We start from the raw sequence: 72,089 nt of genomic DNA, 5'->3' as shown, positions 1-72,089 counted from the left end.
ATAATATACTCATACGATATTATCAACAAATAGTAGTAGTAGTAGTTGTTAATAATAATAATATTGTTATAAAATAATAAAGCTAGCAAGAACAATATTGTAGACAAAGAGAGAAGAGAGAAGAGAGGAGATATCTTTATTTCTCTTGTTCAGGGCTATATACAATGAAGAGAACATCTCTATTTATAGGAGAAAGTTAACTTGGTGCCAAAGTCACAAACCCTAAACTTTCTCCTAAAGATAGACATCCATAATAATAAATAATATTTATAACACTCCCCCTTGGATGTCAATTTGGTAGATAATATGCCTTGTTAAAACCTTATTAGAAAAAACCCAATGGGAAAAATTCTAGTGAAGGAAAAAGAGTACACATTTCTAATAATACGCCATTTAGTTGCCTCATTAAAAAACCTTACAAGGAAAAACCCAGTGGGACAAAAACCTTGAAAGGGAAAAAGAGTACAACGCGTATTAACTCCCACGATGAGAACTTCAATCCAAAAACTTGAATCTTCACATCTCAATCTTGTGCACCATCTTCTCGAAAGTTGCAGTTGCTAGAGACTTGGTGAATAAATCAGTCATATTATTGCTCGAACAAATCTCTTGCATGTTGGTATCACTATTTTTCTGGAGCTAGTGTGTGAAGAACAACTTTGATGAAACATGCCTTGTGCTTTTATGAATCCTCTCTTTAGTTGGGCTATGTATACTGCTGCATCTTCAGTCTTTGGATAGAGTTGCATTGGTAAATATATAATATTATTGAAATCACTCAGTGCATTCGACTTGCTTTATAAACAGATGTTATCTTTATATGATTTGACTGTCATGTAGAACAACATCGTATGACTATAATCCCTCATAGTCATAGCAAAATATATAAATGCATCAATTGCATAAAGATATGGCACTTCAGGACCCAAAAATTCTGCAAGTTTCTCATTTCAACTTCTTTCAGCAGATAATCTATTTCTTTTGAAATCTCTTCAAGAGTTTCAATAATTCTCAAGTAATCAACTTGCACCAACAATATGACAAATTTTGATTTTCACAAAGACGTAAGGATAAATAGAGTCATTTATTCCCTTAGTCAGTAAATATTTATTAAGGTGATAAAATCACGTTCACCTTGCTTAACTTAAATCATATAAGAATTGTGAACAAATTTCTACAATTTGTATATCTTCCAGGCATTTAAAATTCTTTAGGAATTTTCATATAATTTTGTCAAGTAATTCATATAAGTTGTGACAACATCTATTTCTATTTAAATGATGTGACATCTTCGGTGTACGGACGACGGGGTCTAATAAGCTACGCTTACCAAGATGCGTCATTTCGATGTTGATAATAATTTCTACGTTAGCATGCTTTAATAGACGTAGAATTTAGATCCTCACAATCTTTTACAATATTGCGCTATATTGTACCAAAGATATCGTCGACGACATATCATTTGTATCGGTTCGCAATGTGATATAACTTATGGAGAACTCATCACTTTCATTATTTTAGGTACCTAAACCTCGCATGAGGTTTCATGAAGTGTTATGTTGTATGCTCTTCAAGAGCACATTGCCTCCTTATTATGACCATTTTGATCATTTGCTCCTCTCCCTTTTCAAGGATTATTGCATTTGAAACCGATTAGTCTACCACACTTCATGCATGCTATAGACTAACTCTGTCAGGGACATGAATTTAATAGGAGCATTTTGCAGCTGAAATTAGAAATTAATTTTGGGTCAGCAAATGCTTCTAGCATTTGAGTTGAATTATCTTTTAAATGAGGATCATACTAATGATAATTCATAACATATTCATTAGCTGCTTATTCTCTCCCCCTTATGTTAGAAAAACTAACATATATCCCATCTTCTTTGGGGGAATCCATCTTTGTGCATCATGGTAGATTAATTAATCGTATACCACACATAAAAATTGTTAGATGAAAATATCTGGTTCCTAACCCTGAACTAATTGTGAGGGGGGAATTTATCATACTTTATTGGTCCGAAGCATTCAAGTGATGTTGTATACAATATATCATATCTCAGACCTGCACATGAAGCTTTGTTCTCATAAGCAATGGTTTAGCTATTTATCAGAGGCATTCAACGCCAAACCAGTTTTGATATAAACCAGCATTAACAAGATGAATTATCTTGATTACATAATTTGAAAATTGTGCTCTCAACTTAATTATTTTGAGCAAGTAACTCTGCATATGTCGACCAACATTAACAAGATGAATTATCTTGATTACATAATCTGAAAATTGTGCTCTCAACTCAATTATTTTGAGCAAGTAACTCTGTATATGTCAAGCTGCGGGTTGACAATAAACGCGCATGGACGAGTCTTATCGATGCATCTATTTAAGACATCACATAACGGTGAAAGAACGGGCCCATATTCACCTTTTATATTTTTTCAGAATTTGGGAAATTCAATCCCAAGATTTGCCAGTATAATCAACTTATCATGAGAACAAGCAACAAAAATAAATTCTTGAAGAATCTTCTAGTTCTTCAATATGAATACTCAATCTGCACATCATATTTGAATCAGGATGACCAAATTGCTCATGCCATCTGATAAAATTATCTATACTAGTAAACTTCAGGTTTACAACGCCATGTGCTATTTGTTTTAGTAAACTTACGTTCTTATGACATGAATTTTTTCGATAGCTTGGTTTATTGTGGCGATAAACTTCATCGTGCTCATATTTGTTGTGACAAATCGAGTGACTTCATATTCATATTTCTTTTATATTGTATTACAATTTTAGTAAACTTCGATATGAATTTACTTTAGTAAACTTCGGGTTTTATTTCGATCATAACAACTTCATATAATACAATCAGAATGAATGAATGTAATGGTATATAAGCTCTTCGGGAATATTTAATTTATTCTCCATAATCACGTATTGTTCGGACACTACGTTGTCCTTGATTAACTTTGTAGACAAATAATTAGGCCTGTTACGGACCTTGATCATTAATTTTGACACTACCACGTATTGCTTAGACAACTACTTTAGGGTGTCATGAAGAAATTTGATTAGATCTTTCCGATGTCATGTAAGAAGGCAGGTGGACTAATTTACATTTAAAGATAATAAATTCATAATAACGAAAAGTAAACATTATGTTCTAAACACGGTATTTCAAACATCTCCTTGAGGAGATTCACTTTATTAACATACGAATATTTCGTATCTTAATGATGACCACGTAAATATTACATCCTTGACCGAAAAAATACATGAATTTGTTATTTCCTTCGGGGGAAATCAATAACAACTAATCGTCTTTATCAATGTGGTTATAATAGAAAATATTCTGAAAACCTTTCGTTTGTAGACGATGTATAATAAAAGTATCGAAGATGATTTATTATCTGACAGTGCATTAGCAATGATCTTCATACCCTGCCCAAAATAACATATGTATCCTTTGTTATTTTATCTCATCGAAGGAGGTGTGTTGTGGTATTTCTTCATTCAGGGAATAAAACTTGGTCATTTAGATGAGCACACATACATAATTGCCTGATATGTATGTCAGATTTAACTATATTTCCCAAACTTTTTCTACTTATCAAAAGTTATCTTGATATCTAGACCACCAAAATACATATAGAACAATTCTTGGTAATGAGATTCATGTCTGCAAAGAACGTGTTAGTAATTTTCGAATCTTGGCAAACTTTAAAATCTCTAGTTAACTAATTATATCCGCCACAAATTGCTAACAACTTACTTTCGTAAACGTACATATAATACCAAATTAATAATCAACGGGGAATAAGTTCTCATAATATGACCAAACTAGCAAAAGGGAAGGGACAAAAATATATTCATTGTTTAATATAGTGAAGAAGGCAATTTATGAGTTCCATTGTAAATAAAAATAAGGCTAATAAGATGCCTTTTCCTTTTAACAAATATAGATATTATATCAATTTCAAAAAAATTACATAAAACCCTTAGCCAATTCCAAATATAGTATAAATTTGACGTTTGAAACCAAAGGATTTTGAGAATTGCAATTGATATCAAGATATTGAATTGAAACGGTTGGACACTTTCAACCACGATATATTTCAACGGCATGTACTTTGTCCTACGACTTCCATAGTTTGATATTAGGTCCAGTATGTCTAAATTCAACCAAGATTAGTACTTGACAATTAGTTTCCAAAGTAAAAACATGTACAAAAATAGGATAATATTTATCCGCTTTATTTTTACGAGTCTTACTGCTTCGGAGTAAGTTTCGATTTAATGTTTTAGGAGCAAATTTCGGATTTACTACTACTTCGGGAGCGATTTTTGAGTTTGCTACTTCAAGAGTAGATTTAAGAGTTTACTACTTCGGGGAGTAAATCATAGAATTTTTTTCTCAATTATTCTACCTCTGGAGGTGGTGATATTTTCACAATCAAATGCACGTTTATATTTATAGGCTTTACTACATATCATCACATTCACTTCGGGGAATGGATCTATATTTATAACATTATATCAAAAAGTTCCCATTCTTGAAATGGAACACAATCATCTAACGTGCGGTTCTAAGCATATCAAATTGTGATAGCTTAAATTTCTTTTAAGATATTGCTACTTCGGGGGCAAATCGGCGTACATATTTAGTCCTAACAATAAGTAATAAAAAATAATCCCACTTCTAGTGGTCATAGACATAAATAAATTTAATCATAACGAGATTTAATAAATATTCTCACTTCGAGTGTCTTGTAAACTCTCATTCTTAGTCATTTAAGGGATATAAAATTAACATTTTAATAATTATAACAATATGTTCTTCGGGGAACACTTTGAGGCATAAATGGTCTAAACTAATTAGGTTGTCTCTATGTTGATCAACAAAGTGATATCATTAGTATAACAAGATTAAAAACAAGTGAGTAATAATTTACTCACAAGGCTTTTTACAATTCATTGTAATATGAAAATATTGATCTACCTTCTTTGAAATAAGAATTAGCAACAAAAGCTCATATGTCTAATGTTAAATATGATTTGATATATTCATCTAAATTAATAGCAAGCACGTTTTTGAAGGATCACAAGTTCTTAGAAATAAAGAACATGGACGTACCCATATGTTAAATATTTGACCAAAATATGCATGCTTGATTAAAATAAGCTAGCTAACGAAAGAACAAACTTACCATAAAAGGCAATACTATCAAGCACCTATTTGAGGGTGCTAGCGTCCATACCTCACATGGGTAGTGATTTCTTTAAAAATGCACATACCTTATACGCCTTATAGTTAGCAAAGACCGAGCTTATTCGCTAATATCATAACATCTTGTTGATAATCTTTCACTCGTGTAATTAATTGCACAACGAGCTAGATAGAAAATTAAACTCAAAAAAGATTAGAGTCTCGTCTTGATAACGTGTTATAAAATAATAAAGCAAGCAAGAAGAATATTGTGGAGAAAAGAAGAGGGAGAGTTCTTATTTCTCTTGAAGGGATGAAATACAATGAAGAGAACCTCTCATTTATAGGAGAGAATTGACTTGGTGCCAAAGTCACAAAACCCTGTAAAGCCTAAAATTTCTCCTAAAGATAGACATCACAATATTATAATAATATTTATAACAGGCATAAAGTTTTCCGTTTGTTGGTGACAATTTCGGTGCTATATACATTTGTGACCCATCATTCTTTTCTCAACTATGAACATAGGACAATCATATGGAACTTTTTTTAATTTTATTTTATAATTGTGGTGTTTGAATCAGTTTGGCCGTACCTCGACTAATCTTACAAGCTACTTGCTATTTCCCACCAACATTACTGAATCACTATGTTCACTCAGACTTGATGAAACCTAATTCATTTACTTTAAGTGAAAAATGAGAAGTTAAATTTTTCAAAAAGGCAAACCATTTTTCCCCCTTGAGTCATCCATACCAGTGAGAAAAATGAGCAAGTTGACGCAACCTCTGAATCTGCAGGAGCAAGTCGACGGACCATCGACACGTCGACGAGTCGTCGACCCGCTCGTCGAACTGCATCACTGGAACTTTCTAGTTCCATCTATATATATATATGAAGTCCCATGATTTTATTCCTCATTTTCTCATTCTCAGACCAAAGCAAACCCTTAAATATTTTCTCTCAACATATTCCATCATATTGGAGAAATTCTAGTAAGATCCGAGCCCCATAATCCCGGGCTAGTGAAGAAAAATGTTGTTCCTAGGGTTTCTTTTAGTTGATGAGCTTGGGAATTGGAGTTGGAGTTTGATCCTTGGTATTCTAGTCTCTTCAAGGTATGGATATGATTCTTACCTTTGTGTTTGAGTTAGTTATCAAGAATTTTAGTGGTTTTAAGTAAAGGGAATATAGCTATGGAAGTGGTAAGTTGAATAAGGGTTAAGGTAAGACTAGGGGCTGTTTTGAGAGAGGATTTGAAGTAGATTTGATTATATTTTGATATGTGAGTATTGATATTGGTGTTGTTGGTGTTGTTGTTGATGTTTGAGTTGAATTGGAAGTTGAGGGATTATTAAGTTACAAAGGAGATCTTTGTTTGAATTTCGTTAAGTTATAGACTAATTTAAAAGTTGGAATATAAGCGTTCTACAAAGTGGTGGTTAGACCGACTATGTTGTATGGGGGCAGAGTGTTGACCAGTCAAGAAATCTCGTATTCGAGAAGATGAAAGTGGCGGAAATGAGAATGCTGCGATGGATGTGGGCACACTAGGAGCGATAGGATTAGGAATGAAGTCATCAGAGACAAGGTTGGAGTAGCCTCGGTGGAAGACAAGATCTTTGAAGCGAGGCTGAGATGGTTTGGACATGTGATGCGGAGAGATGCAAATGCCCCTGTGCGGAGGTGCGAGAGAGGCTAGCGACGGTTTTCGGAAGAGGGTAGAGGTCGTCGAAGAAGTATTGGAGAGAGGGTGATTAGACGGGACATGGCGCTCACCTTCTACAGGGACATGACCGCTAGATAGGAGGGTATGGAGGACTCGTAGGGTAGAGAGAGCTAGTAGATAGTCGCGTTTATCCTTTCTTACGATTAGTTTTATTGCTATATAGTTTCTTGCCTCTTGATTTCTGCGAGTATTTGTTGGTTTATTATGGCTTATTTACTTTCATTGTTTTCATTTTCATAATTGCTTTGATTTGTTTGCCCGTATCTGACCTTTCATATGCCTTTTCTTAAGCCGAGGATCTTCCGGAAACAACCTCCCTACCTAATGTTGGGGTAAGTTGCCGCGTACACTCTACCCTCCCTGCACCCCACGTTGTCGGATTCATGTTGTTGTTGTTGTTGAATATAAGCGCTCTAGACTAATAATTGGCATACTTGGTCTTGTGTGTAGATCCTTCAAGCCGGGGACATAAGTATAGTTAGCTTAAGAAGCGGATAAGGTATGTTAAGGCTATTTTTTCTTTTATTTTGGCATGATCTTATGATATGAACTAACGAGCGAGTAAATGAGCTTCCATATTACTCTACTCTTAGAAGCATTAGGAGTACTTCAGTTTTTGATGTTCCTGTAACCCACTTATGATTGTTCCTTCTGTTCATGGGTTTAGTTCTATGTATTCAGTTTATTCATGCATTACATTCATTAATATATATATATATATATATATATATATATATGCACTTTGACCCGTGACCGTAAAGGCGTTATATACGAAGGGATTGAATCCGTTCTTGTACCAAAAGAAGTTTTACTTTGAAGGGATTGAATCGGTTCTTGTATTCTTTTGTGAAGAGATTCAGTTTGGTTTTCTTGGGGAAGATTTAAACATGAACTGGATTGCATTAGCAATCCTAGAGTTGACATAAGACAGGTCACAGCAGCATAAGCCACATAAGAGAGGTCACAGCAGCATAAGCCATAGCTCTCTTTCCTTAGATAATAATAGAGGTCCGTTTTAAAATGATGACAAAATGGAAAAAGTTTCAAATAGTATAATAAATGGGAAAGTCCTCCATAAAGTCTCACATTCCCATTTCCCATTTGACTGAGTACTACTGCAAGTTGGCCATTTCCCAGTAACTGCATGATTTCAATTCCAAGACTCCAAAATTCCAACAGACAAAGCCATTAACATTACTAATGTGGAAAAAAGTCCATAGACAGGCAAGCCCCACTTTGAAAAATGAAAAACGCGTGGTCCTTTGACCGTGTCTGACAAACTATGAGTCTGATTAAAATAGCCCATAAACATCAAGTACTTAAAAATATTTTTAGGTGCTGAAACTACTGATTGTATAGAAGCAATTATACCTATTTACATTGAAGTGTTAAAGCTGATAATAAGTAATTAGTGTGTCTGGTAAAATGCCTATAAGTACTTTTACTGTTAAATTAACTGGAATATACTTAAAATTATTTATAAAAAAAAAACATTAGTGTAGAATTATTTTTGCACAAAAAAGAACCAATGACGAAAATAGAATCGAGAGATAATCAAATATTATGTTTTATGAAGAGTGTTCCGAAGATCACAAAAAATATTAGTAGGAATAAAACCTTAGAAACTTGGCCAAAACCTAAAATGCTTATAAGAGTATAAGTTAGAAAGCTGACCAACTTAAAACTCTTGCTCATTTTGATTTATTAAATACTTTTGGTAATACCTAATGTGTAAATAAGTTAAAAAATATTTTGCATGGGTAAATAAGTGATTTTCCTAAAAAGAAAAAATCATTCTTTAACTAACTAAAAAAAAAATGTGTCATAAACAAAATGACAGCATAAAGTTTTCCGTTCGTTGGTGACAATTTTGGTGCTATATACATTTGTGACCCATCATTCTTTTCTCAACTATGAACATAGGACAATCATATGGAACTTTTATTTTATTTTATTTTATAATTGTGACGTTCGAATCAGTTTGACCGTACCTCGATTAATCTTACAAGCTACTTGCTATTTTCCACCAACATTACTGAATCACTATGTTCACTCAGACTTGATGAAACATAATTCATTTACTTTAAACGAAAAATGAGAAGTTAAATTTTTCAAAAAGGCAAACCATTTTTCCCCCTTGAGTCATCCATACCAGTGAGAAAAAAGAGAAGCAGAATTCATAACCAAAATGAATTGCAACGATAGAGCTTAAATAATATAATTAACCACATGATATAAAAAAACATTAGTCATAATTAGGGCTGCTTATCAGGCGGATCAGGCGGTTAATTATGTTTAACGGTTCGGCTTATCGGTTATATTGCTTTTAAATGTACTAATCAGCTAGCCAACCGATAAGATATCGGTTGGTTGTTCGGTATCGGATAGCAATTATCGAGTTAACGGACGGTGTATCAGCTAAATCTAAAAGACAATGAAATATTGATGCAAATTTGAAAAATACTGGAAATTAAGATATTGATGAAATTTATACGAGCTCTAGTGTCCCCAGCCTTAGCAATCATGGTTCTTCCTGTATAAGGAGGACCAAACAAAAGAATCACCGCCTTAAATGACAAAGTTCAATTAGAACAATTTAGCACTTTTTTTTTAAGCTGGAATTAATTTCAAGTATATTGCAGGAGACCGAATAATGTTTATCTAGTGGTAGTTATTTCCTAAGCAAGTGAATAAAATAGTGAATGGGGCTTTAGCATTAGTGGTTTACGGTAGATATTTTATATATCTAGGACTAAAAAATAAATATAATAATTCTTAACGGGTTAATGTTAACCCGATAAGGAATTGAGTAATCCGCCCCCGCACCGATAAACCATTAACTGTAAGATTTTAATCCGTTTACCAACCGTTAATCCGGTAATCCAATACTAAAAAGCCAATAAGCTAATTATGCGGTTGGGTTATCAGTTACGGTTCGATTTTGAACAGCCCTAGTCATAATAGTACAAATTAAACAAATACAATACACTGACCGGAGAACCGCCACGTCAACTAACGAAGAGATCCAAAGCCGACTTATTTTCCTGGTCAATAACGTCAAGAAAAAAGCGGGTCGACAAATACGTGACTATCCACGTGCCACCTTAACTTATGGTCCCACCACATCACCTTAGCAAATCCTTGTATATCCATTGTAGCATCAAGAACCATCTCTCGTTTCAATATATTGGCAACGAATTCCTTGCTGTTGGATATTGGGCTTGGGTCGTGGGTCGCCCATGTGGACAGACCCAACCCGGTTAGGAGGAAAAGATAAGAAGAGTTTAAGTGGGAAGTTATCACTCCTCTTAGGATAACTTACAGGTTATTAACGTGGAGTGTGTGGGGAAGTTAATTAACTTCTTCTCCTCTTTCCCCTCTTTAAGAAAAGGAAACAGACGTTATTTTCTTCTTCAAGAAAAAACAGAAAAAGAATTTCTTCTTTCCTCTAATTATTCTCCAACAACACACAAGACTTCAGTTTGTGATACCATTGTTCTATTTCCTTGTGAAGTAGAATTGGCTCTGGAGCAATTCTTCAACAAAGGTTACGTGAATTTTCGCATCATTGTGCACATTTTTTGTTCCTGTTACTAATTTCTGACAATGGCATCAGAGCCAAGATTTTTTGTTCCCTAGTCTGTGTCTAAGAAAATACTAGATGGAATATGTGAAGAAGAATGAAACTCGCTGCATTATATTTTCTTCTTGTTCGCAAAGACTGGTATTTTTTTTTTTCGGTCCCTTCAATTTAAAAAAGAATTGATTAGTAAAAGAACTGTGTTTATAGTTGATACCATGACTGCGTGGAACAGAATTACTTATGATTTTTGTTGTATTGCTCTAAAGCAAACTTTTAGGTGAAGCGTGTCTAATATGAACTCTTGTTATCTGAGAATTTAGAGCAGATTTTGTGATAGGCCTTTGACAATGAATAGAATTATAATTACTACAGATTTAAGAAAACGGATATATTTGTCTTACTTCTGATGGTACATTGGAATTATTATGGGAAAAGAAAGATGGTTTCATATTTTTTTAGAAAAGAAAGATTGCCAGAGAAGCAAACTTTATGAAGCCGCGTTGGCTTACAATCTATTTTGTTTTGGTCAGTGTTCTTCTAATGTTGTTTCTACGTGGTGTTTTTTTAATTTATTTATTTATGTTGCCATGTGAATGAAAGAGAAGATTCTCTTATTAGATGATTATTTATTAAATGAAATTCTTGCCAATTTCTTTTACTATGGACAATGAGTATGAACTTTGCCAACGTTCTGAAAATTAACTTCTGTGCATCATACATTGTGACAATTTATTAAAAAAAAAAAAAAAACTGCTTCTGAAATTTAATTTCTGGAAATTGCTTATTATGAATTACAATTTATGGTATATTTTTTCAGAATCTACTCGTTACAGGCTTTCCGTTGATATATTACTCATTAAAAACGGATTTGAAACGAGTAAGATATGATTTTTTTGAATTTATCTTTGAAAATTATGACAGTTTTTAATGAAAAACTGCTTCTAAAATTTAATTTCTGGAAATTACATGTTATGAATTACAATGTGTGATATATTTTTTCATAATCTACTCATTACAAGCTTTCCGTTGATATATTAACCATTAAAAACGGATTTAAAACGAGAGAGTTATGAAGTGTTGAAGTTATGTTAAGTAAAATAAAATAAAAAGTATTTTTTTTAACCTCCTAATAGCCATGCCATTATATTGGTATATGATCCTTGATGTATTTTTTGTCTTCTACGAGTAATGTGGCATGTGTTGTCATATTGAATGGTATGTCCATTCTTATTATTTCATTATTCCTATTTCAGACATGGTCGAGAGGGAATTGTATGTCCATTCTTAGCATTGAAGTACTCCAGTGGGAGTTCCGAAATCGAGCAAGGAGACAATGTAGAAGAGTACGTCGTCGTGGGGCACATTTCGTGGACGTGAAGTCATAACGAATAATGTTCCGAGGCGACACAAAATCTACTAAGGGATCAAAGGCTATACGAAGGAAGAGAGAAGAAATTCAAAGAGTTTAAAGCTTTTAAGATGTCTCCTAATACTTCGGCTCGAACATATTGAACTTTTTCGGTTGAAACGAGAAGAAGCTGGCTAATTTTATTGAAATCTCGGATTGGGAAGCTTTAGCAATTTTATTAGATTCCCTCCGAGAGCCTTGGAGTGGTATTTTAGTTAATATTTATCACAATTTCTTTCCAAGTCAACCTTTTGAGGTGTATGTTCAAGAACTTGAAGTGGAGTGGGAGATTATGAACTTGTAATTTGAATTGTGAATTTCTTTTTCAATATATGGTTATGTTGTTTAACTTTCTTTTATATCCCGTTTATTTTTTTATTTTAAATGGGTTGAGACATAATTGAAAGTTATTAAATAAAATTCACGCTAAGATTTATTTTTTCCATTTTTGATTAAACATTTAGATCGTAGACGATGATCGGAAACTTTGTGACCTTTCGATTTTATACTAAATGTGAAGTCATTTATGGGAATTAATTGTCGAGTGTGAATATCACATGCATAAACTTATTAAAGTAAGTATTGATGAATAAGAACTTGCTTAATTGTCTCAATCACGTATATGGCATCTAAGAGTATCATTGCTAACTTAAACAAAGGTGAAAAAGCGAATGGTGAGAATTACGACATATCCGGAGTCGTAAAATGTGGTATGTACTAGAAGAGCAAGATGCTCGGAAGGTATTAACCGTGTTTTGGTTCACCTGGGTAAGGTAACATCTCAAAGATGAAGAGATCCGGAAACTTACAATGCGTGGAAAAGAAAGATTCTCTTTGCACGTGGAATTATTGTAAGTTCGTCGTTGATGATCTCATTCTACGAATGTGAAGAATACCCTCTATGCTTTCGCTTACGCGGGCACACTTACGAGAGACTTATGGGGGTACCACTTTGACCCGCCTTAGACGGTGACTATCAAATTTGACACTTATAAGAAGCGTCATTATGCGGGATCACAATGTCAAGCAACACCTTAGGGTGATGTCTAACATGATTGCTCAACTCAAAAGTGTTGGTCATGTTCTTCACGAGCAAAGAGTTCGAGTGTTGATTGTCTCTTCCCCAATAGTTGGGAACACTTGAAGGTTAACTTAACCCATAATGATAGCATCAAAAACTTTTTCGATGTTGCCGTCATGTCGAGCTTGAAGACGAGCGTCTTAGTGCCGCTAAAAGCGTATCTAATGCCTATGTGGCGAATCAAGGCACAAAGTCTTCTCGGCTTCAAGCGCAAGAAGAATTGGAAAATGACGGAAGGGTAAGGAGGCAGAGAAAGGACCTTCCAAGAAAAGGAACAAGCAGAATCTCAAGAAGGAAAAATGGGTTTTTAAGAAGAAAGACAAAAGTAAGATGAAATGCTACAACTGCCATGTTCCAGGGCATTTTGCTCATGAGTGTCCGAGTCAAAAAGGTAGCATTTCAAAATGCATCTCTAAGTGCTACATATGTTTCTAGCATTTTACTAATCGAATCTTATCACTTGTGTGGATTGTATACTTAGGGGCCACGACCATGTGAGTCGTGATCGAGAAGCATTTGTGGAGTTTCGTCGAGTCTCACATGGATCAAGGTGGATATATGTAGGAAATAATGCAAAGCTTGAAGTCAAAGGGATAGGCACTTGCAAAATGGACTTGCGTGGTGGCGAACTTTGATGTTGCATGACGTCCATATGCTCCGGAGATCCGACGTAACTTAGTATCCGTATAATCGTTCTTCTAGATCTAGGTTTCGATTTAAAGTTTAGTCGCAATGGTGTTAGAATTACTCAAGACAATGTTTTTTATGGTTTTGGACTTCGTTATGATGGTTTTATTGTTTTAGATTGTAATCCTTCAACTTATGACTATTATGTTGACCGTTGTGTAATGACATGTTATTCTAGTAACAGTGATGTTGATGTTATTACATGGCATGCAAGAATAGGTCACAGGGCAAGGCAGGATGAATAGATTGGCAAAGGAAGAGGCATTTAGGTCCTTTCTCCAAAATTGAAATGCCAACTTGTGAAAATTGTCTTGCCGGAAAGATTACACGTAAACCATTTGGGAAGAGCTAAGAGAGAGACTCCCATTGCAATTAATCCATTCGATATATGTAGTCGATGAATGTGAGGGCAAGGTACGGTGCTTTGTATTTCATTACATTTATTGATGATTTCACGTGCTTTGGTTATGTCTATTTGATTTCTCATAAATACGAAGCACTTGAATGTTTTAGAAAATATATGAATGAAGTTAAGAATCAATTAGATAAAAAGTATAAAGACTTTAAGAACAGAAGAGGCCGTGAATATTTATCAAAAAAGTTTGAAGAATTATGTAATGAAAAGTCATTACGAGACGATTAACTACTCCTTACACACCTCAACGAATGGTGTAGGAAGAAAGGAGGAATAGAATATTATTGGACATGACAAGATCTATGATGGCTCGGCAAATTTACCTATCTCCTTACGGGGGAGATGCGTTATTATTGCGGCTACATACTAAATAAAAGTGTCTTAAATCGGTTACTTCACTCACTGAGCTATGGAGTCGGTCATAAACCGAACTTGAATGATCTACGACCTTGGGGTTGTCTGCATATGTAAAGGATCATTTTGGTAAGTTTGGGGCGAGTCCAAAAGGGAAGAAATATATCTTCATAAGATACTCGAGAACACTCAAAGGGTATGTGTTCATTGGTGAATTAGAAGATGGAAGTATAGCGAAATTGAATCACGAGATATCACTTTTTTAGAAAATGATTTTCCCAAAAAGGGCAAAATAAAATAAGGAGAGCCTTTTTACGAAATGTTAAATTCAGATGATCAAACATTGTCTTCGGACATATTTGTTAGTCAAATAGACCAAGGATCGGTTCCTGGTCCAAGTACGAGTTTTGAATCCCAAAATCCTTTAGAGGAATCTGAATTTCAACAACGTAAGAGTACCAGAAAAAATCTACCTAAACGATCTTATGAGATTGAAGATTACGTTTTCTGGTGTCTCAAATTGGATAAGCCTAATTACGTGGTAATCGAGGCTTTGGCAAGTCTGGAAAAGATGAATGGATGAAAGCAATGAAAGAAGAATTGGAGTCCATGAGAACTAATAAAGTCTGGGATCTGGTTGATCTTCCTTCTGGGCATAGAGCTATTGGGAATAAATGGGTTCTCAAGGTTAAACGTAAAGCGGACGGGTCAATAGAAAGATACAAGGCACGATTGGTCGCAAAGGTTTTACCCAACAAATTTGGAATAGATTATGAGGAAACTTTTTCACCGGTTATGAAGTTTACCTCCAATTCGGTTACTTTTGGCTATTGTTGCACGTTTGGATCTAGAGTTACACCAAATGGACGTGAAAATAACTTTTCTCAATGGAGAATTAAACGAGGAAATCTACATGGAACAACTGTAGGTTTCATCGTTAAAAGGAAAAAGAAAAGAAAGTTTGCAAATTAAAAAGATCTATTTATGGCACAGACGATCTTCAAGGCGGTAGTCTATTTGAGATTTCACAAAGAGGTGATTTCATATGATTTCACCATGATCGATGAAGACCATTGCATCTACGTGAAGAAGTCCAATGGAATGTTTGTAATTCTTTCCCTTTACGTGGATGATATTTTATTAGCCAGAAATGATTTGGAGTATGTGAAAACTATCAAGTCATGGCTTTCAAAGTCATTCGACATGAAACACATGGGTGAAGCAAACTATATATTGGGTGTTAAGATCTAAAGAGATCGTTCCAAGAAAGTTTTGAGTCTATCTCAAGAAACTTATATAAGGAAAATTTTGGAATGCTTCCGAATGAATAGTTGCAAACCCATGGATACTCCAATAGTAAGAGGTGAAACTTTAAGCCTTGAAATGTGTCCAGTCGAACAAAGAAAAAGAAGACATGTCTCGAGTTCCATATTCTAGTGCTGTCGGGAGCTTGATGTACGCTATGATGTGTACTCGTCCGGACATTTGTTATGTCGTAGGTCTGGTTAGCAGGTATCAGTCCAATCCTGGAAGAGATCATTGGAAAGCTGTGAAGAGGATCTTCCGATACCTAAAAGGAACTGTTGATAATTCACTATGTTATAGTGGAAATGATTTACACTTAAGAGGATACACAGATCTTTGATTGGGGTGGTGAACGGAACGATAGAAAATCGACATCCGGTTATGCTTTCTTACTTAATGGTGGTGCTATTCATGGAAAAGTAAGAAACAAACTTGCACGGCTCTTTCAACTATGGAAGAAAATTTGAGTTTGTGGCTTGTGCATCGTAGTACAAGAATAGTTGTTTGGTTAAAAAGATTCTTTGAGCATTTGGGCGTAGCAAAGAATTCTCAAGGATCAATGATTTTACATTGTGATAGTCAAGCGGCTATTGCATACACCAAGGATCCTAAGTATCATAGCAAAACCAAACACATTGACATCAAGTATAACTTTGTAAGAGACACAGTAGCAAATGGAGAAGTAACTTTACAATACATACCTACGCGAGAAATGATAGCTGATCCTTTTAAAGGCGATATCTAGAGACTTGTTTGAAAACATGTTATGGCTCTACAGGTTTGCGTAGGATATGATTGTATTTCTATATTGTAAAATGACTTGGTTGTTACAATATTTTCATCAATATTTGACTCTTGAATTTGTGTTCATATCTTCTATGCATGTGATGATGTAATTTTATTGATAAAACGCGTCGAACAAGTCGCGAGATTGGCTGTCTCACACGAGCAATCGTCTCTTACGTTGAGTAACATAAAGAGATGAGTTCCACCACCATGTTATGACTTGTTTTGTAAGCGGATATGAGTTTCTAAGAAGATGGATTTGAGGATCATTGAAGAGAGAAGCTCGGGTTAGACATTTTGGAGATGTCTAGATCAAGATACGTACGGTGTTAAATGAGTAAAAGAATGAGACACACGCGCTGATATAAGGTGAGAACAACGTAGCACGTGTTTCATACCACGTGTGCTAAGCGACCAATGAGTTAATGGAAGAATGGATCCAACTCTTCATTGTGTGAGACACGAAAAGTTACATTAACTTTTCAAAGGAATACTCACTTTGACCTTTGGCTGTTTCTTGAAGTTTCAATCAGTGTTGCTACTTTAGCATGTTACTAATAGCCATGAGTGATTCGGTAATGAAGTGAATGTCTAGGAAAGCAGTTGATTTGGAACAGACAGATTCGAGTCGAAAGGGAAGACAATTAAAATTATTAATTTAACTTGTATTCACAGGTCGGCCATTACACTTACCATAAGGGTGTCAAGTGTAATAGTGGATATAAAGTTAAACATAAACTCGAGTTCACCTCTTTCAAGAATGAGGGATCAGATAACTAGCTACTAGAGTAGCAGTTGATTTTTGGGGTATTGCGAGTAATATGATCCTTATAAGTGATCGTGGATTCTTTTCGCATGTGATTGAATTCCTACATGGAGCTCTTGTAATACCTTAATAGGTATTAGCTCTTGATGCTCGCAGGTCGCACGAACTATTTGTCTGTATGAATTATGTGTGTTGTGTGCTATTAGCATGGTACTAGTATGAGTCTAGTCCACCACGTGCGAAGTGGGAGATGTTGGATATTGGGCTTGGGTCGTGGGTCGGCCATGTGGATGGACCCAACCCGGTTAGGAGGAAAAGATAAGAAGAGTTTAAGTGGGAAGTTATCACTCCTCTTAGGATAACTTGCAGGTTATTAACGTGGAGTGTGTGGGGAAGTTAATTAACTTCTTCTCCTCTTTCCCCTCTTTAAGAAAAGGAAACAGACGTTATTTTCTTCAAAAAAAAACGAAAAAAGAATTTCTTCTTTCCTACTAATTATTCTCCAACAACACACAGACTTCTAGTTTGTGATACCGGTGTTCTATTTCCTTGTGAAGTAGAATTGGCTTGGAGCAATTCTTGACAAAGGTTACGTGAATTTTAAAATTCTACCGTTAACGGGTACACGATTCTTGTTCCTGTTACTAATTTCTGACACTTGCCGTGATGAGCCAATTGTACTCGGCTTAGCCTCGCAGGAACACGGAGGACCTGTTGTTAGAAAAATAGCAAAATATAATTGAAGAAGATAATAGCTTTGAGGCGTGAATAGATTGGTTTTTCTTAAAGTGATATTGTTGGTATACAAAAATACACAACAAAGCTCAAAGCCAATGTTTATATTTTTTGTAGGCACTTCATGAAGCAAGACTTTATTCTAAATAGTCATCTTATTTCATGAACAGACATCCATTTAAATTCAAATTTTAAGTAAAATCTGAAAATACAAAGGATTTTACTAATATTTAAGACTTCAAACTCATTTTGCCCACGATTGTGGATCAATTTCACTTCATATATGTTATTTCCTCTGTCCTAATTTATATGATATATTTTTCTTTTTAATCTGTCTAAAAAAAAAAAGAATGCATTTTATATTTAAAATAATTTAACTTAAAACTTCCTCTTTATAATGATTTATAGTCACACAAATATATACCGTTGTTTAGACCGCAAATTTCTTTTCTTTTGATATTTGTGGTTTAAAATAATCCATACAAATTTGTGTGGTTAGATAGGGGAAAAAGTAACTTTAGAGTTGAATTTTTACTAAATATAAAAAAGGTATTAATCTTTTTTAAACTAACTAACAAGGAAAAAAACTGTGGTATAAATTGAGATAGAGGGAGTATGAGCCTGTTTGGATGGGCTTAAAAAAAACAGTTTATAAGCCAAAAACTAATAAGTTGGGTCTTATAAATTGCTTTATTTAAGCTAAGCCAAACGAACACTTCAAAAAAGCTGAAAATAGCTTATAAACAACTTATAAGCTAAGGCAAACGGGCTCTATATCACATAAATTGAATCGGAGCGATTGACTACAAATTATGTAGCACCTGGGAGGAACGCGGCGGTTGTGAGCCGGCTTCTACAGTTGCGGTGCCGAGTTGGTCCCCATCGTAGAAAATGGACATCTCCGTGGAGGAGTAGCTAATTGAGGTTACGTTAGGATTTGTGACTTTGATAGTGAGTATGAGCTCGGCGTCTAGCACGGGGAAATTGAGCTTGAAGGAAGTGAATTCCATGGAGATGATGGCAAATTCCGGGTCTCGCGGCCTCGCCGCCAGTGCTGCCACCACTGCAGCGGCGGTAGCCGCGCCGATAAAAATCCAGCTCATTGGTCCGAAGATTCTAAATTCTGATTCTGATTAGGAGAAAGGCGATGTAAGTTAACTAGGGAAAGTGAATATCACATTTATGTTCCCTTGATTTGTGGTTGTGTGGCAGAAAAGTTGGGATATGTCCAAATTGAGTTTTTTTAATCAATTTATCCACGGTTAAAAAAAATAACAAAAGCTGGAATTGAACCTCGAACACTAGAGTGAATTTTGAACAGATCACTTGAGCTAATTTTATATATTTTCTCTGTTTCAATTTATATGAACATATTTTTTTAGTCAATATTAAAATGAATGACCTCTTTCTTAATTTGAAAATAAATTCACTTTATGAAATGATTTACAACCACACAAATATTTAAGACTTATTTTTGAGCACAAATTTCAAAGCTCTGACTCTTTTTTAAATATTATAGGTCAGAAATGAATTAATAAATTAAAATGAAGAAACTATTTGTTTAAGGTATTTAAAACTTATATATAAACATTAATATAAAAAATTTATCCTATATATACGGTATAATTTTTATGGAGGTGAACATCCTCAACCCCACCTAAATCTGCCCCTTCTTATTGTTTCAGCTCATCTTTCGTTACGTTATTATAATATCTTAATTGATTAAAAGTTCTTCAAATTTCTCAAACTTAACTAAACATGTTAACGTTTTCATCTATATTTAAAGGAGCTTGGACTATAGATAAAAAAGTTAACTGAGGGATGAATTTTATTAATAGCTTATTTGATCAAACTTATTTTCCTCCAAAAGTTTTTTTCTTTAATAAGTGCTTATTTTAAAAAAAGTGAGGTGTTTAATCAAGCTTTTGAGAAAAAATAAGTGCTTCTGGAGAGTATCAGAAGCAGTTTTTCATAAGCTAAAAAATAGTTTTTGCTCAAAAGCACTTTTAAGAAAAATGCACTTATAAGCACTTTTTAAAAGCTTTGTCAAACATTAATTGCTGATTAAAAGTGTTTTTTTGAGTTAATTGGCCAAACATAAAGTGTTTTTAGCCAGAAGTATTTTGAAAAAAAAAATTATTTTTCAAACTAAGCTGATTTTAGAAGCTTGTCCAAACAGGCTATAAGTTTGGAAAACTTAGGAAATATTAGTTAAGTGAGATATTATAAGAATGTAGTGAAAGCTGAGGTGAAATAATAGGTTGATCAAATACTCGTCTAAATTTACTAAAGTGTAAAGGGTCGAAAATATCACTCAACTATTCGAAATTGATTAATTTTAGGCCCCATTTGTCCATAGATACCAAAAAAAAAAAAAAAAAATTCACTTTTTTTTTTTTGGAATTTTGGAGTTGGAGTTGTGTTTGGCCATAGTTTTTGAAGTTGTAGTTTTTGGTGAAATGTAGTTGTAAAAAAGTGAATTTTTTTGAAAAACAAGTTTTTGAGTTTTGATATTCGGAATACAACTTGAATTGTATTCGAATTTTATGGCCAAATGATTTGATTCGGAAAAAAGTGAAAAAAATTACGGAAAAAAGTGAATAATTTTTATGGCCAAACGGCACCTTACTCTCCATAATACTTTGTAGAAATGCTCTCGATATTAGTAAATGAGCCTAAAAGTATCTTCTTACAAATGGTTGCTCAAACACAGAAAAAATAGCTAATTTTACCTTTGTTCTTTTTTTTTTTTTTTTAAGCGGGGAGGGTGAATGCATAAGAAATATAATAACAAAAATAAGAAAACAAGTATTAGTAATAGAGACTTCTCATTGTATCAAAAGGATGATGATAAATAGTTTTGTTACTTCTAATTTCTTAGGCTTTAGGTATGAGTTATTATCTCTAAACATGAAATTAGGCTTTAGGTATGAGTTATTATCTCTAAACATGAAATTATGTACACTTTTTCTTATAATAAATTTATTTTACTAACTCTAAGAATGATACGGTAAACAATTAAAGTCAAGTATACTTGATATGTTATATTACTTGCCAACTCAGGTTTCAGTTGAGGATAAAATAGTTTCGAATGGAGATAGTAGAATAGATATTTAATTGAAAAAATAATATTAATAATTAAATTTATATTATATAAAGCTGGTCATGTATAAAGATTATCATTTAAATAATTAAAGTAATCTCTTAATCTTCAATATGAGTACTTGATCTTCCGCCTTATCTCCATAGCTTTGGGTGGCACCTTCCCGTTCTCTTTCTATTGTTTCGAAATCATTATTTGTTCATAATCAGCGATACAATAGGAGATAGTTAGTATGAGGTTAATTATTCATATTTTAATTGCTCAAGTTGCCGTCTCAGAATTAAATGTGAAAAATATATCTTATATCTTTTCTGTAATTTTTAAAATTTGAAAAAAAGTTTAAAATTTTGTAGTCAAGTTGTTACAAAAGAAAAATACTAAGAAATTAGATCTTGTAGTCGAACTCATCCACATCAAATGAAACGAAAAGAATAATATAGTAGATCTATTTTAAAATAACAAAAATCAACTTAGTAAAAAGATAATCCAGTTGCAAATATACAATTCAATAAATTTCGAGCTTCTAAAAAATGATTAAAATTTCCTTCAATAAAGTTGTTGAATTCCAAAATTTGGAATAAAAACATGTGAGTAAAGACCTTTTATTTTTTATTCTCATTATTACAAGAAATTCGTTTCTATTAAAATAAAACAACTCCCCACACTTACCGCCTTTGCTTTTAAATATTCTTCATTTTAATGGCCCTTTTATTTATACACTGACAGAAAATACCAATTATTTATCTCCGCAAACTTCTCCGTGTCAAATGAAACGAAAGTATTAATAAAGTAGTTCTATTTCAAAATAACAAAATGCAACAGAGCAAAAAGATAATCCAATTACAAATCTACAATTCTGTAAATTTCAACTTCTGAAAAATGACAGATATTCCCTTCAGTAAACTTGTTGGAGTCCAAAATTAGGAACCAAAACATGTGAGTAAAGAACTCATAAATTTATTCTCATTTAAAGAGAAATTCGTTTCTATTAAAATAAAATAAATATCTCCCCACACCTACCCCTTTGCTTTTAAATATTCTTCATTTCACTTTATTATTTTGAGAAAGTGACAAATGGTCCCTTATCGTTGACAATTGGTTTAAAATAGTCCCCTTAGGTATCACTTGAAGGGTTTTGATCCTTTAAGTTTGCCAAAAATGAGTACAAAATAGTTACCAAACTCTAATTATTAAATTTAATCAAAACTGCAAAAATAAAAAATATTAAATGGGAACTCACACTTGGGAGGACACAATCTTGTTGTTTATGCTTTTTGCCTATTTCAAGAGTCTGGTGCAACTATTTGAGCTGCAATTTCTGTTATTTTTTCTGTCCAGTAGTTTCTTGTTACGGTTTCTGGAAATTCTGACAAAAATTTCTGGTGCTTCAGGTTGAACTTTTTTCACAGTCTTGGTTAAATTTAACATTTAGTGTTCGATAAATATTTAATTGAAGATCAAAAGTGTTCATTTTTTACAAACTTAAAAGACCAAAACTGTTCAAGTGATACTTAAGGGACCATTTCGAACCTACTAACAGAGATACGGGACTGTTTTTGTCATTTACTATTACTATTTATACACAGACAAAAAATAATAGTAGTCCCAATTATTTCACTCCCCCATAGCTCACAGTCTGTGCTTCAAAGAGTCCAAAAATGGCTGAGAAGAATCGATTGGTCACTGTTTCTGCTTTGCAGTTTGCCTGTACTGACGATGTCTCCACAAACGTCGCTACTGCCGAGAGGTTTTTTTTTTTTTCTCATTGCCCCTTTTGTGTATATGTGATTAATTTTATGCCCAATTTGGCTGATCTGTTTTCATTTCCAGTAATACAATTGGGGTTGATTGGTTGCTGGTTAGAGATATGCAGATATTAAAAATACAGAGATTAGTTATGAGGCAAAAAAATGTCTATTTTCTTTTTTTGGCAACACTTTAATTTCAATTTTCTTTATGGCATGTTTAAAACTGCAAGATTAAAGGTCATTTTGGAACATTCCACATTTTATTAGTTTAAGACCACGAGATTTAAAAGTCTTTTTTACTTTTTTAAACTTTGTACCAAGTCAAAACGAGACAAATAAATTGAAACAGAGGGAGTAGGTTAATTTCCTGTTTCATGAGTTTTTAGGCTTCTATTTTTTTTATTATAGCTTACTGAAGAAAGGGGTTGGGATTTGGCATCATTGAGCGTCTATGTAGCACCTAACGGGTCGTTTGGTAGCTGGTTAGAGTTATGCTTGTATTTGTAATACGAGGATTAGTTATGAGGGAATCTATGTATTTTTTATGTAGAGATTAGTTTTTCAGGGTTTAGTTTCATGTACTAGGTGCGTTGAATTTTATACATAGCCAAAGAATGCTACCAAGGATGGTATATTACTTATGCTGGATTCAATACGTGAATAACTTAGCTCCTAACCAACAACCCCTTAGGGTTCACAAAAAAAAGTTGAAGATTTTTGTTCTGTCCTCATTTTTCAATCGCCGGTAGAGTTGTTTAAGTTATCTAAGAGGTTAATTTCCTGAGTTTTTATTTTAGGCTTCTAGCTTTTTTGGCTCACTGAAAAAAGGGGGTTGGGATTTGGTATCATTGAGTAGCAATGTAGTAACCAAGAGTGTGGTTCAAATCCTGGGCTATTGTCTTCCCAATGTCAAATTACTGTGAAAATTTATTATTACAGTAATGTAGTGACAGAGACACTGTTGAAATGTCTCTCTAGTAGCTCTGTTTTGCTACTCATTTGGTTTTCAACAGGTAGATTGGTGTTGAAAAGTTGCACGAGAACTCCCTGTTTGTTAATTGCGTTCTACATTAATGCTATACTACGAACAATAAAATCGATCTTGTACAAAGGGGGACACACAAAAAATGTAGGAAAATATTCTACATCCGAATTCGCTTTTCAATATACTGTATTAGTTTATCACGGTCAAAAGAATGATACGTTGGAAAAGAGTGGAAGGGAAGAACGATATGGTGGCAATGATGGTGGAGGGGAAGGAAATTTAGTGGTGAAAGAACAAATAGAGGGGAGGGGTAAATGGGTTAGGGGCGCTGAGGTGGCATGTCACGTGGCATCCACCCCATCAAATATCAATGCCACTTAGGATTGGATGTCCACCTTGGAAAAACTTAACGGAGGAGGGGTATATTTGAACCAATAGTATAACGGCAGGGGTATATTTGAACCCAAAGTATAACGAAGGGTATATTTGACCCTTTTCCAATAGTACAGGGGTATATTTGGCCCTTTTCCGAAAGAAAAATCATTGAGTATCTATGTATTCTTTAGATTTGTAAAAAGGAACTACTATTTTATTTTCTTGGTGACATTTATATGTTCTGGCTCTAAGATTATCGCCTTGATGCAGATTGGTTAGAGCTGCTCATCAGAAGGGTGCAAATATCATCCTCATACAGGTAACAGATCACCTCATTTTTGGAATATCTAGCTACTACACAAGCTATATTTTTTTTGGGAAGCTTAATGCATTTGTCGAGTTACAATATTCATTTCTCTTGATGCAGAACATTTCGTCAGCTTTGTCAACTTTATTCTCGAGCTGTTTGTTTTCCCTTGAATTGTCTCATTACTTTCCTTATGTGGTAGCTTACACTGAGGCTCTTGAAAGTTATATTCAAAAGTTTTGGTGGTCCTTAATAGATTGGAGAAGCGGAGACGTTTGGCCTGTTTTATGCATTGATAGGGCGTAACTAAAATGGAATGCTAGTCTTGTTATCCATGTTAACTGACACTTGGGGTTGCTTGGCTAGTCGTCCATTGGAATTCCAGTTCTTAATCCAAGTGTCCTCAAATTTGGGAGTAGATCTATTTCCGTCAATATAATATAACTCTGAGCATATTTGAGTGCTTTTGGTCTCGGTTAACAAACTCAGTTAAATGTGATAGAATGGTAGTTGAGCTTTGTTATTTCGTCCTAAAGGCATCTTTCTTTAACGTCCTGTCAATTCAACTGCGGATAGAAAGTACATGTTCAATTGAGATTGTCAGTATCATTTCTAGGTTACAATACAACAAGCCAAATATTAAATTACTTCAACATTTTCAGCTCAGAATGGTTTTAACCAATCCAACAAAAAAGCAGCTAAATGATCTTGGCTAGTGGAGAACTGTTCTTTATTCAGGATAGTAAAAACAGTATAAAAAATGCCTAAACCCAAAAACATTAAGAGAGAGAGAACAGGATAAAGACCTATCATCAAAAAAAAAAAAAAAAAAAAAAAAACCTAAACCCAAAAACATTAAGAGAGAGAGAACAGGGACCTATTGAAAAAAGGGGAGAACAAGATAAAGAACAAACTATATATCAGACCATTATACTTATAGAATAAGCAAATGTTCAAACTTTTAAGTGAAAATAAGTATTTTTCATGAATACTACGCACGAAGCATGTTACAACCAGATGAAGAATTTTCACATAATAATATATAAGCTGAGATAAGGGAGGCAGAAAGGAAGAACCTGATAAGTGAGTCGAGAGGAGTTAGTAGAAATCAAAAGGCTTGATATTCAGAATTGAAGTTTCTTTGACCAGTTATAGTAGGATGATGATTCTCCTTATTTGTCCTGTATCTTATCCTCTTTGGGCTGTCCTGTCAACCCTTCTTTTCTCTGTGTGAATATATTTCGTATGGGTTATGTAAAAAGTAAAAACTCTGTCTCTTTCTCCACTTGATTTATGTTTCGGTTGCTTAATCTAATCATTTCCTTCTCCTGCACCCCCCAATTTTTTGCATTTAAAGCTTTATCCAGAAATAGTTTTGAAAGTTCCTGATGATTCCTAGCTCCTTCATAGCTGTTGTGTGCTTCTTGGTCCATACAATGCAAGCGTGGAAACTTCGTTTGGATGCAGAGAGAGCAAGTATAATGGCCAGGAAGGATGGAGAATAATGGCAGGTCTTTAACAGAGTGCGGGATCATTTCATAGTCTCACAACAAGTTTGTCCTGTTATTACTCGCTCTTTTCCATGGACAGATGTGAGAATTGAGGATAATTGCTGAAGTAGGGAGGTGGTTTTGGATGGAACAACCATGAGCAGAGCAGCTAACATTCCATCACATCTAATGGAGCTTGTTAACTGATAGCAAAAGCACTTTTTTGTGAACTTAAAAAAGCGACCAACGATTGCCATCAAAACTTAAGGGATTAAATGCTCAAAGTCATACTGCAAGGACGAAGATAAACTTACCTCTAAGCTTCAAGGACCATTTGAGTAAATTTTTGTAATTTCCTCTTGTCTACTTTATTGCTCATGCTAATGCGTAACAAAATAGTTAAAGAAATCTGTGCCGCTTCTGTTCCAGACTGGAGGCATCTTCTGAATATGTTTTGGTACTTGACTTGGTTCAACTTGCTTCAAACAGCCTTGAAATAGAAATGTTCATCAGGTTTAGCTGTTAGATTCAAGAGAACATGATTGGGAAGTTAGCTAAACTGAACGGAGAAGAATGTTAAAATTGGAAATATTCCGGTTCCTCCGTTAAGTAATTAGATCTTACCAAGGGTTTTTGACAGTAATCTTTCCCCTTTAAGTTGACCAAAGACTGTTTACTTCAAAGTTTCATCATAACACATTAATGAGGTTTCGAGGTTGAACAAGAGTAACGTAGTGACTGATTGAATTTGAGACCGGTTGAAGCTATGAAAGTGATTTAAACATTTGTAGTGTTGGTTACAGTATTATAAATGCAGCAGTATATACTGGTTTTCTTGAATCTTTATTTGGGGCAGTCTAGTCCTCCATTATTTAATATCATTTTCCTTTACTATAAGTATCCATGGGAGTGAGGCTAACAAAAAGATCAGGATTTATAGTCAAGGTGTTGACAATGTTATGTAGGTGTTGGTAAAAAGTTGTGTTGTATGTGAGTGTTTACCATAAGGATGAGTTGTCAGATCAATTTGAGCTGACCTATTATTTTACCAACTAATCCTTGTTTAGCTCAGCGTTTAGCAGTCGTGCTTAATCTTGATGCGCGTAAGCTAGACAATCAAATCAAACTTCGTCTCATGTATTTTCTACATACCATGACTCAAATTTTTATCTTAAAAAATTTCCAGTATCCTTTTTACATCTACATTTTTAGGAAATTGCTTCTCTTATTTTCGAGTTTCAAATGATATTTTATGGAGTCAGGGTGATGCTCTTGAAGTTCGTTGTCCTATGAACTTGTACTTTTTGAAGCTATTTGGTATTCAGGTGCCATGTCTGCAGTTTAGTTTCATTGGTACTTTCTGGTTTACATCTCAGGAGTTGTTCGAGGGCTATTACTTTTGTCAAGCACAAAAGGAGGAGTTCTTTCATCGGGCGAAACCATATCAGGGGCATCCAACCATTGTGAGGTGAGAATTCTGATTGCTTCAGGTGTCTGTAGCCGGTTCCATTAGCATAAATGTCAAGATTCCAATAACAACTGGACTTATTTTCTTTATGTGCATGTTTGTAGGATGCAGAAGCTTGCAAAGGAGTTGGGAGTAGTTATACCAGTTAGTTTCTTCGAAGAGGCGAATAATGCACATTACAATTCTGTGGCTGTTATTGATGCTGATGGCACAGATCTTGGACTTTACAGGAAGTCCCATATTCCTGATGGACCTGGTTAGTAAACTTGGAAGAACATTCCTAATTCATTGTGCTACTTGTCATTATTCTGTTAGATTTCCTTGAAGCACTGTCTTTAATACTCCTTTTTCATCCTCTTAGTTGTTTCTCTCTGCAGGTTATCAGGAAAAGTTTTACTTCAATCCTGGTGACACTGGTTTTAAGGTAAGGAGTATAGAATATTGAAGTCCTATTACGAAATTGTGATAGTGATCTTTCTCTGCTTTCCCCTTCCTCATGGACGTTATGGTGTTCGTAAACAGGTGTTCCAGACTAAATATGCAAATATTGGAGTTGGTAAGAGATATTTGTTTTTGTAGTTGTTCTTTGTGTTTCATTATGTTCTCTACCTTTGATGAACATTTGGATAAATAGGAGAATATTAAAATTTGCTGCTGTGGCAAAAACGTTAAATCTCCAAAAGTTACTTACACAGGCTTCCTTTTGTAATTTCAATTTTTTTAATAAAGAGGCCAAAGATTCCCATGTTGTAAAATACAGTAAACACAGAAGATACATTAGAGATAGTATTGACTGTTATTAAATTCTTTCCAGCAATTTGCTGGGATCAGTGGTTTCCTGAGGCTGCTCGAGCTATGGCACTTCAAGGTGCAGAAGTATTATTCTACCCTACTGCAATTGGTTCTGAACCTCAAGATGATGGACTTGATTCTCGGGATCACTGGAGGAGGGTGATGCAAGGACATGCTGGAGCTAATGTGGTAAGTTTTTTTTTTTCCTCCCCCCTTTCATTTGACTTTTTTGTTAAGAATGATAAGTCAAAAAGGAATTTCGTGTTGACATGACCGGGATAGCTTAGTGGGTTTCTTCTCCAGAACTCTAGGTCAATCGCTGACATTAGTTTTGTGCCCCATTTGGATTCATATTTTTTGTTTGATCTTTCAACATGCAGATGCACCTGTGCCGTTGTAATTAGCCATTTCTTAACCGTAACACCATTCTCAGTGTAGATTCTTCTTGATAAGGTAAAAGTATTATTGCTAGAAGGTACGAAGAAAGTACACCATATTACATCAGAAACAGACAGTCTCTACAAGTGCAACAGACTACAAATTTCGAAGAGAATCCAAAAAGTCCATATACTGGTCCATGTTCTCTAATATACTCTTGTTACACCATACAAACAGATTGAGCAGACAAAGGTTCTTGATTCTAGAAAAATGATTCTATTTATTCTCAAAGCAAAATAGTCCAGAAAATACACAAAAGAATGGTCTTTCCAGTAGACTTCTAACATTGGAGGTTCCAGTTGTTGCCTTATTGTTTTCAACGGTTAAGACCAAAACCAAACCAAGGTATTAAATACAACAGCTTAAGTTGATAGTAAATTTTAAGCCAAAAAAAAGAGAAAAGAACAAGAAGAGGAAAAACCACATCTTTAATATAAGAGGCTTTGAACAATTACTACCTAAATATGACAAGTAAAATATAGCAAAGAAATTCCTCCAACCATGCAAACTTTCTCATACAAATAATCTTCTTAAATATTGAAAAGAATGAAAGTTAATTAATGTAGGATAAGAAGTGAAACATAAAAATTTATTTATGAAAGGGAACTAAAAATTATATGCAACACATACTCCTCAAATTCATAATTATTTGCAACATGTAGAAAAATAAGTCGATTCAATTTTCTTTTCTATGGTTTTTGATTGCCAAAACATAAACCAAACTCAACAGTGTAGGTTCTCATTTGTCAAGACCAAAACCAAGAAGGTGATTTTGAAAATGCTGCTTTGGTTTGATTCATTTTTGTTCCGTCGGGTTTTAGGTGACCTTAATTTTTGTTGTGTTTAGGTACCTTTAGTAGCTTCAAACCGCATTGGGAAGGAGGTAATTGAGACGGAGCATGGGAATAGTGAGATAACATTCTACGGCTACTCTTTCATAGCAGGTAAGCCTGACAGAAAGCTATAGTTTTATATAAACGATAAACATCTATTGCCTTGTTTTTTAAGGGGCTGTGATTTGTGAATCTGGGTTAAAAATGAACAGGGCCCACCGGAGAGTTGGTAGCATCTGCTGGTGATAAAGAGGAAGCTGTTCTTGTAGCACAGTTTGATCTGGACAAAATCAAGTCTAAAAGGCATAGTTGGGGGGTGTATCGTGATCGGCGTCCTGATTTATATAAGGTTCTTTTGACATTAGATGGCAGCAATCTAGCCAAGTGATTCAAGATGGTCCGGTCCAAGTACTGCAGTTTCTCCTGCCTTTTTTTTCCCCAATCATGACAATAAAAAATGAGGACTAAAATGAGAATTTTGTATTTGACTTCTGTTGTAATGTAACTCGTTATTCTCTGTAATCTATCACATGCTACACTTTGTGTAATGAATGGCGGAATTTGCGGGAGTTCAAAATCTCGCAATCTTTTATCAGTAGCATCAATGTGCAACTTTGATAGTTTTTGTCACATTCAAGTAGTAGTGAGCATATTGATCAATGAGCAGGGGCGGAGGGAGGAAGGGCCGAGGGGGTTCATCCCAACCTCCTTCGGTGAAAAATTACACTGTTTATACATGGTTAAAATTATTTTCTATGTATATATAGTAGACGTTAAACTCCCTTTAACTTCTTTGTATGCTTACTTTTTCATATTTTGAACCCTCTTAGTGAAAATTTTGGCTCTGCCACTCTCAGTGAGACTTCGATTTGTATTCCTTTTCATTGGTGTATGTCTGTTCTGGAAGATCTCATTTTGAAAGAACCATTTCCAGATATAAAGCTTGGGATGTCAATTTCTCAATTCTGTGGCGGTCCACAAATATCTTCATCTTATCACTTTCTTGATATATTGATAGGATAGTTGCATTTTTGGGCCCCTCTATCTTGTTCTAGAGCCATCTGTTGAAGAAGGTATGTCCAATGCGCTTTACCACATCTTTATGCTTCAATTAAGATTGTCACTTTAGTTTTTGGTTTTAATCCCATTCTAACTAGTTTGTGAATTATTTCTCGTGGAATGAATGATCCTATTGCTACAGCCACTTGGAAGCACCGTGGCCACATATATGATCTGCCTAGCAGCAAGTCATCTATTGTTTTATGAAAGATTATTTCTGTGTAGGAGGAGATTGTTTTTAGTTTTCAGAGAACTTTAGTTAATTTATCCTGTCTCTGTTATAGAAATGCATTTTTTCTAGATCATATGATGCTCCATGAAGTGATTGAGAGCATCCATTGGAAGCATCTATAACTTCAGGGCTAAAGGTGCCTTTTGCTTACTAGCCCTTCGTGTCTAGAAGAGTTGGTGATTTGCAAGAATGGCCGTAAGTGGTGATCTTGAACTTTTAGCCTCACTTCGGAAAATATATAGAAAGTGACTTTTGTTGCAATTGGACATAAGTTGTGAGCATAAATCAGTGTTGCTTATATGCAGGAGTTCGGGATATTTTAATGCAGTGAATCTGCTCAATTGGCCCCAAGTTCGACCTCACATGCAAAAATTGTCTGTGTTTCTCAACTGTTCACAGGTCAATACAACTGAAACTCCTATCTAATAGGAAACATGTTACACTAATTTCTCACTTGTAACTTCTTGATATGTCCGGAACTCTAATCTCATAGGCAAAACTAATTTATGTGCACATTAAAATTGAAAAACTTATGTCGGATCAGCAACATAGACAATTTTGAAAGATTTTGTTAAGGAGGACCAAAAACAGAAAACCGCCCCTTTCTGTAATTTGTTGAAAGGAATCTCCTCTCAGTCAAACAAATATTTTACTGGGAGCCATTGTTGTGTAACAATTCCTCTTTTGTGGTTGCCCTTCTAGTGATGATTCTCTTCTCTTTGGTTCTGTGTAGTGTTATCTTTTCTCATCCAAAAAATACCAAAAACCAATCTTTGCTTGAAAAGGACATCATGATTGTCAAGTATCTTATCAGAGGGAAAGTGTTCTGTTTGTTATACTGATTTGAGTGTGTTTGAGACTGGAAATGTAATGACGCTTCTTCATTTTTACATTATGATAGTGAGATAAACTGATTTTTTTTGTTTGGTCAACTCACGTGGGGCTATTTTCAAAATAATGTCTCTTCTCTTTATCCTAAGGACATAAGTAGATTTGAGGATGTCTAATTAGTGATCCAGACTGTTACATGTCTCTATAGAAATTAGAATATAGGTGGCTTCTTCTTTAGGTCATATTCATATGCTTTCGGTTGGAAAAAAGTTGGGTGACAGATATTTTGCAATCCATTATTATCTAAACATAGGATGAATGTGTCCCTTGAGCTACCTCTCTTCCTGTCTCACATAAACCCCCCCCCCCCCCAGCCCTCTCCCCCACACACACCCCTCCCTATGCACATTTTCTCTTAATTCAAGTTCTACCCGCTGATGGTTTAAAAGATATTTATGAAATCAAGTCACTTAAAAGGTATCTATATGTGATTCTTTATAATGGACTATAACAAGCTCACTAAGAAGAGTTACCTGTCGTTGTACGTCAATTAAGTTAGGTGGTATAAAAGATTTATATTATAAACTATAAAAGCACAAGTAGTTAGGCAGATGAGAAGAAGTCACTTAGTACTTTTTATCAAGACAATTCACTTTTGGCCAATTTGTGTATATCTCGGCGATTTTACAAGGTACCTATTACTTCTCACCAACACGGTACTGCAGTATTGATCATTAGGTCTTTTGAAACTTTATCATCGGATCATTAGATGACCCTGCCCTTCAATAGGGCTGGGCATATTTCGGTTCAAACAGAAAAAACCGACTGAACCGAACTTTTTTTAATTTCGGTTTTAGTTTTTTGATGTGTTCGGTTCAGTTTGGTTTTAATTTATAGGATTTCAACAATTCCGTTCGGTTTTCGGTTTATGCAAATTTTAATTTGGTTAAACCGAAAAACCGAATTTTAAGTAATCCATATTTTTCATGAAACGTATATACATAACAATTACTAATATATTGGGTTCATTTCTGCCCATGAGTAATAAACTAATAACAATGAGACATATATCATTTAACATTTGTTAACTACTGGTCAAAGAACATGTAATAACAATGAGCCATATATCATTAACATATAAGATTGCACTAGTAGCAATTTCTTCCTCTGCCATTTCCCATGACCCAGACCATCCCATTACCTGTAGCTAGTTTCTTACTGTAATCTCACTTGTAGGCAGTAGCGCTAGTTGCTTTCTCTGTTTGTACTGTTTCCTGTGAGCTTACCATCCCATTACCTGTAGCTAGTTTTAGCTTATGTTTGTTAAAAATTGCTAGAAATTGTCCAAACTCCTACTTGTAGCTGTGGGAAAGTTTCCATATCTAAACCGAAGAAATCGAACTGAATAAATCGAACCGAAATTGCAAAAACCGAATTGAACCGAAGTTATTTTAGTTCGGTTTCGGTTTCCATTTTTTACAAACCGAAAACCAAAAAACCGAACCGACTTTGTGAATCCGAACCGAACCGACCAAACGCCCAGCCCTACCCATCAAGGTTTAGATAAATGAGAAGAAAACACTTAGTGTATTTTTGTCTCCATTAAAAATTGAACCTAAGAACTCTTGATACTTTTTCCACTTCATTAACTATTAGGTCACATCTTTGGGTGCTAGGACCTAGACTTCTTTACCATTAGTATTATTGGTAATCTTGGAAAATATAGTAAGTTACCTCCTATAACAAGTTAAGCTACATCAATAATGTAAAAATATTTTCGCACGTGTATATGACTTAAAAACTTTAAAAAAAAATAAAAAAAAATTTGGTAACAGATCCCATTTCATTTTTTTGCGTGGATTGACCTTCTTTCGGGGTGGTCTTTAATTTTTGGCCCTCAAATTGTTAATTTTAATTTTTGCGCCCGAAAAAAGTAATAAAAATCTACAAGGTTACGGGTTCGAACCCCAACTAAAAAAAAAAAAAAAAAAAAAAAAATCGCAAGGCGGGGCTTTTGCCTAAAGTCACTTTTTTTTTTTTATACGTAAGCAAACTTTGCCTTAAAGCATAACTAAAAGTCTGCCGTCTCGGGCATAGGTTTTATATAACTTCACCTGAATAGGTATAGGTTCATAGAAACTCGGGATATACTCGGCCACCTTTTTAAGCCAAGGCAAAAATCAAAGACCAGCGAAGTGAGGGGCCAAAACTAAAGACCAGTCCTTATGAAGGGTAATCGTGCAAATTGCCTGTTGGATTTTTCTAGGTCTAGTGGACCAAAATACTACGTTTATACCACCTGAAAAAATTAACAATCAATTTGGTTTCCTTCAGATGAATTGATTATTGTTATGAACTTTGCTCTCGCTTTTTTCCAAGACCAACTCTTCAACTCTCTTGGTGCCCTTTTCTTAAGCAAATGGACATAAAAAAATATCTAATGTAAAAGACATCCAAATATGGAATTAAAAAATTCTGTTGGGCAATTTCTCTTTATTTGCAGATTTTGCTGAGAAAAGAAAAAAAAAACAGAGGTTTCCTGCAGGTTTCCTGCCACTTTGGAACATAGAAAGACTCAACAAAAAAGAAAAGGAAAAAAAAAAAAAAAAAAAAAGAGAAGAAAATTAACTATGAAGCAAAAACAGCATGTGTTAATGATCTTCAACTCCTATACATGCTTTGTGTCATGATTATCATCATTTCCTTCTTCAACATTCTGTTCATCATCATCATCATCATCATAAACTTCGTCTTCATCATCTTCATCTTCATCTTCGTCTACAATCTCATCATCTGATTGAATAACATGCATCATCAAACGTCCATCTTCTCTGCATGCATGCAAGAATTCCTGAGTGGGAATTCGAATTTCTTTAAGAATAAACCTTCCATCTTCCCTAAATGATTTGAAGCAAACCCATGGCTTCCCACTTCTCCCTATGCAAGAAATGGGAGGCGGAAATGACAACCCCTTTTTCGTTCTTGATCTCTTCAAATTATAATCTTGATTGAAAATCACTCGATTCTCTAGCCTGCAGGGAATGCGCGTTCTACTCAACTTTTCTTGTTCTCGTTCTTCTTGTTGTTGTTGATGATGAAGATCTTCGTTGCTCAAATCGTTCATTAGGTCCTCAATGTCATCAGAGCTCTCGAATCCGAGTCCTTCTGTGCACATCGATAGGCTGTCCGATGTTCTTGATGAAAAACTATCACTATGTCTGTCCTGTTTATTCTTGTGGCTAACAGTTGGAGAGTAACTTGAAATAGGGCTCTTGTTTCTTTCATACTTGTCCTTATTATTGTCTAGCCCTTCAATTTCAGATTGGTGAATTGCATCAAGGAAAAATGACGACGAAGAAGAAGAAAATGATGATGAAACAGATGATGAAGACAGAGGGAGGCAAGAAGAAAATGAAGATGAACCAGATGAGGAGGAGGAAGAGGAAGAGGACGAGGACAAGGACGAGGATACAGAGTTGTTTTCTTTGAAATGTAATTCGCCGAAAATCTCAGTAAAGGAGGAGTCATCTATATTTTTGAAAGATTTAGACTGATTCCATGAGGAGGAAATGGATTCAATGAGTGATGGATTTTCAGGCAATGGTTTCTCAAATATATGTTGTAAACTTTTACAGGCAGCAGTCATTGTGTTCTAATTTTTTGTACCTTTTTTTTCTCTTTTGTTGGTTGGCACAAGACCAACAAATGAATTGAAAAATACTAGTGAAGTTTTAGAACTTGTATAGAAGGGAAATTAAAAGGTTGCACAAGATGGGAATGAAAATCTTGGTGATGAAGTCTAAGAAGAGAGAAAATTGCTGTTTTGTAGGAGTCCCTCTCTCAACTTTAGAGGATGGGTGGTTATAAATGTTCTATTTATTTGGTGGTCTCAATTTTATATGTCAAAAAACTGTAAAAATCTCCCTTTTTTCTCTTTCTTTTTTCTCTCTCCTTATCGTTTATTAGTAGCCATTGATATAAATACATATAACAAATTATTCAACTACTTTTTACGCGTTTGGAATATACTGCAATATACTGCAAGTCCAACAGGACTACAGACTGTGAATGATAAACTTAGGGTGTGTTTGGTATGAAGGAAAGAATTTTCACGGAAAGTAAGTGATTTTTTTATTTATTTGTTGGTGTACAGTAAGTAAGTAGAAAACATTTTCCCAAAAGTATGAGTGTATAATCTTGGAAAACATTGGGGGTGGCGGTGGGGTAGAGGTGGTGGTGAGGGCGGGTGTGTTGGATGGTGGGAAGATACCATTAGTGTGGAACGTTACCTATGAAATTTGTATTTCTTATTTTCTTGGGGAAGTTAATTTACTCATTTTTAAGCAACTTGTTTTTTCTAAAGAAAAAAATTTCAGAAAATTTGGTCAATCAAATATTGAAAATTTTGAAAGACATTTTCCAGACCTCCATACAAGGACACACCAAGGGTGTGATCTAGAGGCAATAAAGCGGGTGCAAATCTTAGAGGGTTAAGATCATTTCTTTTCATCTGTCTAAGCTTTCTTTGGGTCAGAGTTACACAGTACTTACGCTAGTAGGAGGTATCAAGTACGTGGTAGAGTAGTCGAGATGCATACAAACTGAATCCGACGCCATTATTATCATTAAAGAAAATTACTACACATGTGTTGGTGGGAGCTTGAGAGGTAGCAAGTAGCCCATAGAAGTGTACGCAAGCCGGCTCGAGAGCTACTATTATCATTAAAAAGTCAACTACTATAACAACTACGCCTGAATCTCAAGTAAGTTTGGGATTGGTTCTATAAATTTTCACTGTCTATTTCGCTCCATTTAAGTATGTCTCGGTTCCATATTGTTATTATAATTTTTCCATCCGAAAGTTCTCTAAATTTTCTATAATCCCTGACAAAAAAGAAAAGACTCAATAATTGTTGGACCTAAAGTAAACGCACTTATTTATTTGTTTATAAGGTGTCTATGAGAAAAATCTAGTGGTTGGATCCAAAGCCACTTACATAAATGAGGACAGCACTAAAAAGTCTCCAGGACCTCAGCAACTTCTTGTATTTTTTCATCTCATCATGCAATTTGAAGTAGTGTTCCATAAGTATCTTTTGATGTGATTGTTGAAAGGTTATACACCAATAACTAACACATCCAGAGTTTGATTTCTCATTTGATTGTCAAAATTGCTGGATTTTGTCAATTTTCAGATACACCCTAAACTAGTATATATTTCACATCTAAAATGGTATACTAATGTCTGTAGTTTTCAACTAGCAGATTATATTCCCAGCGGATCCAATGACTAGCCACTACACTGGAGTTTATTGCACAAAAATACTGGTCCCAACCAAAAATTTGACTTTTTCTTAGTTAAGGGTGTTTTCGTCGATCAGTCTTTGCTAATTATGAGAATGTTATAGCATCCGAATATGAGAAATTTTATCTTGATTGTGGTCCTGAAGCATCAGCATTTCTAACATATATACCAAATACGACTCATCACAAGAAAAGTAAAAGCATTGATCCTCCGCGGAGATTAGGCAATGAGGTACAAGGAAATAGACATCACACATCCACATTGTGCAAGTGCAGATCAAGTCATATTCGCGTTTCTAGTATTCAGAAAGATAGACAGTATAATGTACACATCAAACCGTAACCAGTTAAACAAACCACCCACAGTACACTAAATCACATACATGAAGTGTTAGGATTCACATTTTCACAACCAAACAGAAACTGTTACCATCTTAGTCAGCATCGAAAGCTTTTCAATCCACTTCACCGCCAAGCTTCTGTCCGCTCTGTCATTGAATTTATACGGCTCAAGTTGCTTATTCCTTTTGATTTATTGTCAATTGGCTCTAAATCAATTTTCAGAACATCCTTAGTCTGATTAGAATCGCTTGATTGGCCTATCCTTTGGGTGTCCTCTTCAAGATTTGGAGTTTTTGTCACAAAGGCTTCTCTTGCCTTGATATTAATAACATGAATAGGAGTTTCACAAGCATCGGATTCCTCTGAAGAAGTTGTATAACTAAGATATTCATCATCAGTGATGTTATCTACTCGATTAGATGATTCAGAAACACTGGCTGAATCAGGTTCGTCTACAGTGTACGCCTGCTCAGTTGGTTCATTTGATTCATTGGAGTTCTCCAAAGAGAATAGTGGTGGACTTTGACGACCATTCTCATCAGGCCGGTCTAGGTTAGAGACAGAATTTGGTTCAACAAGGGAATCTTCTCTTTCTGTTAAGGTCTTTTCGATGAGTGTCCTCAAGAAATTCATTACTTGGACAGCATACATCAGTGCAGTCAATGGATCTGCCATCTGCAAGGAACAGTTTAATGGCTCAGAGGGTTAATTGACTGATTTAAAAAAGAAAAGAAGAAATAAGAATAGCAATTAGCTCTAAAAGATTGTGGTATTTTTCTTTCTTTTTCTTCCAAAAGCTATGGAGTAGATTCACATGAAAGATTGTGCGCCAGTTTAAAGAAATAACTATCGAAAACCATACACCTGACCTTCCAAATTTCAAGTCATTCTTTTGCATTTTGTTATAAAATCTTAGCTTAGAAGGCAAAAATTGCCCCATGGATGTTTTACGCGGAGTACTGAGGAGAGAACCCCCTCCTCCCCTTGTTAGTTACTCCCTCCGTCCCAATTTATATGGCACAATTTCCTTTTTAGTCTGTCCCAGAAACAACTTAACTTTAAAATTATCATAAATGTCTAAGGTTTGTTTTAGACCACAAATTTCAAAAGTCTTACTTTCTTTCTTAAACTTTGTGTCTAGTCCAACGGTGCACATAAATTGGTAAGGAGGGAGTATAATTTTGCTATTTTTTTTTCTTTTTCGGGATGGGGGTAGATGTTAAGGTATTTACTAAATGTTCCACTACCAAGAGAAAATGCCAACAATGTGTCTGCGAGACAAATAGCCCACCTGTGTCATGTTAGGAGCAAACACCATTGCGATATTGCGCGAATTCATCTTGTTGAGGTGTTCCTCCTGGACAACATCAGCCATGAGATTGATAGCCCAGTCCAGCAGAGCAGCTTCTGTCGGTGGCAGAAGTCTCACGAGCGCAGTACAGTCCTCTTCTGATTGGGCTTGCATGACCTGCTCGGGAGAAAGAGTGTCCAACACCCCACTTGGGAGTTCCCTGAACCAAGCCTGTTAAGTTACATGAAGTCAGATCAAGAATAAATATAGGGCCTTTTTCATTTTGGCCCGTTGGCCCAAATTAATTACGGGCGCTAGCCAAAATATACAAAACCTATACGTTGATTATGTATATTATAGGTATTTTTATATTTAATATACAAAACATAAACATTTACTGGCAATTATGTTTTAGAGCAGTCCAAATATGTAATTATCCCATAAATATACCAAGAAAAGAGAAAGGCCGTCCCTTGTTTCTTCTTGCCTCAACAGCAGAAACATCTAAAGTGTGGCAATGATGACATGATCACTCTTAACGCCATAGAAACCATGACACGTAAATGCTACATTTACAGCAGAACGTCACAGGACATTTCCTCACAAAATTACCAAGGACATAAAATGAAGTTGTTTTAATTAGGTGCATATTAAGAATTACAAGCGTCTAAAAGTTTGCCTTCACTAATCCATCACATGATCTAGCAGCCAATGAGGTAAAATCTAAAAAGCAAATAAAAACTAAGTTTTTTCCTTTTTTTTTTAATAAGGGGAAAAAAAGAATGGCATTTTTATAAATTGTCACCTATAAACTTTTTTTGAAATGGAATTGTCACCTATCCACTTTGGCCTCCATATTTCCTTTTCAGTAAATAATTTATTTTATAGAACTCCAAAATATGATCCCAGATTATCTTTTTGTCTTCCACCAGCTTGCCAGCGCTTTCAAGGTTATCAATATTATTGAACCTCTTGTGAGCATTGCAATTTTGTGGAAAGGCTAAGTTGTGTCAATCTTAATCAACACGAGTCTTCAAAATAGAAATCTAAATCTCTATATGTTCATCAATTCTAGGATATGATCAAAAGTCGATGCCTTGAGTTACCAAGAACTCTGAAAACATGCGAAGAGTAGGCTGATTATTTCCACTTTTCTTATTATCAACACTGCTTTAGCAAGGAGGACGGTTACAACACTTCTATTGCTTGCTCGTGTTCAAACCCTTTTAAACTCCAAAAGAAACAAAAATATGGTGATAGCTTAGGTGGCAGCTAAAATAACCAAATGCCACCTGTATAGTACCACCCACGAGTGCCCTGTGCACCCAATATTTATAGCACTTAAGTTAAGATAACCAACTTCATATTGACTATATCTCCCAGTACAAATAGCTCACAACCATTCTATTTCAAACAATCCACAATGGTTAGAAGCATGAGTGTGCAAACCCCCCCCCCCCCCCCCCCAAAGTACAAATTGTCTACGTGCCTTCGTTTCAGAGCGGGGGCACGAATTATTTAACAAATAAAAGCCACGTAAGGATCATCATTAATTTGCCAGGCGCAGAAGTGCATTATAGGCAGCAAGAAGTATACATTTATACTAGTCCCAACTATGATCAGCAGCATAATTTTGAGCAAGGTATCATATTACTCCCTTTGTCCCAATTTATGTGACTCTTTCCTTTCCCAAATAGAATGACACTTTTCTATATATTTAGTAACAATATAATTTTAACCTTTCAATTTTACCTTTAATGAGATGATTTATAGCCACACAAATATCTATGGCTTATTTCAGACCACAAGTTTTAATAGTCTTCCTTTCATTCTTAAACTCTATGCCCAATCAAACCCCTTCACATAAATTGAGACGGAGAGTATATGCTAAAAAAATGGAAGTATTTCTTTTAATCATGAATTTGCGATTTGTAGCACATAGCAGGTTTTCCAAAGCACCAGTAGGCGCGCGCGTGTGTGTGTTCACACGCACACATGTGCACGAGTGAACTGCATGTATATACATTAATGCCTATATCAACATTTTTTCTGTGCATGCACAAAGGACGAAATAATCTCAGATAAGATTACTCAAAGAGTGTTGTTGAAGAGGCATACCTTAATGAGGCCTGCCAGACAATGTATATCAATGCCATCCGGAACTATTCCCTGGTTTAATTGCTCCCTAACAAGCTCCTCCTCGCTGTTTTCAGCATTTATTCTGAAAATCCCTTCTGCCTGCTCACATAATAAAAACAACTCGCATATGATAATGAACATTTATTAAGTGATAGCACTAATAATATTGTTAATGCAAGATTTTGAATATTAGAAGGAACGAGACAACACACGGCATGTACCTGTAGACCCCCTTGAGCATTCAAACGCCTTTGCATTAGAAGTAAAATAGTTGGGACACTGTTCCCACGGGAGTCGAATGACAATTGCATGGACTCCGTTGACACTCCAAATACAGTGGTACTACAGACAGAATATCAAAATCAATACCACAGCAAGAGTTTAAAATCTATATGACGTATAATAGTAGTGATGTCATACCATTTTTTCCTAATAATTTTCTATCCTTAAAAAGTCCAAGCAACTCGTGTACCAGAAAAATGCAATTGTAGCAGTTTCTTTTTGATGAAGTTTTTTTAACAAAAATAAAAAATAAAAAAAAATTGATGAAGATAGCAGTTTCTTTTCATGAAGACGCTTTCAAGACCTCTAATACAGATTAACATTATTAACATTCAATATGTTCCTTCTAATAGTCCTTATAAGAAAAGAAAAAACTTTTTTCTAGTCATCCCACAGACTAATACTTGAACGTTTACATAATCTAGAGATACATTAAGCTGCTTGGTTTGCATATAACTTGCTCCGTAATCTTATAATGCAAAACCCACAGAGATAATCTCTTTTCCATATTTCGTTGCTAATTGTCTTTACTTTCTTTTCTACTGGATGAACCACTTATATGGCTGATTGACTAGGACTCCACCTTTATTCTCAAAAAAGAAGATTCACAGTGAAGAGTACATTATTAACTGTTATCTGAGGTTAAATATAGAGTTCGAAATATGGTCAAGAACTGAGAAATTAACTTACAAGGAGCCAGTTCACTAACTTGTTTAAAGGTTACAGTTAAGAGTCAAAATACAACAAAGACATAGTATATCATCTACTTGTATTTGACAGATGAATTTCATCCATAACAATATTTACCACATTGAATGTCTATTCTCGTAACAAGGGACGCTTTGAAGATTACAATAACGGTCACACACAGAAACTTGCTGTAAGTAGTTCCATGAAAAAGATAAACTTAGAGATTCAATTAATAAAAAGGATGAATTGTCATCTCCTTCATCTTTCACCACAATCTCTATTAACTATATTAGGTTCACAAAGCCAACAAAAGAAGTGTAAATGTAAGAACTCTCTCTTAAAATGGATCCTAGGATGTCTCCGATGGGATGGAATGGTGGTTGAGGCACAGAAGTGATAACCTGGCGTTATTAGGTTTGAATCTAAACTACGAAACTTGGTGCGAGTCTATCTTCTCCAACTTTAGCGGGGAGAATTACCTTAGCAAACTGTGGTTGTGGACTTAACAGGCTACTAGTGAATTAGTCAAGGTGCAGACAAGTCCCCCCCCCCCCCCCCACACCACCAATACCACTGATGTATAAAATAAAAAAATAAAAAAAAGGATCCTTGGATTTGATTCCCAAGCGTAATATCCCGATAAATCTTTCCCACAAATTCTATACAATGAGAATAACTGCAAACAATTAAATTTCTATTGCTAATAGGGAATTACATACCACATTTTTCCACTGCCAAGCCATTATTAATAGGAGGAGGAACTTAGTAGAGCAACAGTGGTAGGAGGACAACTTACAAGGGAAAAATAAAGCAAGAGGGCTGATCGTGAGTTTCTACACAGATGTACACAAAAGAGGTAAATTGGAGGTCAATCTTGGAGGAATAGACTTCAGTCAAGTAGGGAAGAGATGAAAGATTGATTGGAAAGGGAGTCCGCACAGGAAGAAGCGTGGGGAGCAGTCTACAATTGTGTTAGTAACGAGGCACAGGGACCGGATGGATTTACAATGGTGTTTATCTAGCAATGACGGTGAAGGACAACATAACAGAAATAATTCATTCCTTATTCAACAAAAAAAGAATTTCATAAAAAGGGAATATTCAAAGGAAAAAAAAAAAAAAACATATGTTAGACGGTGCTATGTGTAAGAGATCTAGGAAAGGTGTGGACCATCTGCTATTACATTGTCAAGTGGCAAATCAACTATGGTGGAATGTGCTCAACCTGTTCAGCATACAGTGATCATCGCAGCCACTAAAGGCATGCTACTAAGTTGCATATATAAGCAAGAGAAAGAAGAAGTAGAGCATGGTAAATAGCTTCATTAGCACAACTGCAGACCATTTGGAGAGAAAAGAATCGGATGGTTTTGAGGAAAATTCTTTTGCCGCGTATTGGTGCATGTTTGTTCGTTTTTGCAACTTTTTGGAGCACCAACGAGGTGTCAATAGCACAGAGGACTGGCTGCTATTCATGAAGAACCATATATTCTTAAGGTTCTCTACCTTTTAAGTTATCACTTGCATTATGGGTTTCACATTGCTTTACTATATTGACATAAAAAGTAGCCTTTAAGATAAGGTTTGAATGACGTATCAAATGGTATCTACCTGAATGGAAAAATCAAAATGAACTCAAAAGTCAAAACCATCTAGTAATAATTAGGCGACTTCTTCAATCTCTCTTGATTAGTAATAAGTAGTCCCTAATAAACTGAATACCATTTACAGAAGCAGTTTAGTTAAGATCCTAAATGACTACACAAACTCCATAATTGAGGTTGAAATTTTCTATCAAGCCTAAACAGAATTCTACAACTCAATGTTATGAGACAGCAGAAAACACAAACTATCTGCTTATAACTTTAACCACAAACCTAAGCCACCAAAACTTCACAACGTCAATCAAAGTAGGAAACAAATAGCATAAGAGGAAAGCATTTCATTCCACATTTGCAAATGATAAATTTCTAAATTCAGTCAGCACAAAAGATATCAACATTACAATACCAGCGACAAGAAAAAACACAAAACAAAACAAAACAAAAAAATCAAAAAATTGTGAATAACTTCATCAGAATTTTGAATGTTAAAACTCATCAACAATCAAAAAGTTAACAATAGTAAAGCATTTCATTCCACATTTCCAAAATAATGAATTACTAAATCCAGTCAGCACAAAGTATATCAACATTACAATACCACCAACAAGAAAAAACACAAAAAAATTCAAAATCTTGTAACTAACTTCATCAAAAAAAACTAACAATGTACCTTGCACTGGGTGCCCTTGTGGAAACTTCAGGTTCAAATTCAACGGGTAATCCCAAAAATCCATTAAACCTATCAAAGGTAACATGTGCAACGTGGCGCACATTAGTTGGCCATCCAATTTCCATACCCCTACCACCACACAAATCTCCTCCTCCTTCCTTATTTTTACAAGCTAACCAAAAACTCTTCCTAAACAATGTAACCAAAAGTGCTAATAATGACAAATGATCTCTTTCTTTATCTCTCCCTTTTTCCCTTTCTTCTTCTCCTATTTCTTCCTCACTATCACCACCACAAACAGCAATTTCAGAACCACTAATTTCTTCTATAAAAATTGTGCCATTGTGTGTAGGTGTAGTTATTGAAGGAGAAGAAGATGAAGGAGAGGAATGAAGAACCTCTGTCATGGTTTTAGTATAAAAATGTATCAAGAATCCAATAAAAAATTGATTTTTTTCAGATTCTTGAATTGAAATTGCAAGAATAACCAAACCCCAGCAAAGACCAATTCAACAAAATGGGGTAAATGGGGTGAACATGGATAGAAAAATGTACCAAGAATCCACTAAAAATTTAATTTTTTTTCAGATTCTTGAATTGAAATTGCAAGAATAACCAAACCCCAGTAAAGACTAATTCAACAAAATGGAGGAAATGGGGTAAAGATGGAAATTTTTCCCTTAACAAAGAGTTTTAAAATGTACCAAGAATCCAATAAAAAAATGATTTTTTTTTTATTGGATTCTTGGATTGAAATTACAAGAATAACCAAAATCCAGTAAAGACTAATTCAAGAAAATGATGGAAATGGGGTTAAAGATTGAAATTTTTTTCCAAGTTAAGAGATGTGGGACGTGAGAATCATGATGTTTTCATATTGTTTATTGTTTTATGAAATGGCCTTTTTAATGGCGCGTTGAAGAAGCAACAAAGACAGAGTCTTTTTAACACTAAACTGATAGGAAATGCTTTGCTGTGAAGTTGGATTTGAAGGTTATTTGTTTATATTTTTTTTAATAATTTTGGTTTCTTGATTTTGGTTAGTGGGTGAGGGGTTCTTGAATCTGAATCAGTACAGTTTTTTGTTGGAGATGAGGAAGAGAGGGGTATTTTGGGAATTTTATTTTGCTTTTAAGAAATGTTATTTATGGTGTCATCTTTGAGTGCCAATGGGTTGTTGCCAAATAAGCTTTAGGCTCATTTAAGAGTTTTTGAGGAGAATAAAGATGATAGAGTAAACAAAAAACATGACTTTAAAGAGCATTGAATTGAAGAAAAGGAAATATTAATAACCAATATTTTAAAGAGCATTGAAGGAAAACAAATGTTAATCACACTCAATGTCCTCGTCAAAATACATTAGTTTATCATAGTTTAAGTGTTAAATTGAGGAGAGTCTAATTAATCATGATAACAACAACTATAATTACGCTTCAGCCCTAACAAGTTGAAAAACTAATCTTTTATCATTATTATACTAGATAAAATAAAATTAAAAATAAGATTTATAATAGAAGTTCTCTAATAAGTCTAATACATATCTTAATTAATAGGTATCGCCTATATAGATTTGTTTCTTTTATTGTGTAACATATTTAAGTAAGTCTACATCGACATCAAGAATTTATGGGTCTTTCGAGACAACTTCCTTCTGTATTTGATTTTAGATCAATCTTGTCCCCTTTTAATTCCTTCACTTACTATAGTTTCACACTATGGACCGTGCATCTGTAGGTCGATGCAAGACAGTCCAAACCATTCCATGCGACCTTTTCATATTTTATTTTTAGCGGCGGGTTCTTGAATCTGAATCAATATAGTTTTCTGTTGGAGATGAGGAAGAGATAGTGGAGAGGGAGAGAGGGGTATTTTGGGAATTTTATTTTACTTTTAAGAAGGGTTATTTATGGTGTCATCTTTGAGTGACCAATGGGTTCTTGCCAAATAAGCTTCTTTTTTTTTTTTTTGCTCATTTAAGAGTTTTTGAGGATAATATAAAGATGATAGAGTAAACAAAAAACAATACTTTAAAGAGCATTGAAGAAAAAGAAATATTAATAACCAATACTTTAAATAGCATTCAAGAAAAGAGACATTAACAACCAATACTTGAGCATTGAAGAAAAAGAAATATTAATAACCAATACTTTAAAGAGCATTAAAGGAAAAGAAATATTAATCACACTCAATGTCCACGTCAAATTACGTTAGTTCATCAGAGTTTTAAGTGTTGAATTGAGGAGAATAGAATTAGTCATGGTCACAACAACAATAATTACAACTCAATCCTACAAGTTAGGATGGGCTTTACAAATTTTCACTTCTTTATTTAAACTAAGTTCATATTATTATCATACTAAATAAAATTAAAAATAAGTTTTATAATAGACGTTCTCTAACATATCTATCTAAACATATTCTGAATTAGTAGATACCTTTTTTCCATTATGTCATATCTTTAGCTAAGCCTACGTTGATATCATGATCTATAGGTCTTTCGAGACAACTTCATTTCATGTGGTATTGCCAAATAAGTTTTTAGCTCATTTAAGAGTTTTTGAGGAGAATATAAAGATGATAGAGTAAACAAAAAAAAAAACTCTAAAGAGCATTGAATTGAAGAAAACAAAATATTAATAACCAATACTTTAAGGAGCATTGAAGAAAAGAGACACTAATAACCAATATTTGAGCGTTGAAGAAAAAGAAATATTAATCACACTTAATGTCCATGTTAAAATTCATTAGTTTATCATAGTTTAAGTGTTAACTTGAGGAGAATAGAATTAATTATGGTTACAACAACAATAATTACGCCTCAGTCCTAAACAAATTTGGATCAGTTGTACAAATTTTTTTTATTTTCTTCATTTAAACTAAGTCCATATCATTATCATACTAAATAAAATTAAATATAAGTGTTGTAATAGAAGTTCTCTAACAAATCTAAACATATATTTAATTAGTAGATATCTTTTTCCCACTATATCATATCTGTAGCTAAGCCTACACTGATATCAGAATCCGCGACTTTTGTAGGACAAAAAAAAAAAAAGTTAAACCAAACTAATAAAAAAAAAAAAAAAAAACATAAGTAGTTTTCACGCACAAATTTTGTGCGTGAAAGGACCAACCAGCAAAAACAACAGTTTGGCCTTTCACGCACAAAATTTGTGCGTGAAAGAGCAATGTTCCATCATTGCAAACAATTTTGCACTTTCTTCCTATTCCAAAAGTCATAAGAGAATTAGTTGTCCATATATTTATGGAAAATAATTTATAAACACTCGAGCATTATACTAATCCAATTAATTATATATTCATGTGTACTTACATCTACTTAACACGAGTCCGGAACCAAAATGACTCAATAAAAAACCAAGTGAACTAAAATATCCCAATAAAAAAAAATTACAAAACTACCTTTAGCGCGATTTTCCGCACTAAAGATTTTTTTTTGGCATAGCGCAGTATTTTACTGCGCTATAGCTAGCACTAAAATAAAAAAAAAATTGGTAAACTTTTTTTTTTTTTTTTTTGGCAACACTTAGTAATCGGAGCCTACTTAGTGTTTTTTTCATACTTTGACTAATGATTAGTCGTGTGTCAAGACTCCGAAACTTCAATATTTTATATAGAACCTGATATTTTTTTCTGCGTACAATAATGTAGGCTCAATACATCAAGGATACGTAGACGTTCGGATCGTCATTTTAGGGGTTCAAAAGGTGCCCGAAGTAAGTTTTGTTTGAAAAAACTTAGTGTTTTTTCCATACTTTGACCAACGATTAGTCGTGTGTCAAGACTCCGAAACGTCAATATTTTATATAGAACCTAATATTTTTTTCTGCGTACAATAATGTAGGCTCAATACATCAAGGATACGTAGACGTTCGGATCGTCATTTTAGGGGTTCAAAAGGTGCCCGAAGTAAGTTTTGTTTGAAAAAACTTAGTGTTTTTTCCATACTTTGACCAACGATTAGTTGTGTGTCAAGACTAATCGGGTCTTGACATTATTGTACGCAGAAAAAAATATCAGGTTCTATATAAAATATTGAAGTTTCGGAGTCTTGACACACGACTAATCATTAGTCAAAGTATGGAAAAAACACTAAGTAGGCTCCGATTACTAAGTGTTGCCAAAAAAAAAAAAAGTTTACCAATTTTTTTTTTATTTTAGTGCTAGCTATAGCGCAGTAAAATACTGCGCTATGCAAAAAAAAAAAAAATATTCTTTAGTGCAGTAAAATACTGCGCTAAAGATAGTTTTGTAACTTTTTTTTTGTTGGGGTATTTTAGTTCACTTGGTTTTTTATTGAGTCATTTTGGTTCCGGACTCGTGTTAAGTAGATGTAAGTACACATGAATATATAATTAATTGGATTAGTATAATACTGAGTGTTTATAAATTATTTTCCATAAATATATGGACAACTAATTCTCTTATGACTTTTGGAATAGGAAGAAAGTGCAAAATTGTTTGCAATGATGGAACATTGCTCTTTCACGCACAAATTTTGTGCGTGAAAGGCCAAACTGTCGATTTTGCAGTTTGGTCCTTTCACGCACAAAATTTGTGCGTGAAAACTACTTATTTTTTTTTTTTTTTTTGTATTATTTTGGTTCAACTTTTTTTTTTTGGTCCTACAAAAGTCGCGGCTTCCTGATATCATGATTTGTAAGTCTTTCGAAACAACTTCATTTCATGTGATTTTGGTCTGTCTCGTTCTCTTTTAACACGTTCACTTTCTATAGCATCACACCCAGGGCCAGGTGCATAAGTAGGTCGATGCAGGACATGTCCAAACGATCTCAAGCGATATTCTCGTGTTTGACCTTCTGGTGAATATAGTCCATTTTAGTCATTTTTAATCTTATCTAATCCTATATTGTCGCACATCCATCTTAGCATTCGCATCTTGGCAACATTCATCTTGTGGATATGTTAGACTTTAGCAACTCAATATTAATTACCATACAACGTTGCCACTTTTATAACTGTTCTATAAAACTTATTTTTCACTTTAATAGGCATCCTTCTATCACATAATACCCGGTAGCACTTTTCCACTCAATCATCCGGTTCTAATCCTTTGAGTAACATTTTCATCTATCATTTCATTTTCTTGAAACAATGCCTAGATATCTAAAGTATTTGCATTTTAGCACCGGAATCATGTATGAGAATTTATCACAGTTAATTGCGAGACATACATGCTATATTTTTCTATTTTTATTTAATTGTTTGACTTCTGGAGTTCACTGACCCAACTAATCATATTTGTGCTACATAAGATTTATTTAAAGAGGAAGCACCGGAATCCGAGACTTCTGATTAAGATTGGAAAAAATAGGAATCTAATCTATTTCCTTGATAGTAAAATGTATGTTATGCATTCATTGATTTGATGAAATATCAGAAAACAGATGGTTTTAAGAAAATAAAATACTCACGTTGATAAGGTTAGGGACTAGACCATGACCTATTTTGGCTTGTGTTGTTCAATCTTGAGGCGTCAAAACTAACCCAAATTGGCAAAATAAAATAATATTACAAACCGTGCAACTTCAAAATTTAATGAATTTATTTATATAAATTAAGGGGAAAATGTTCAAATTTACAGATGAACTATGCGAAATCGTCTATTTTTGTCCTCTGTTTATAATTGAGATCAAAACTATCCTTGTCGTTATCAAGTTAACCTACATTTTCCTTTTTTACAGATGAAAAATTAGTAGCACCACAAATCACTACGTGTTCAAAATGTGACTTTAAATTAAGCGGCATGAAATGGTTTTAATCGAAGCAAGGTATAATTGATAATTTTGCATAGTCCAAGGTATATTTGGGCCTTTTTCCTTTATTTTAAAAAAAGAACACACATTATATTACCCGAATTAACACAAATCCATACTAATTCTAGTTTCCACTAAAATGACTAATTAACCATTACCTTCAAAACATCCAATTCACAAGATAAATATATTCCAAATAATTAAGACATGGTGATCTCATAACAACGACTAACTAATTGTTTTTTTCCAACATTATTCAAAATTTAATTATTAGTATATATATCTTATGTTTTAAGCTTTGTGACTTTGCTCCTTTTTGAAGTTGTAAGTTGAAACTGCTTTTTAAAGCTTTTTAAAGAACTGAGGAGTGATTTTGAAGTTTTTCATCAATTATGGTTTGACTTAGATTAGTTTTTTTTTTGTTGGTTAAACTAGAAGTTGGGTAGCTCATTTCATATTTCTATCTATTTTTTCATTATGTATAAGCGGCTTGGGGGTGGGGGGGGGAGGGGGCGGGGGGGACGAACACGGCTCCCCAAGCTTGTACCAACAGCTTCATGAATTGTACCCGCATTAAATTCTTGTACCATGAACTATATAATTTGTACATTTTATTCAACTATTTTTATATCTCATATAGACATGTGTCATAGTACTTAATATTTATTCTCTTCTCATGTATAGTCGTATGCACTTTAAATTTAATTCTCTGACACATTTATTTCCTTCGTGCACTTTTACTTGTTCACTTTTGACTTTTCGTGTAGCTGAATATTTATTCTCTTCTCATGTATAGACATATGCAGTTCAATTTTAATTCTCCTACACAAATTTATTTCCTCCATGCACTTTAATTTGTTCACTTTAGACTTTTCACATTCTTTGAGAATTAATAAATCCCTCGTGCATATATGTCATAGTACTGAATATTTATTTTCTTCTCATGTATACACGTGTGCACTTCTATTTTAATTCTCCGACACATATTTATTTCGTTCGTGCACTTTTACTTGTTCATTTTGACTTTTCACGTTATTTAAGAATTAATAATGAAGTACTCCTCCCTACTCATATTACTTGGCCACATTACTATACTTGACTTTTCACGTTCTTTAAGAATTAATAAAAATGACGTAGACATGTATCATAGTGGTTAATATTTATTCCCTTCTCATGTATAGATGTATGCACTTCAAATTTAATTCTCCGATACATTTATTTCCTCTGTGCACTTTTACTTGTTCACTTTTGATTTTTCGTGTTCTAGCTGAATATTGATTCCCTTCATGTATAGACATATGCAGTTTAATTTTAATTTTCCTACACAAATTTATTTCCCCCTGCACTTTAATTTGTTCATTTTTTACTTTTCACATTCTTTGAGAATTAATAAATTCCACGTGGATATATGTCATAGTACTAAATATTTATTCTCTTCTCATGTATACACGTGTGCACTTCTATTTTAATTCTCCGACACATATTTATTTCCTCCATGCACTTTTACTTGTTCACTTTTGACTTTTCACGTTATTTAAGAATTAATAAATGAAGTACTCCTTGAGTCTCATATTACTTGGCCACATTACTATATTTGACTTTTCACGTTCTTTAAGAATTAATAAAAATGAAGTACTCCCTACGTCCATATTACTTGGCCACATTACTAAAAATATATGTCTATTTTTCTATTCTATATTTATCTTTTTTTCTATTTCTATTATCCCCGTTTTCCTTTTTTGTCAATACTTTAAACGTGAAGAGAGGACGAACAATAGCAATGCAAATTTGTACCAAAAGTTATTTTAATGCTCCTACACATAATTTGTTCACTTTTGACTTTGCACGTTCTTTGAAAATTAATAAATAAAGTATATATTTTATCATAATATCCATATTTATTGGTATATAGTCTCAATAGCCTTAGAAAATAATTTGAAAATGAATAATTAATGTGAAGGGTAAAATAAGAAGAAGAATTTTTTTTCCTTGATATGTTAACGTCGACAAGTAAAAGTAAAGGGAGGGAGTGACATTTATCCCCGTTTTCCTTCATTGTCAATACTTTACTTATTTACTCTCCTTTGCAGTCTCTGATTATTGTTTCTTTACATTTATAAAATGTATTACTTTATATTTTCATTTTAGAATTAAAATTTGGTGATTAATGATATAACATATATCTTTCTAATTTTGATTTCTTTGTAACAATTAATATAAAAAATTGTATATATTTTATAATTAATTTAATAAAAATATTTTAATCCAATATATACACCAAAATGGTTCTTATGTTTGGATCTGAAAAGTTACTTAATTGAAATGGATATCAACCTGTCGGTATACATATAAAATATTAAAGAATTTAAAAGAAAAAGTTTAGAATCAAAATATTAATTTTCCTTCATATTCTTACTAATTTTCTTTTACATCAATGAACAACTTTCATTGTCATGATAATGATAAAAAAGTCCGACTCTTTTCATCTCAAAGACTTTTAATTACAACTAAAGTGATGGTACATAAAATACATTTTGTATATATAATAACAATTAGAATGTTTTTAAAAGTTATTTTCAAAATACAAACCTTAAAGACTGGCTAATTAAAATGAATAGACATGTTCGACCCGCGCATCACACGACCCGCATGTATTACTAGTATTATATATAAACGTGGTAAAAGGAACGAACACAACTTCCCATGATTGTACCATGGGCTTTAAAAATTGTACACGCAATGAATGCTTGTACCATAAGCTATATAATTTGTACACTTTATCCAACTATTTTTATATCCCACGTAGACATATGTCATAGTACTTAATATTTATTCCCTTCTCATGTATAGACGTATGCACTTCAAATTTAATTCTCCAACACATTTATTTTCTCCGTGCACTTTTGCTTGTTCACTTTTGACTTTTCGTGTTCTAGCTGAATATTTATTCTCTTCTCATGTATAGACATATGCAGTTCAATTTTAATTCTCCTGCACAAATTTATTTCCTCTGTGCACTTTAATTTGTTCACTTTTGACTTTTCACATTCTTTAAGAATTAATAAATCTCACGTGGATATATGTCATAATACTGAATATTTATTCTCTTCTCATGTATACACGTGTGCACTTCTATTTTAATTCTCCTACACATATTTATTTCCTCCGTGCACTTTTACTTATTCACTTTTGACTTTTCATGTTTTTGCTAAATAGTTATTTTCTTCCCATATATTTTTCTTCTATTATATAAGTGCCAAAGGAGGACCAACATAGCATTAACAAATTGTACATAGAGCATTCCATGTTGTACCCATCTATTTCTATTATATTCTATTATATCTATATTTCTAATAATATAAATTTCTATTATATATAAGTGTCAAAGGAGGACCAACATAGCATTAATAAATTATACATAGAGCATTCCATGTTGTACCCATCTATTTCTATTATATTATATTATATATTATATATATATTATTTTTCTATTATATATAAGCACGGTGGGAGGACGAACACAGCTCCTCCAGCTTGTACCATAAGCTTTACAAACGCAATGAATGCTTGTACCATAAGCTATATAACTTGTACACTTTATCCAACTATTTTTATATCCCACGTGAACATATGTCATAGTACTTAATATTTAAGAACGTATAATAGGTTTTAATTCTGACACATTTATTTCCTCCGTGCACTTTTACTTGTTCACTTTTGACTTTTCGCGTTCTTCTTGAATATTTATTCTCTTCTCGTGTATCATATACGGTTCAATTTTAACTACACAAATTTATTTCCTCCGTGTACTTTTACTAGTTCACTTTTGACTTTTCACGTTCTTTAAGAATTAATAAATCCCACGTCGATATATACCATAGTCGAATATTTATTCTACTATATATACACGTGTGCACTTCAATTTTAATTCTCCGACACATATTTATTTCCACACTTTTACTTGTTCACTTTTGATTTTTCACGTTCTTGCTGAATATTTATTTTCTTACCATGTATACATGTATGCATTTCAATTTTAATTATCCAACACATATTTATTTTCTCCGTGCACTTTTACTTGTTCACTTTTGACTTTTCACGTTATTTAAGAATTAATAAATGAAGTACTCCCTCCGTCCTATATTTCTTGGCCACATTACTTGACTTTTCACGTTCTTTAAGAATCAATAAATGAAGTACTCTCTTCGTCCCATATTACTTGGTCACATTACTATACTTGACTTTTCACGTTCTTTAAGAATTAATAAAAATGAAGTACTCCATTCTTCCATATTACTTGGTCACATTACCAAAAATATATGTCTATTTTTTTATTCTATATTTTTCTTCTTTTCTGTTTCTAATATATATAAGTGTGAATACAGGACTAACACTGCAATAGACATTTGTACCACAAGCTATATAAATTGTACATTTTAATCAATTACTTTTTTATCCCACGTGGTCATATGTCATAGTACTGAATATTTATATCTTCTCATGTATACAGTATGCACTTCAAATTTAATTCTTCGACACATTTATTTCCTCCGTGCACTTATACTTGTTGACTTTTGACTTTTCAAGTTCTTTAAAATTAATAAATGAAGTACTCCCTCCATCCCATATTACTTGGCCACATTACTAAACTGCTTTTTTATCCCACGTGGACATACGTCATAGTACTGAATATTTATTCTCTGCTCATGTATACAAGTATGCACTTCAATTTTAATTCTCCGACACATATTTATTTCCTCCGTGCACTTTTACTTGTTCATAAATGAAGTACTCAACATTACTAAAAATATATGTCCAAATTACTTGTTCATTTACAGAACCAAGATAAAATTAATTAAATCTTTCACATCTTATCCTCTCTGTCCCATATTACTTGGCCACATTACTAAAAATATATGTCCAAATTACTTGTTCATTTACAAAACTAAGATAAAATTAATTAAATCTTTCCCATCTTACCCTTAGTAATAAATGTTCTTGAAAATAGTCAATTTTGATTAGAATATATTTATTAGAGAGAAATAGGGGTAAGATAGTAAAATACATCTTTTATTTCTGATTTCTTAAGGAGCGTGCAAAAGGGAAAGTGACAAGTAATATGGGACAGAGAGAGTATATATTTTACCATAATATTCATATTTATTGGTGTAAGTCTCAATAGCCTTCGATAATAATTTGAAAATGAGTAATTAATGTAAAGGGTAAAATTAATAATAATAACACACAAATATTCACTGATTAATTCCATGGAAATTAATGGCCATCCCCTTCTGCATGATTCTCCCCACTCTTCTTGTGTTGCCTAGCTTGATGATCCCCATGATAAATAAAGGAATACAAGAAAAAGAATAACATGTATACAAGTATGTACACAATCAACATAATTGAAATTTCGTACCAATTAATAATTACCATATTGGTTTCTTTCTCTTGATATGTTAATGTAGATAAGTAAAAATAAACAGAGGGAGTGACTTTTATCTCTGTTTTCCTTCTTTGTTAATACTTTAAACGTGAAGAGAGGACGAACAATAGTAATGCAAATTTGTACCAAAATTTATTTTAATTCTCCTACACATAACTTGGTCACTTTTGACTTTTCACGTTCTTTGAGAATTAATAAATGAAATATATATTTTATCATAATATCCATATTTATTGGTGTATAGTCTCAATAGCCTCAGCAAATGATTTGAAAATGAATAATTAATATGAAGAGTAAAATAAGAAGAAGATTTTTTTTTCTTGATATGTTAACGTCGACAAGTAAAAGTGAAGGAAAGGAGTGACTTTTATCCCTGTTTTCCTTCTTTGTCAATACTTTACTTATTTACTCTCCTTTGCAGTCTCTGATTATTGTTTCTTTACATTTATAAAATGTATTACTTTATATTTTCATTTAATTAAAATTTGGTGATTTACGATATAACATACATCTTTCTAATTTTGATTTCTTTGTAACAATTTGTTTTATAATATATAATTGTTAATATAAAAAATTATAATATATTTTTTAATTAATTTAATAAAAATATTTTATTAGTTTTGCTTTTAAAAAATCCAATATATACAACAATGGTTCTTATATTTGGATCTGAACAGTTACTTAATTGAAATGGATATCAACCTGTCGGTATACATATAAGATATTAAAGAATTTAAAAGAAAAATTTAGAATCAAAATATTAATTTTCCTCATATTCTTACTAATTTTCTTTTCACATCGATGAACAACTTTCATTGTCATGATAATAAGAAAAAAGTCCGACTCTTTCCATCTCAAACACTTAATTCCATCAACTCCATTTTTTAATTATAACTAAAGTGATGGTACATAAAATACATTTTGTATATGTTGCTATATATAATAACGATTAGAATGTTTTTAAAAATTATTTCCAAAATACAAATCTTAAAGACCATTAATTAAAGTGAATAGACATGTTTGTAATTGAACAAACTATAACCCAATCTTTCTAGATGTTTCCATGCTTGAATGTAAGGTGAATGCTTGGTTTAGAAACACATATATATGTGATATAATTTCCTAACTGATTAGTCATGAGATTTCTCATTAGTAGCAGCACCCTGCTAATGAACAAGCAAACTGTACAAACAGGCCATATTGGTAGTAAGGTTCACCAAAAGGCAATGCAAGTTTTGCCCATGGGATGCTATAAAGTATAAAGTCAGAATGCATTACACAAATTGTTGGGGGGCAGAGAGAAAATAAGGGAACCAGAAAAAAAGGTTACGAAGGCAAAAATTTGCCGGAATTTTCTGGTGGAACTATGAGGGGGTACCACACAACACTAATGAAACAACTTCAGTGTGGTGATTCCGGGAAAGAGGTTAACCTGTCATATAAGAGAAAAATTATCGAAAATTCTCATCATTCGACCGAAAGATCAGATTATAAGTCTATGATCACCATTCACCACGCCTATATTGTGTAATGGATTTAAAGCAGTAAAAGCAAGGAACCTTCACAGAGAACCAACTATTCTGATTCTATTCTAGATGTTCTCTACATTCATCAAGCTCGTATACTCGCAATTGACTCCAAAATCATATTATTGATTGCTTCATCAAAATAAAGAAGCTTCTAATATGCCCTAGCCCGACAGAGATAATTATAAATTCATAATCCAAGAAGCAAATTCTAACATAGAAAATTAGAAACTATGTAGTTGGCATATTCTCTTACAAAACAAACTAAGGATGGCAGGATAAGAAAACCTGCTAAATCCAGCAGAGGTTATTACTTCATAACTGCAAATCCTCCAGCAGCTTTGATCTTTTCTATTATTTCGCTAGCCTCCTCTTTGGTTACTCCTTGCTTAAGTATAGCAGGAACTTTTTCGACCAGGTCCTTGGCTTCTTTCAGACCTAGACTCGTGAAGGATCGAACCTCTTTGATCACCTTGATTTTCGCAGCTGCTTCAAATTTCTCCAACTTGACATCAAATACTGTTTTCTCTGCCTTCTTCTCCTCAGCCTTTGCCGGTCCACCACCTGTTGCACCCAAATCCATGCCTTCTACTTGAATTTGTTTCAAATTAGGGTGTCTTAATATCTCTCTGAGTGAAGGACCGATTTGTCTACGCTCTTCTGGGGGTAAAGCAGCAATACGTTCAGCAAGCTGAACTACCTTGTCTGATGGTTCAGGCCTAGGGCCATATGGATCATAGGCAGGAGGATATTTGTATTTTATGGGCTTGGCATTGGGATCTCTGGGAACAAAATCAGGTTGAAACGAACGAGATTGCAGAGGCCCTATAATTTCACGAAGAGCTGTATAGGTATGGACGGGCCTTAACCGTGCAATAAGCTTCATGCTAAAGATACCAGACCCCACTTGTAAGATCACACTGGGTATGTTATAGTTGTTGTGCTAATGCAGAAGAACTCTTATAAATTGGACTTCAACCACTTGGTAAAGTTGGTGTTTTACACACTTACCTGGAAAAGAAAAATAGAAAGTCAGCTATCTAATAGAAACGAAAAATATAGTTCATTGTCTTGGTAAAAGAAGACAAGGCTACAATATTAGTTTGACGTTAAGCCTTTTCAAGAAAATAATTTCTGACGTTAAGCCAGCCAATGCCACCTATCAATACACACAGACACGTTAATTCCTCAAGAGACAAACTTTTTTAATCATTGATTTAGTTTATGAAGGGTCTATAATAAAAATTCCTAAATTTATGAGTAGAAATGAAGTAAAATTTTAGTTTGGATTTTACTCGGAAACGATTTATGAAAGATGTATAGATAACAACTACTATGACAAAGAATGAACAAACTGTAACTAAAGTGACAATCTCCTCTTAGAATCTGTAGAGGTCCAAAAGAATGCATCTCACAGGATTTCTTTCAAATTAAACTTTTTTGACATTGTAATGGAAGCATTATAGTCCTTGGCAAGCAAACTACAAATTAATACCTGAATAGCAAAGGTAAATAGCTAACATTTTTAGTTGAACCTGTCACTTTACGTTACATTCCTAAGAACAACAAAAGCACCTCGCCTCAATCCCAAACTAGTTGGATCGAGTACTTGAGTCCTCTATATCCATAGTTCTCTCTTTAGATTTACATTTCAAATAAACCAACCACAAAGTTTCTTTCTTCTGTCAATACGTGTGCCCAATCAATGAATCCATTATTTGTACTCCATAACAGGGTTTAAAAGCCTAGACATAAAATGAACGGAAAGATCAACCTAGCTGCAGGACTAAGTTCAGCCTCAACTCTAAATTTGTACTAATTCATTATTAATACTCCTAAGGCAGAGTAGCACATTTTATTAAATTAGAAGTCATTAAACAATTCTTTTTGGGGCCGCGGGTTGGTTAAGATAGGAGTAAACTCCTATATTTATGAACCAATAACCAGTAGACATTGAGACCTACTACACTCACTAAACCTCACTTAATATAAGTCACATAGAGACCTGATTGGGACTTAAGGCTAGGCCTAGATGGATGTGATTATTTGTGAAGTAGAGCTACTGTGAGTCATCTAAACTAATCTACCCCATCTTACTATTACTATATAAAGAAAAAGTTTTTTCAATAAAAACGGAGTCGCACAAACCATTGAATGAGCCAAACTTATGACATTTTCCTTTGGTTTTAAAGATCATTTCTATAGGTAGCCAAAGCAGTTTGACACCATGAAAGTACTAACTGAGAGAATTCCATGTAGATTCCTCCTCTAAATTTCACAGTCGAACTCTAAAAGTCTCTGAGTTACTTGAGCCGAGGGCCTTCCGGAAACAACCTATCTCCATCAGGTAGAGTTAAGGTCTGCGTATACTTTACCTTCAATAAGGTACACGCTGTGGGAATTACTGCTGAGTATGTTGTTGTTGTAACTCTATAAGCCTCCCAAAAACAGAAAAACTTATTGGTGCAATGAATTTCCGTTCTCCTACTACCTTCCTAGAGCAACCCTAGAGCAGAATAGCTTGATATTGCTAATTCTCCTCTTTTTCCATAATAAATTCTAGTTCAAAGCAAAGTTAAAACATTGAGCTTTATTATATACAGGAAGATGCTCCAACTTAAAACCAAGAATATTTCAGTTGACTATGTGTCACACCCCTTTTTCCACCCCCGCAATAAACAGGTGTTTCATTATTAAACGGTTTTTCCAATTAAAGTGACGATTTCGAATAGGGATTATTTATTTATAGAGTCGCCACTTAAAATTGAGTTTTGGTGTTTCAAGTCACCTTATGAATTCCTAATCAAAAGAAAATGACTCTTCTATTATTGGTCCGCGAAAATAGAAGACCGGGTAAGAAATTTTGTTGACCGGGGAGAAGGTGTTAGGCATTCCCCAAGCCTCATGGTTCTACACGGTCGCTTTATCGACATTAGATTAATCTATTTTTGGATAAATTGTGTGACAAGCCTTGGTTTGCTCGTGCTTTTTATCGTTGAACTTTTACCGGTCTTAACCCGGATGCGTAACCGCATTCCGGATCTTGACATACACCGGCTTAGAAGCGTAACCGCTTTCTTCGCTTGTATGTATCGCACCTACTTTGTCTCTGTTTACACGTCTTGATTTGAATTAATGAAATTTAAAACAGTTTGTCCAAGGTGCGTAACCACTAGGGGTGGGCACGGTACGGTATATACCGATTACCATACCGAAATCGAAATTTTTAATACTGCAGTTTCGGTATTATGGTATTTGGTACGGTATTTGGTATGCATTTTTGAAAAGTTTGATATTTGGTACGGTATTCGGTATTGATAAAGAAAATACTGAAATACCAAATACCATACCGAAGTATTCCATATAGTTACATATACAATTCACACACACACACACACACACACACATATATATTACTAACAAATATATAATTAGTATTAGTACAAATTAATTGTTTAGACGTTGGAATTGCTTGTACTTTCTTTTGAATATTTTTACATGTGTAAGATGTTAGTATGATATAATTGGTTGAAGTGCCCTTTTTGTGTACCGAAGTATATATATCTTGATTGAAATGCCCTTTTTGTGTAATTGATTAACGAAGGGCATTGCTTGTACTTTCTTTTGAATATTTTTACACGTGCAAGGTGTTAGTATAATATAATTGAGACGTTTCTTGAATAGCCGAAGTCATAATTATTTATTATATGTATATATGTAAGTCATAGTCGAACAAACTATGGTTACCGAATTACCGTACCGCAAAATACCGAACCATACCGAATTAATTTGGTATGGTAATGGTATAGTATTTTTAAATACCGAAAACCGAAATTACCGAACCGAAGTTTCAAATACCATACTATGCCCACTCTTAGTAACCACATCCTTGAGTTTCTTTTAAGTGTCTCAACATAAGATGCGTAACCGCATTCTTAATCGACACAAACATTTTAAAACGTTCCTAAAGCTCGTCTAACGTTAAAAGCAATTATTTGTCTCTAAAATTCGAGACTTATTATTTGGTTAAACTTTCACTCTTTTGACAACGGGCTTTGAAACGTGTTCGCAACCCATCTCACTCCCTTACAATTGGTTTTACCACTCTTATTCTTTTATACTTGACGACAGGGTTTGAAATAATTTGCACCCCTTCTCACTCAACTTACATTAATTAACTAAAGAGGCCTTAAACATTGATCTAGGCCCAAAAGTATTTATATTAACGATGGATCAATTTGACATTTATAATCGGGCAATTCCCAGAATTGCCCTTCTTTTGGGGTGGTATTTAAATTTTGCCTCTCATATTTGTGGTCTTTAAATTTTGCCCTTCGGCTAAAACCCATAGGTTCCGGGTTCGAACCCCCGCTCAGTCAAAAATTTTAAAAAAAATTGCAAAGCAGAGTTTAAATTTCGCTATGCCCCTCTAAATGGACTTTGCCTTGAAGCATATATATATCTTTTTTCAAGGTAAACTTTTAGTAATGCGCTTAACTAAAAGTGTCTTACCATAAACATAACTAAAAGTATGCCCCATAAGGCGTAAGTTTTCCTTAAGGCTTAAGGAAAAGTTCTTGCCTTATAGGGCATAATTTTGTTATGCCTTAACTAAAATTCTGTCCCATAAGGCATAACTAAACTATGTCTTAAGAAAAATTTCGCGCATTATGGGGCGGACTTTTAGTTATCTGGGATCCGGCATAACTTTTAGTTTTTCTTAAAGATTGTATGTTGAATCATATCTCCCACAGTCACCTTGCGAAATTATTTTTTTATTTTATCTTGGCGGGGGTTCGAACCCAGAACTTCATGTATTCGCCCACCTTTCTAAGCAAAGGGCACAACTTAAAGACCACAAATATAAGGGGCAAAATTTAAAGACCATAAATTTGAGGGGCAAAATTTAAAGACCACCCCAAAAGAAGGGCAATCCGCGCAAAAAAATGTATATAATCAGCAACTCCAAGTAACAAAAATCCAAATCTTAGTAAACCCACGAGAGTACGAAGAAAGTAAATGAAAGCATGCTTACCGTGATACATGATAAAAGAAACTGCTGATAAAAACATTTGTTAAAAAAAAAAAAAAAAAAAAAGGTGAATTTAACATGACAACAAACTCTTTTCTTGAAAAAACCAACTTAATCTAAGTTTAAATGAACTCTTTTTAGCATCTGAGACCAAAGAGATGTTGGGTTTTGATATTGGTGAATGGGAAATGATGGGATAAAAAGTGAAGGGAATGTAAAAGGTCCCTTTTGCTTTGGTTAAAGCATTTGTCCCACATAGGAAAAAGAGAGGAAAAGAGAGGTGTATATATTACATTACACCTTCTCTAGTTGCTAAAAGGGTTGAGGGGGCAAGGACCCCTCGCGCCGTCGTCATCGCTCGCTCGGCTCGGCTTTTGCTTTGGCGCCGCTACCAGAATTTGGAGTACTACTATTCTGGTAAGATAATCGTTCTATCTGGGAGGATATTCCATCAACCTCGAATCTTGTGAGGGGAATAATTTCATAGGACACACTTGAACTATGTGGGCTCGATTATATTCGAAAATATTTTTTTATTTTCCAACAGCATTTTCGTTCATTTTCCGGTTTACGTAGTTTATTGGTTTTTTAAGTATTTTATCTTGTGTAATTTGTTTACTAAGTGTTTTACAGATTAACGTTAAAACTTTATTTAAACTTATACAGATTATTTTGTGAACAATCTTAAGGAAATTATCTATAATATTATAACATGTATTATGTTTAAGGAGATTAAAACTTGTGTAGTTTTCTACTCCATATGAATATTAGTATTCTGACTCGAAGATATAAAAACGTTGGAATACCTAAGTTCATAATTATCTTGCGATTTGAAGAAATAAAATCTTCATCGTTTAAGCTTGTGATTTAATTGCTATTCGATTTTATTAACTAAAACAGTTTGTCGATTTGACGGTGACAAAGAAATAATGGCAATTGAGGCCCGGAACTCCCGCGAATATTGCGCCGGCGGTTACTCCTACAACTCCGTACATTTGTGCCACGGCCGAGAAACCCTGAAGTTCACCGGTGCCAACTTTAAAGGATAGCCGCAAAGAATGTTCTTTTGGCTTACCGCCATGGTATGCAAAAGTTCACCGGTGAGAGCCCCGTGCTTGCCGCCGACATGCTCGACAACCAAAAGTTCATGGTTACCGAGGCTTGGAAACGGGCTGATTTTTTGTGCAAAGGCTATTTTGAGTGCCTTAGAAGATGACTTGTACAACGTCTACGGTGCGGTAGAGACCTCCAAAGAACTATGGGTGCACTTGAAAAGAAGTACAAAACCGAAGATGCTTGCTTGAAGAAGTTTGTGGTTGCCAAATTCCTAGACTACAAAATAGTGGATGGAAAGACCGTTGGAACCCAAGTTCAAGAGCTTGACTTATCTTCCATGACCTTATTCTTGAAGGTATGGTAGTGAATGAAGCATTCCAAGTGGAACCAATGATTGAGAAGTTTCCTTTCATGGAAAGATTTCGAAATTATCTTAAGCACAAGAGAAAGGAAATGAAGTTGGAGGATCTTGTGATTCGTCTCAAGATCGAGGAAGATAACAAAGCTGAGAAGAGGTACGCAAGAGAGTTCACCGATTGAAGGGCAAACATCGTCGAAGATCTTGCTCGAAAAAGAACAAGAAAAGGAAGAGACCTTCTGGAAAGGAGAAGGATCATAACAAGAAAAGTTCAAGGAAGCTGTTATAATTGTGGCAAAGGCACATAAAGCTCCCGAAGTATCGTGCCCCAAGGACAAAGAGAAAACAAGGGTCGAGGCAAACATGGTGGAAGATGTTGATGACTGTGTGCAATGTCTTGTACGAGTGCAACTTTGGTTGGTAACCCAAAGGAGTGGTGGCTTGATTCGGCGCCACTCGACATGTGTGTGCCATGGAAGCATTTGCAACTACTCTGTTGTGGACACAGAGAGGAGCTATACATGAAATGCTGCAACGGCCAAAGTTGAAGGATATGGAAAGGTTATTGAAGATGACATCTGGAAAGGTGCGACTCTCAACAACATCATGCACGTTCCATCAATTAGGAAGAACTAGTTTCGGCCGCACTACTCGTGAAAAATGGGTTTAAGTGCGTGTTGGTTAGTGATAAATTTGTACTTAGTAAGAATGACATGTTTGTAGGAAAGGGCTACCTCACCGAGGGCCTTTTCAAACTTAATGTAATGGTTGTTGACAGTATTAATGGAAAATGCTCTTTCTTACTTATTCGAGTCAAATAATTTATGGCATGTTCGTTTAGGACATGTCAATTACAAAATGCGAGAAATGATTAATCTTGAAATATTGCCTAAATTTGAGTGTAATATATCTAAATGTCAAATATGTGTTGAGTCAAAGTTTGTTAAGCATTCGTATAAGTCTATTCAAAAGAATTCAAATTCTTTAGACTTAATCCACTAATCGACATTTGTGATATGAAGTCAATACCATCTGCGGTGGGAAAAAGTATTTCATAACTTTTATTGACGATTGCACTCGATATTGTTATGTTTATTTGCTAAATAGTACGGATGAAGCAATAGAAGCATTTAAGCAATATAAGAATGAAGTCGAAAATCAATTGAATAAAAAGATTAAAATGATTAGAAGTGATAAGGGTGGGGAATACGAATCTCTCTTTTTAAATATGTTTAGAATATGGAATCATCCATCAAACTACGCTTCTACACACCACAATCCAATGGAGTTGCGGAAAGGAAAAATCGGACATTGAAAGAAATGATGAATGCTTTACTAATCGAGTTGGGTTTACGCAGAATTTGTGGGGGGAAGCTATCCTTACTGACTAACCGAATACTCAACAGAGAGTACCCAAAGAAACACACTCTATTCCTTATGAAAAATGGAAAGGAAGAAAACCCAATTTGAAATATTTTAAAATGTGGGGTGTCTAGCAAAGGTGCAAGTTCCTTTACCCAAAAGGGTGAAAATAAGATCAAAAACCGTGGACCGTGTTTTCATTGGATATGCAACAAACATTAAAGCATGTAGATTTTTGGTTCATGATTACGACAATCCGAAATTCATAATAATACGGTAATTGAATCGATAATCGAATTCTTTGAAAACATCTATCCGTATAAAATTGAATGCGAGTCGTCGAATGAAAGATTTAAACGACCACGGAAGAACCAATGGAGAATGCCCTAGCGAAGAAGATCAAGGCGTAGCAAACGTCAAAAGGACATCTACTTCCTTCGGTCCAGTTATTTTGTGACATTCTGCTTGAAAATGAGCCTCAAAATTTCAAGATGGCTATGTCATCTCCTGATTCAGCATTTTGGAAAAAGGCAGTCAATAGTGAGATTCAATCAATCTTAGATAACCACACATGGGAAGTGGTTGATCTTCCTCCCTGAAACAACCTTTAGGTTCTAAATGGATTTTTAAAAGGAAAATGAAAGACGGCACTATTGACAAATATAAGGCAAGGCTTGTGGTCAAAGGTTATAGACAAAAGAAGGTCTTGATTATTTTGACACATACTACTTTTAACAAGAATAACGTCCATTCGGGTGTTAGTGGCTGCAGCATGTACCGTGTATGGTCTTGAAATTCACCAAATGGACGTTAAAACGGCTTTCTTAAATGGTGATTTGGAGGAAGAAATTTACATGGAACAACCCGAGGGTTTTGTGGTTCCTGGTAAAGAAAAGAAAGTGTGCAAACTTGAAAAGTCGCTTTATGGACTTAAACAAGCGCCCAAACAATGGCATGCTAAATTTGACCAAACCATGTTGGCAAATGGCTTTAAAATGATGAGTGTGATAAATGTGTTTATATTAAAAACACTAAGGCCACGAAGTCATTGTTTGTTTGTATGTTGATGACATCGATAATGAGCAAAGATATGGCGTATATAAATGCTACAAAGCGCATCTTTGCTAGCAAATTTGACATGAAAGACTTAGAGTTGTTGATGTAATCCTAGGAATCGAAATTCATAGAACTCCACAAGGTATAGCATTATCACGGCCTCACTACATAGAGAAAGTACTTGACAAGTTCAAGTACTTGGATTTCAAGATTGCCGAACTCCAATTGATGTGAGTTACGCACTTCAAAAGAGTGAAGGTGAAAGTAAATCACAAGGGACTATGCGAGAGTGTTGGGAAGCTTTGATATATATCATGAATTGTACACGACCGTATATAGCATGTGCTATTAGCAACCGAGTCGGTTTACAAGTAATCCCAATCACACACATTGGATGGCAATGAAACGAGTTTTGGGGTATACGGGAAACATACTCAAGACTATGCTTTGCATTATAATAAATATCCCTAAATGATTGAGGGATATAGTGATGCAAATTGGATCACCGGATCGTACGAAGTTAAATCCACGAGCGGATATATTTTCACGGTGGGAGTGGGCAGGTGTCTTGAAAATCATCCAAAGACTTGCATCGCCCGTTCCACTATGGAATCGAATTCATAGCTTTAGACAAGGCCGATGAAGAAGCCGAATGGCTCCCGAGAATTTCTTAGAAGATATTCCATTGGCCCAAACCTTTGGCTCCCTATATGTATACATTGTGACGATCGACGAATAGGTAGGCGGGAGCGTAATGTATAACGGAAAATCTCGTCACATATAACGGAGACACAATACCGTTAGACAACTCCTCTACAGTGGCGTTATCACGATTGACAATGTAAAGTCAAGAGATAACGTAGCGGATCCGCTTAAAAAGGCTTATCTAGAGAGGGAGTTAGTAGATCATCAATGGGAATGGGGTTAAGGCGGGGACAAGTCATCATGGCGGTAACTCTACCTAGCGACTGGAGATCCCAAGAGCTAGGTTCAAGGAGATCAAATAAAGTTGTGACTGACGGTTCAACATTGTCAAATAACTCAACCCATTCTCGGATGAAGACAATGTTTAGAAATAAGGATAAAACTTTATGGCTTGTTAATGAGTTAATAAAGCATTAAGGTTTTTTAATGATTATCTAAATCTGCGTGTATGACCAAATAATGTGGCTATAGGACCACATGTTTAGAAATCACCTATGTGAGTGTTAAGTGTAAGCGCTTTAAAGGGGAATGACAAGGCCCATTCTCTCTATGCACTCGTGAAACCGGGCGGTGTTCATGGGCCGAAACGAACACAACCGTGAGAACCATAAACGGTTAAGGGTTGATTGTGTGACTTATGTTGTCTAGGTATACAATAAAGTGTGACGGTTCAAAGATATCAAATCTACCGATTGATCAAGTATATCCGATATAAGTTCACTACCGAAAGTTCGAAGGGAAACCTCTTTATCCGGATACGATCCAATCTTCGCTTGTATATCACACTTGTCCGCACATTTTTTATATTATGGCCATTCCCCATTCATGTGGGGATTGTTGGGTTTTGATATTGGTGAATGGGAAATGATGGATAAAAAGTGAAGGGAACGTAAAAGGTCCCTTTTGCTTTGGGGAATGTAAAAGGTCCCTTTTACTTTGGTTAAAGCATCTGTCCCACATAGGAAAAAGAGAGGAAAAGAGAGGTGTATATATTACATTACACCTTCTCTAGTTGCTAAAAGGGTTGAGGGGGCAAGGACCCCTCGCGCCGTCGTCGTCGCTCGCTCGGCTCGGCTTGGGCTTGGGCTTTGGCTTTGGCTTTGGCTTTGGAAAAGATTGATTGATTATCTTTTTGGAAAAACTTTTCTTTAATTATTTATTTATTTAATTATTTAATTAAATAGAAAATCGACCCTGACCCGCGACTTGTGACCGACCTGGTCCGTTTTTCTCTTTCCGGATATTTTCGAATTTCCCTCCAAAAAAAAAAAAAAAAACTGGTGACTGATCTGAATGGTTGCAAACATTCAGAATCGGTACCTCCAACTGCTATAAATTCCTTCATTTTTCCAGAATTCAGTACGAATTTTTCTGCGCTCAAAACAAAAACAAAACCTCTCTCTCCAAAACTTTATTCTGTGTGATACACTACCGTTGAGTGGTTCGCCGCTACCAGAATTTGGAGTACTACTATTCTGGTAAGATAATCGTTCTATCCTGGGAGGGGATATTCCATCAACCTCGAATCTTGTGAGGGGAATAATTTAAGGACACACTTTGAACTAAGTGGGCTCGATTATATTCGAAAATATTTTTATTTTCCAACACTATTTCGTTCATTTTTCGGTTTACGTAGTTTCGGTTTTTTAAGTATTTTATACTGTGTAATTTATTTTTACTAAGTGTTTTACAGATTCTGTTGAAACTTTATTTAAACTTATACAGATTATTTTGTGAACAAGAGAAATCCATTAACTGATCCAATGTTATTAATCCTTTCAATCACCTTTTAAAGTAATTAAACTCGCCTTATAATTCCTTTGCTAAATAGTATCTGACAGCAACTAATTGAATAATAATATTAGAATTGATCATGCTCAAATTTACTAACGTTAGATATGATTCCCTGAAACCCACTCCCTAATGTTTAGTCTTAATAGCTCATTATGGGTACAAGCACATTAGCAATTTGAACAATCTAGCTTAATAATTTCTAGTAGTAACAGATAAGAAAGAAAGAAAGAAAAACTATTTGAACATCTACTATCTTCCTCAATTAAAGTTGCCTTAATTTTAAATCACAATCAGTCACATGGCCCATTTATAATTTGCTGAACGAAATAGTCATAGAAACAGAGACATTCACAAATGATTAAAAGTTGAATAGAAAGATGAGAGTGAATCTTGATCGGAACAATCAATTTTTCCTTCCGGATACTGAGTGGATACAGTACAAAACCTCCAAAAGAAAAGAGATCTTTCCTCCGTCTCAAAAAAGAATGTCTCTTTTGACATGAAGACAAAATTTAAAAAAAAAGGAAGACTTTTTGAAATGTGTGGTCAAAACAATCTTAGATATTTGTGTATGTAAATCATCTCATAAAGTTAAATTATTTTTAAATATAGAAAGGGGACAATCTTTTTGGGACTAAAAAGGAAAGGAGGACAATCTTTTTGGGACAGAGGGAGTAACCCTGACAAAAAAATATGTTCCAACACCTAGCTTAGCTGCAAGGGGACCGTGACTGAACCTCCAACAATCACTCAATCCTGTTTGTTTGTTATAACGTAATTCTTTTTCTTTTGTTTTGTTATGATAAACAAATTAGAATTACACAACTTAATAATTCTTTTGTTTGTCATAACATAATTAAAAACTGACAAATATGTGCCTAAATAAATGATATTAAATTAGATATTTAAGATACATATTGTTTTTTGAAAATATATTAATGAATAATCATATATTTGTAACAATATTGTAAAAAATAATTGATATATATTTTTCATAAATAATATTTTAATTAATTTAATTATAAAAATTAAAAGCATACATTTTGTAAGAATATAATGGACGCATGTTTGTAAAAATGTTAATAGTTATAACTATAATACCATAACATTATTCAAATGTTTGACAAAAAAATATTCTATCAATTCTAATTGAGAAATGAATGACATGCAATGTGAAATAACAAGTTAGTGCTACTAAAACAAATAAATTGAAACCGCGCGAAAATATAATGTAAGTTCAAAATCCAATTTTTTTCACATAATACTCTTATGTCATATTCCAACATAACAGAAACTAATTTCCAATATTACTTAAGTAAATATAATCAAAAGAAAAGGAAAATATAAGTTTGTAACCTCATTCAACAACGAAATTATACTTTAATGCCATCACTCTTTATATGTCAAGTTTGTCAACGACTCATTTTTTCTAATATTAGAAGGTGTAGTTTCAATAACTATAATAACACAGTTATGCTAACTGAAGAATATAAAGAGAAAAAAAATGAGAAATAAAAAAAAATATGAGCAATTACATGAAATCATAAAAAGTAAAGATTGGAAAATGAAAATAAAGAAAATGAAAGGTAAATAATGTAAAAATATATTTAAAAAGTAAAAAAAAAAATAAGAGAAAAGAAATTAAAATAATAGAAGTAAAAAAAATAAATTTATTAGAAAAAAGTTAAAAGTAAAAACAAAAAGAAAGAAATTAAAAAGTTGTCATGTATTTACATGGTGTAATTACACTCAATTCTCAACCCCCTATTGAGAATTGGAGAGTGTAATTACACCCTCCCAATTACACCTACCCGCTTCATCCCCTCTTGAGAATTGATAGTAAAATTCATGTTATGCATTCATAATTATTTTTTCCTTGGGCATTAAAGGTGCGGAATAGGATTAGCTTGTTAGTTTTGAAGTAGTAAAGCTGAGCCCCTAAAGATAATAAAAATATCTTATGAGTATTGAATTGTTAAGAACAATTAATTGAAATGTTAACAACAATAAATTGATTATGGGATGAACACTTTAGGAAATTTAGCCATATAATGATAAGCTAGTGATTTCTTGTTTTCTGTTTAAAGTATATAAGGGCCTTTTGTGCAATGTTTTAGAATTTGGGTGTGATTTGGTTAATAGAAAACAGATGGTTTTAAGAAAATACTCACGTTGATAAGGTTAGGGACTAGACCAGCCTATACTGGCTTGTGTTGTTCAATCTTGATGTGTCAAAAGTAACCCAAATTGGAAGAAAAAAAAATTGCAATCGTGTAACTTAAAAGTTTAACAAATTTATTTATATAATTAAGGGGAAAATGTTCAAACTTACATATGCGAAATCGTCTCTTTTTGTCATCTGTTAATAGTTGAGACCAAAGCTATTCTTATCGTTACCAAATTGGCCTACATTTTTCCTTTTTCAGTGACGAAAAATTATTTGCACCATAAATCACCACATGACTTTAAATTAAGCAGGATGAAATGATTTTAATCAAAGAAAGGTATAATTGATCATGTCGCATAGTTCAAGGGGCCTTTTTCCCCAAAAAAAAAAAAAAAAAAGAAGAAGAAGAAGAAAAGGAAAGAAAGAGAGAGACACACATTAAGGTATATATTACCCGAATTAACACAAATCTCTATATATATAAAGCGGGGACAAGGCCCTCCTACGTGTGACTCTACACCTTCATTCTTATTTATCTTTTTCTTAGATTTTGGGTTTTGAACTCATTATACGTATATTTTATATTTAAAAAACAGTAGCATTACGACTAACACCCATTAGAGGAGAATCCAATAGTTATTACCAAACGCCACAATAGTTACTGCACAGTCCAAGTCCACAACGGTTACTAGAGAGTCCCAAGTTTCTATCAAAAAGCAAAGCATCTATCTTTTTGTTCCACAACGTTACACTCATTTTCTTCCACTTCTTCCTCCCTCTCCTGAAATCTCTATTTGTTTCTTCTTATTGGTCTTGTCTTCTTCTTCTTCATGTAATCAATCCCCAAAGATATGATTCTTATTACTTACTCTAACTCGAAAGATTTTGCCATGAAAAGAAGGGTAATTGTTTTTCCGTTTTAAGTGTCTACATATTCATTTGCAATCTATAATTAGTTTTTTTTTTTTTTTAAACTGTATTGGTAGTTACCATTGTGATTGAGTTGTATTTCTGTGATTTGTTCAACAATTTTAGGCTAACCACTAAGTTGAAGTAGTGAAAGCTTTATGCTCGACGTGAGCTGTGGTTTTCATAAGTTGGAATAAGATCTCCTTTTGTCATACTCAATGATTTTGCCAGTATCTGTAATAGCTCTTTTGGTGGGAAAGATTCCTTTTCCATTTTGTACTTTTTTTAATTTCAAGATTGTTACGTCTTTGTGTATATTACATAATCAAACTTGGTTGTATGACTTTTTTGAGTTATTATAATATATCTTAAGGGAAGATTAGAGGATATTAACAAAGGCATCCTTATCAGCGGTCACTTCACTTAAAAAAATCATTTCTGGTAATGCTTTTGTTTATGAAAATAGATTATAATTGGTGTTCTTTAACTTTTTTCCTGGAGGTATTCTTTAAATTTACTCTGTAATAAATTTATTTGATGCTAGCGTCTTCACCACATTCAAGATATCTAAATTTTTTTTAATTCAGGTACATACTTAGACCGCTTAATTTTATTCGATTTTGGTCTTCATATGTATTTATTATGTTGTTGTTGTATTGGTCTTCATATGTATTTATAACTGCTTGACGATTATTTCGGAGTGCTAAGCTGCAGACATGACGACTCATAAACTGAGAGCCACAAAGGAAATACTCCAACCATGAAACCAGTATGGAAACGCCTTTCAATTATTTACATACAAGGAACACTGTTTTTCGTTCTCTTTTTTCCCTACACA

General features: G+C 34.0%; 5 protein-coding genes across 5 annotated transcripts; 1 reads left to right on the top strand and 4 right to left on the bottom strand.

The window, feature by feature from the left end:
• Window positions 1-9,947: 9,947 nt before the first annotated feature.
• On the bottom strand, window positions 9,948-19,284 carry LOC132065485 (uncharacterized). The gene is made up of 3 exons (XM_059458899.1): window positions 18,881-19,284; window positions 17,987-18,035; window positions 9,948-10,145 (listed from the first exon to the last, which is right to left on the bottom strand). Exons 1-3 carry the CDS (start codon window positions 19,160-19,162, stop codon window positions 9,997-9,999), a joined length of 480 nt encoding a protein of 159 aa, XP_059314882.1. The 5' UTR covers window positions 19,163-19,284; the 3' UTR covers window positions 9,948-9,996.
• Window positions 19,285-22,762: 3,478 nt separating this feature from the next.
• LOC132065482 (N-carbamoylputrescine amidase) lies at window positions 22,763-30,228 on the top strand. Its single transcript, XM_059458896.1, has 9 exons — window positions 22,763-22,909; window positions 24,541-24,589; window positions 27,444-27,535; window positions 27,640-27,791; window positions 27,913-27,959; window positions 28,058-28,091; window positions 28,350-28,516; window positions 29,613-29,709; window positions 29,811-30,228. The coding sequence occupies exons 1-9, from the start codon at window positions 22,821-22,823 to the stop codon at window positions 29,984-29,986; spliced, it is 903 nt and encodes a 300-aa protein (XP_059314879.1). The 5' UTR covers window positions 22,763-22,820; the 3' UTR covers window positions 29,987-30,228.
• Window positions 30,229-34,180: 3,952 nt separating this feature from the next.
• On the bottom strand, window positions 34,181-35,606 carry LOC132065481 (uncharacterized). The gene has a single exon (XM_059458895.1). It carries the CDS (start codon window positions 35,364-35,366, stop codon window positions 34,389-34,391), a length of 978 nt encoding a protein of 325 aa, XP_059314878.1. The 5' UTR covers window positions 35,367-35,606; the 3' UTR covers window positions 34,181-34,388.
• Window positions 35,607-37,257: 1,651 nt separating this feature from the next.
• Window positions 37,258-45,231, bottom strand: LOC132065480 (rho GTPase-activating protein 5). The gene is made up of 5 exons (XM_059458894.1): window positions 44,043-45,231; window positions 41,018-41,138; window positions 40,776-40,895; window positions 38,658-38,888; window positions 37,258-38,041 (listed from the first exon to the last, which is right to left on the bottom strand). The coding sequence occupies exons 1-5, from the start codon at window positions 44,447-44,449 to the stop codon at window positions 37,490-37,492; spliced, it is 1,431 nt and encodes a 476-aa protein (XP_059314877.1). The 5' UTR covers window positions 44,450-45,231; the 3' UTR covers window positions 37,258-37,489.
• An 11,677-nt stretch (window positions 45,232-56,908) lies between these two features.
• LOC132062928 (uncharacterized) lies at window positions 56,909-57,903 on the bottom strand. The gene has a single exon (XM_059455390.1). The coding sequence runs from the start codon at window positions 57,696-57,698 to the stop codon at window positions 57,123-57,125; it is 576 nt and encodes a 191-aa protein (XP_059311373.1). The 5' UTR covers window positions 57,699-57,903; the 3' UTR covers window positions 56,909-57,122.
• Window positions 57,904-72,089: the final 14,186 nt, after the last annotated feature.

This window comes from Lycium ferocissimum, chromosome 7, assembly GCF_029784015.1.
Source record: "Lycium ferocissimum isolate CSIRO_LF1 chromosome 7, AGI_CSIRO_Lferr_CH_V1, whole genome shotgun sequence".
NCBI lineage: Eukaryota > Viridiplantae > Streptophyta > Magnoliopsida > Solanales > Solanaceae > Lycium > Lycium ferocissimum.
Note: the sequence above shows the minus strand (reverse complement) of the source record. Positions and strands in the feature narration are given on the sequence as shown.

What these genes read in the sequence shown, in the direction of transcription:
- LOC132065482 (XM_059458896.1), top strand. Translation starts at nt 22,821, where the DNA reads ATGGCTGAGAAGAATCGATTGGTCACTGTTTCTGCTTTGCAGTTTGCC. An exon ending in GGGCATCCAACCATTGTGAG is followed by an intron (nt 27,536 to 27,639) that starts GTGAGAATTCTG and finishes GCATGTTTGTAG; the next exon opens with GATGCAGAAGCTTGCAAAGG. An exon ending in CTGGTGACACTGGTTTTAAG is followed by an intron (nt 27,960 to 28,057) that starts GTAAGGAGTATA and finishes GTTCGTAAACAG; the next exon opens with GTGTTCCAGACTAAATATGC.
- LOC132062928 (XM_059455390.1), bottom strand. Translation starts at nt 57,698, where the DNA reads ATGAAGCTTATTGCACGGTTAAGGCCCGTCCATACCTATACAGCTCTT.
- LOC132065481 (XM_059458895.1), bottom strand. Translation starts at nt 35,366, where the DNA reads ATGACTGCTGCCTGTAAAAGTTTACAACATATATTTGAGAAACCATTG.
- LOC132065480 (XM_059458894.1), bottom strand. Translation starts at nt 44,449, where the DNA reads ATGACAGAGGTTCTTCATTCCTCTCCTTCATCTTCTTCTCCTTCAATA. An exon ending in GTCTGGCAGGCCTCATTAAG is followed by an intron (nt 38,889 to 40,775) that starts GTATGCCTCTTC and finishes GTAACTTAACAG; the next exon opens with GCTTGGTTCAGGGAACTCCC. An exon ending in TTGCTCCTAACATGACACAG is followed by an intron (nt 38,042 to 38,657) that starts GTGGGCTATTTG and finishes TGTTCCTTGCAG; the next exon opens with ATGGCAGATCCATTGACTGC.
- LOC132065485 (XM_059458899.1), bottom strand. Translation starts at nt 19,162, where the DNA reads ATGAGCTGGATTTTTATCGGCGCGGCTACCGCCGCTGCAGTGGTGGCA. An exon ending in AACCGCCGCGTTCCTCCCAG is followed by an intron (nt 18,036 to 18,880) that starts GTGCTACATAAT and finishes TTCTAACAACAG; the next exon opens with GTCCTCCGTGTTCCTGCGAG. An exon ending in AGTACAATTGGCTCATCACG is followed by an intron (nt 10,146 to 17,986) that starts GCAAGTGTCAGA and finishes CAATATCCAACA; the next exon opens with GCAAGGAATTCGTTGCCAAT.